Source organism: Opisthocomus hoazin, chromosome 29, assembly GCF_030867145.1.
Source record: "Opisthocomus hoazin isolate bOpiHoa1 chromosome 29, bOpiHoa1.hap1, whole genome shotgun sequence".
Lineage (NCBI taxonomy): Eukaryota > Metazoa > Chordata > Aves > Opisthocomiformes > Opisthocomidae > Opisthocomus > Opisthocomus hoazin.
In genome coordinates, this window is record NC_134442.1 from 6,622,201 (window position 1) to 6,691,955 (window position 69,755).

Genomic DNA, 69,755 nt, shown 5'->3' on the forward strand with positions numbered 1-69,755 from the left:
CCTGGAAAACTGTTGCTCAGCCTCATCTGCCCATGGCACTGCTTGCACAGAGGCACAGAGATTGAGGCTGCTTGCTTGTCTTGCCACCTCAAACTTCAAACGTAGACTGGAAATGGGTGGTGTCCCTGCCAGGCTCGTTTCGCAGCCCTGCTCCGAAAATGCGAACGTCTGCAGATAGCTGGCAGCCATAAGGGGCTAGCCTGGAAAGCTGTTGCTCAGCCTCATCTGCCCATGGCACTGCTCGCACAGAGGCACAGAGACTGGGGCTGCTTGCTTGTCTTGCCACCTCAAACTTCAAACGTAGACTGGAAATGGGTGGTGTCCCTGCCAGGCTCCTTTCGCAGCCCTGCTCCGAAAATACGAACGTCTGCAGATAGCTGGCAGCCAGAAGGGGCTAGCCTGGAAAGCTGTTGCTCAGCCTCATCTGCCCATGGCACTGCTCGCACAGAGGCACAGAGACTGGGGCTGCTTGCTTGTCATGCCACCTCAAACTTCAAACGTAGACTGGAATAGGGGGGAGTCCCTGCCAGGCTCCTTTTGCAGCCCTGCTCCGAAAATGCGAAAGTCTGCAGATAGCTGGCAGCCAGAAGGGGCTAGCCTGGAAAGCTGTTGCTCAGCCTCATCTGCCCATGGCACTGCTCGCACAGAGGCACAGAGACTGGGGCTGCTTGCTTGTCTTGCCATCTCAAACTTAAAATGCAGACTGGAATAGGGGGGTGTCCCTGCCAGGCTCCTTTCGCAACCCTGCTGCGAAAATGCGAATGTCTGCAGATAGCTGGCAGGCAGAAGGGGCTAGCCTGGAAAGCTGTTGCTCAGCCTCATCTGCCCATGGCACTGCTCGCACAGAGGCACAGAGACTGGGGCTGCTTGCTTGTCTTGCCACCTCAAACTTCAAACGTAGCCTGGAATGGGGGAGTCACTGTCAGGCTCCTTTCGCAGCCCTGCTCCGAAAATGCGAACGTCTGCAGATAGCTGGCAGGCAGAAGGGGCTAGCCTGGAAAGCTGTTGCTCAGCCTCATCTGCCCATGGCACTGCTCGCACAGAGGCACAGAGACTGGGGCTGCTTGCTTATCTTGACCCTTGAAACTTCAAACGCATGCTGGGAATGGTCGTGTCCCTGCCAGGCTCCTATCACAGCCCTGCTCCGAAAGTGCGAACGTCTGCAGATAGCTGGCAGCCAGAAGGGGCTATCCTGCAAACCTGTTGCTCAGCCTCCTCTGCCCATGGCAGTGCTCGCACAGAGGCACAGAGAATGGGGCTGCTTGCTTGTCTTGCCACCTCAAACTTCAAACGTAGCCTGGGAAAGTTGGTGTCCCAGCCAGGCTCCTTTCGCAGCCCTGCTCCGAAAGTGCGAACGTCTGCAGATAGCTGGCAGCCAGAAGGGGCTAGCCTGGAAAGCTGTTGCTCAGCCTCATCTGCCCATGGCACTGCTCGCACAGAGGCACAGAGACTGGGGCTGCTTGCTTGTCTTGCCACCTCAAACTTCAAACGTAGACTGGAATGGCGGAGTCCCTGCCAGGCTCCTTTTGCAGCCCTGCTCCAAAAATGCGAACATCTGCAGATAGCTGGCAGCCAGAAGGGGCTAGCCTGGAAAGCTGTTGCTCAGCCTCATCTGCCCATGGCACTGCTCGCACAGAAGCACAGAGACTGGGGCTGCTTATTTGTCTTGCCACCTCAAACTTCAAACGTAGACTGGAAATGGGGGGAGTCCCTGCCAGGCTCCTTTTGCACCCCTGCTCCGAAAATGCAAACATCTGCAGATAGCTGGCAGGCAGAAGGGGCTAGCCTGGAAAGCTGTTGCTCAGCCTCATCTGCCCATGGCAGTGCTCGCACAGAGGCACAGAGAATGGGGCTGCTTGCTTGTCTTGCCACCTCAAATTTCAAACGTAGCCTGGGAAAGATGGTGTACCTGCTAGGCTCCTTTCGCAGCCCTGCTCTTGAAATGCGAACGTCTGCAGATAGCTGGCAGCCAGAAGGGGCTAGACTGGAAAGCTGTTTCTCAGCCTCATCTGCCCATGGCACTGCTCGCACAGAGGCACAGAGACTGAAGCTGCTTGCTTGTCTTGCCCCTTGAATCTTTAAACGTAGACTGGAATGGCTTAGTCCCTGCCAGGCTCCTTTCGCAGCCCTGCTCCGAAAATGCGAACATCTGCAGATAGCTGGCAGCCAGAAGGGGCTAGCCTGGAAAGCTGTTGCTCAGCCTCATCTGCCCATGGCACTGCTCGCACAGAGGCACAGAGACTGGGGCTGCTTGCTTGTCATGCCACCTCAAACTTCAAACGTAGACTGGAATAGTGGGAAGTCCCTGCCAGGCTCCTTTTGCAGCCCTGCTCCGAAAATGCGAAAGTCTGCAGATAGCAGGCAGCCAGAAGGGGCTAGCCTGGAAAGCTGTTGCTCAGCCTCATCTGCCCATGGCACTGCTCGCACAGAAGCACAGAGACTGGGGCTGCTTGCTTGTCTTGCCATCTCAAACTTAAAATGTAGACTGGAAATGGGGGGAGTCCCTGCCAGGCTCCTTTCGCAAACCTGCTATGAAAATGCGAACGTCTGCAGATAGCTGGCAGGCAGAAGGGGCTAGCCTGGAAAACTGTTGCTCAGCCTCATCTGCCCATGGCACTGCTTGCACAGAGGCACAGAGATTGAGGCTGCTTGCTTGTCTTGCCACCTCAAACTTCAAACGTAGACTGGAAATGGGTGGTGTCCCTGCCAGGCTCGTTTCGCAGCCCTGCTCCGAAAATGCGAACGTCTGCAGATAGCTGGCAGCCAGAAGGGGCTAGCCTGGAAAGCTGTTGCTCAGCCTCATCTGCCCATGGCACTGCTCGCACAGAGGCACAGAGACTGGGGCTGCTTGCTTGTCTTGCCACCTCAAACTTCAAACGTAGACTGGAAATGGGTGGTGTCCCTGCCAGGCTCCTTTCGCAGCCCTGCTCCGAAAATGCGAACGTCTGCAGATAGCTGGCAGCCAGAAGGGGCTAGCCTGGAAAGCTGTTGCTCAGCCTCATCTGCCCATGGCACTGCTCGCACAGAGGCACAGAGACTGGGGCTGCTTGCTTGTCATGCCACCTCAAACTTCAAACGTAGACTGGAATAGGGGGGAGTCCCTGCCAGGCTCCTTTTGCAGCCCTGCTCCGAAAATGCGAAAGTCTGCAGATAGCTGGCAGCCAGAAGGGGCTAGCCTGGAAAGCTGTTGCTCAGCCTCATCTGCCCATGGCACTGCTCGCACAGAGGCACAGAGACTGGGGCTGCTTGCTTGTCTTGCCATCTCAAACTTAAAATGCAGACTGGAATAGGGGGGTGTCCCTGCCAGGCTCCTTTCGCAACCCTGCTGCGAAAATGCGAATGTCTGCAGATAGCTGGCAGGCAGAAGGGGCTAGCCTGGAAAGCTGTTGCTCAGCCTCATCTGCCCATGGCACTGCTCGCACAGAGGCACAGAGACTGGGGCTGCTTGCTTGTCTTGCCACCTCAAACTTCAAACGTAGCCTGGAATGGGGGAGTCACTGTCAGGCTCCTTTCGCAGCCCTGCTCCGAAAATGCGAACGTCTGCAGATAGCTGGCAGGCAGAAGGGGCTAGCCTGGAAAGCTGTTGCTCAGCCTCATCTGCCCATGGCACTGCTCGCACAGAGGCACAGAGACTGGGGCTGCTTGCTTATCTTGACCCTTGAAACTTCAAACGCATGCTGGGAATGGTCGTGTCCCTGCCAGGCTCCTATCACAGCCCTGCTCCGAAAGTGCGAACGTCTGCAGATAGCTGGCAGCCAGAAGGGGCTATCCTGCAAACCTGTTGCTCAGCCTCCTCTGCCCATGGCAGTGCTCGCACAGAGGCACAGAGAATGGGGCTGCTTGCTTGTCTTGCCACCTCAAACTTCAAACGTAGCCTGGGAAAGTTGGTGTCCCAGCCAGGCTCCTTTCGCAGCCCTGCTCCGAAAGTGCGAACGTCTGCAGATAGCTGGCAGCCAGAAGGTGCTAGCCTGGAAAGCTGTTGCTCAGCCTCATCTGCCCATGGCACTGCTCGCACAGAGGCACAGAGAATGGGGCTCCTTGCTTGTCTTGCCACCTCAAACTTCAAACGTAGCCTGGGAAAGATGGTGTACCTGCTAGGCTCCTTTCGCAGCCCTGCTCTTGAAAGTGCGAACGTCTGCAGATAGCTGGCAGGCAGAAGGGGCTAGCCTGGAAAGCTGTTGCTCAGCCTCATCTGCCCATGGCACTGCTCGCACAGAGGCACAGAGACTGGGGCTGCTTGCTTGTCTTGCCACCTCAAACTTCAAACGTAGACTGGAAATGGGTGGTGTCCCTGCCAGGCTCCTTTCGCAGCCCTGCTCCGAAAATGCGAACGTCTGCAGATAGCTGGCAGCCAGAAGGGGCTAGCCTGGAAAGCTGTTGCTCAGCCTCATCTGCCCATGGCACTGCTCGCACAGAAGCACAGAGACTGGGGCTGCTTGCTTGTCTTGCCATCTCAAACTTAAAATGTAGACTGGAAATGGGGGGAGTCCCTGCCAGGCTCCTTTCGCAAACCTGCTATGAAAATGCGAACGTCTGCAGATAGCTGGCAGGCAGAAGGGGCTAGCCTGGAAAACTGTTGCTCAGCCTCATCTGCCCATGGCACTGCTTGCACAGAGGCACAGAGATTGAGGCTGCTTGCTTGTCTTGCCACCTCAAACTTCAAACGTAGACTGGAAATGGGTGGTGTCCCTGCCAGGCTCGTTTCGCAGCCCTGCTCCGAAAATGCGAACGTCTGCAGATAGCTGGCAGCCAGAAGGGGCTAGCCTGGAAAGCTGTTGCTCAGCCTCATCTGCCCATGGCACTGCTCGCACAGAGGCACAGAGACTGGGGCTGCTTGCTTGTCTTGCCACCTCAAACTTCAAACGTAGACTGGAAATGGGTGGTGTCCCTGCCAGGCTCCTTTCGCAGCCCTGCTCCGAAAATGCGAACGTCTGCAGATAGCTGGCAGCCAGAAGGGGCTAGCCTGGAAAGCTGTTGCTCAGCCTCATCTGCCCATGGCACTGCTCGCACAGAGGCACAGAGACTGGGGCTGCTTGCTTGTCATGCCACCTCAAACTTCAAACGTAGACTGGAATAGGGGGGAGTCCCTGCCAGGCTCCTTTTGCAGCCCTGCTCCGAAAATGCGAAAGTCTGCAGATAGCTGGCAGCCAGAAGGGGCTAGCCTGGAAAGCTGTTGCTCAGCCTCATCTGCCCATGGCACTGCTCGCACAGAGGCACAGAGACTGGGGCTGCTTGCTTGTCTTGCCATCTCAAACTTAAAATGCAGACTGGAATAGGGGGGTGTCCCTGCCAGGCTCCTTTCGCAACCCTGCTGCGAAAATGCGAATGTCTGCAGATAGCTGGCAGGCAGAAGGGGCTAGCCTGGAAAGCTGTTGCTCAGCCTCATCTGCCCATGGCACTGCTCGCACAGAGGCACAGAGACTGGGGCTGCTTGCTTGTCTTGCCACCTCAAACTTCAAACGTAGCCTGGAATGGGGGAGTCACTGTCAGGCTCCTTTCGCAGCCCTGCTCCGAAAATGCGAACGTCTGCAGATAGCTGGCAGGCAGAAGGGGCTAGCCTGGAAAGCTGTTGCTCAGCCTCATCTGCCCATGGCACTGCTCGCACAGAGGCACAGAGACTGGGGCTGCTTGCTTATCTTGACCCTTGAAACTTCAAACGCATGCTGGGAATGGTCGTGTCCCTGCCAGGCTCCTATCACAGCCCTGCTCCGAAAGTGCGAACGTCTGCAGATAGCTGGCAGCCAGAAGGGGCTATCCTGCAAACCTGTTGCTCAGCCTCCTCTGCCCATGGCAGTGCTCGCACAGAGGCACAGAGAATGGGGCTGCTTGCTTGTCTTGCCACCTCAAACTTCAAACGTAGCCTGGGAAAGTTGGTGTCCCAGCCAGGCTCCTTTCGCAGCCCTGCTCCGAAAGTGCGAACGTCTGCAGATAGCTGGCAGCCAGAAGGTGCTAGCCTGGAAAGCTGTTGCTCAGCCTCATCTGCCCATGGCACTGCTCGCACAGAGGCACAGAGAATGGGGCTCCTTGCTTGTCTTGCCACCTCAAACTTCAAACGTAGCCTGGGAAAGATGGTGTACCTGCTAGGCTCCTTTCGCAGCCCTGCTCTTGAAAGTGCGAACGTCTGCAGATAGCTGGCAGGCAGAAGGGGCTAGCCTGGAAAGCTGTTGCTCAGCCTCATCTGCCCATGGCACTGCTCGCACAGAGGCACAGAGACTGGGGCTGCTTGCTTGTCTTGCCACCTCAAACTTCAAACGTAGACTGGAATGGCGGAGTCCCTGCCAGGCTCCTTTTGCACCCCTGCTCCGAAAATGCGAACATCTGCAGATAGCTGGCAGCCAGAAGGGGCTAGCCTGGAAAGCTGTTGCTCAGCCTCATCTGCCCATGGCACTGCTCGCACAGAGGCACAGAGACTGGGGCTGCTTGCTTGTCATGCCACCTCAAACTTCAAACGTAGACTGGAATAGGGGGGAGTCCCTGCCAGGCTCCTTTTGCAGCCCTGCTCCGAAAATGTGAAAGTCTGCAGATAGCTGGCAGCCAGAAGGGGCTAGCCTGGAAAGCTGTTGCTCAGCCTCATCTGCCCATGGCACTGCTCGCACAGAGGCACAGAGACTGGGGCTGCTTGCTTGTCATGCCACCTCAAACTTCAAACGTAGACTGGAATAGGGGGGAGTCCCTGCCAGGCTCCTTTTGCAGCCCTGCTCCGAAAATGCGAAAGTCTGCAGATAGCTGGCAGCCAGAAGGGGCTAGCCTGGAAAGCTGTTGCTCAGCCTCATCTGCCCATGGCACTGCTCGCACAGAGGCACAGAGACTGGGGCTGCTTGCTTGTCTTGCCATCTCAAACTTAAAATGCAGACTGGAATAGGGGGGTGTCCCTGCCAGGCTCCTTTCGCAACCCTGCTGCGAAAATGCGAATGTCTGCAGATAGCTGGCAGGCAGAAGGGGCTAGCCTGGAAAGCTGTTGCTCAGCCTCATCTGCCCATGGCACTGCTCGCACAGAGGCACAGAGACTGGGGCTGCTTGCTTGTCTTGCCACCTCAAACTTCAAACGTAGCCTGGAATGGGGGAGTCACTGTCAGGCTCCTTTCGCAGCCCTGCTCCGAAAATGCGAACGTCTGCAGATAGCTGGCAGGCAGAAGGGGCTAGCCTGGAAAGCTGTTGCTCAGCCTCATCTGCCCATGGCACTGCTCGCACAGAGGCACAGAGACTGGGGCTGCTTGCTTATCTTGACCCTTGAAACTTCAAACGCATGCTGGGAATGGTCGTGTCCCTGCCAGGCTCCTATCACAGCCCTGCTCCGAAAGTGCGAACGTCTGCAGATAGCTGGCAGCCAGAAGGGGCTATCCTGCAAACCTGTTGCTCAGCCTCCTCTGCCCATGGCAGTGCTCGCACAGAGGCACAGAGAATGGGGCTGCTTGCTTGTCTTGCCACCTCAAACTTCAAACGTAGCCTGGGAAAGTTGGTGTCCCAGCCAGGCTCCTTTCGCAGCCCTGCTCCGAAAGTGCGAACGTCTGCAGATAGCTGGCAGCCAGAAGGTGCTAGCCTGGAAAGCTGTTGCTCAGCCTCATCTGCCCATGGCACTGCTCGCACAGAGGCACAGAGAATGGGGCTCCTTGCTTGTCTTGCCACCTCAAACTTCAAACGTAGCCTGGGAAAGATGGTGTACCTGCTAGGCTCCTTTCGCAGCCCTGCTCTTGAAAGTGCGAACGTCTGCAGATAGCTGGCAGGCAGAAGGGGCTAGCCTGGAAAGCTGTTGCTCAGCCTCATCTGCCCATGGCACTGCTCGCACAGAGGCACAGAGACTGGGGCTGCTTGCTTGTCTTGCCACCTCAAACTTCAAACGTAGACTGGAATGGCGGAGTCCCTGCCAGGCTCCTTTTGCACCCCTGCTCCGAAAATGCGAACATCTGCAGATAGCTGGCAGCCAGAAGGGGCTAGCCTGGAAAGCTGTTGCTCAGCCTCATCTGCCCATGGCACTGCTCGCACAGAGGCACAGAGACTGGGGCTGCTTGCTTGTCATGCCACCTCAAACTTCAAACGTACACTGGAATAGTGGGAAGTCCCTGCCAGGCTCCTTTTGCAGCTATGCTCCGAAAATGCGAAAGTCTGCAGATAGCTGGCAGCCAGAAGGGGCTAGCCTGGAAAGCTGTTGCTCAGCCTCATCTGCCCATGGCACTGCTCGCACAGAAGCACAGAGACTGGGGCTGCTTGCTTGTCTTGCCATCTCAAACTTAAAATGTAGACTGGAAATGGGGGGAGTCCCTGCCAGGCTCCTTTCGCAACCCTGCTATGAAAATGCGAACGTCTGCAGATAGCTTTCAGGCAGAAGGGGCTAGCCTGGAAAACTGTTGCTCAGCCTCATCTGCCCATGGCACTGCTTGCACAGAGGCACAGAGATTGAGCCTGCTTGCTTGTCTTGCCACCTCAAACTTCAAACGTAGACTGGAAATGGGTGGTGTCCCTGCCAGGCTCGTTTCGCAGCCCTGCTCCGAAAATGCGAACGTCTGCAGATAGCTGGCAGCCAGAAGGGGCTAGCCTGGAAAGCTGTTGCTCAGCCTCATCTGCCCATGGCACTGCTCGCACAGAGGCACAGAGAATGGGGCTGCTTGCTTGTCTTGCCACCTCAAACTTCAAACGTAGACTGGAAATGGGTGGTGTCCCTGCCAGGCTCCTTTCGCAGCCCTGCTCCGAAAATGCGAACGTCTGCAGATAGCTGGCAGCCAGAAGGGGCTAGCCTGGAAAGCTGTTGCTCAGCCTCATCTGCCCATGGCACTGCTCGCACAGAGGCACAGAGACTGGGGCTGCTTGCTTGTCATGCCACCTCAAACTTCAAACGTAGACTGGAATAGGGGGGAGTCCCTGCCAGGCTCCTTTCGCAGCCCTGCTCTGAAAATGTGAACGTCTGCAGATAGCTGGCAGCCAGAAGGGGCTAGCCGGGAAAGCTGTTGCTCAGCCTCATCTGCCCATGGCACTGCTCGCACAGACGCACAGAGACTGGGGCTGCTTGCTTGTCTTGCCACCTCAAACTTCAAACGTAGACTGGAATGGGGGAGTCACTGCCAGGCTCCTTTCACAGCGCTGCTCCGAAAATGCGAACGTCTGCAGACAGCTGGCAGCCAGAAGGGGCTAGCCTGGAAAGCTGTTGCTCAGACTCATCTGCCCATGGCACTGCTCGCACAGAGGCACAGAGACTGGGGCTGCTTGCTTGTCTTGCCACCTCAAACTTCAAACGTAGACTGGAATGGGGGAGTCTCTGCCAGGCTCCTTTCGAAGCCCTGCTCCGAAAATGCGAACGTCTGCAGATAGCTGGCAGCCAGAAGGGGCTAGCCTGGAAAGCTGTTGCTCAGCCTCATCTGCCCATGGCACTGCTCGCACAGAGGCACAGAGACTGGGGCTGCTTGCTTGTCTTGCCACCTCAAACTTCAAAAGTAGACTAGAAATGGGGGGTGTCCCTGCCAGGCTCCTTTCGCAGCCCTGCTCCGAAAATGCGAACATCTGCAGATAGCTGGCAGACAGAAGGGGCTAGCCTGGAAAGCTGTTGCTCGGCCTTATCTGCCCATGGCACTGCTCGCACCGAGGCACAGAGTCTGGAGCTGCTTGCTTGTCTTGCCATCTCAAACTTAAAACGTACACTGGAAATGGGTGGTGTCCCTGCCAGGCTCCTTTCGCATCCCTGCTGCGAAAATGCGAATGTCTGCAGATAGCTGGCAGCCAGAAGGGGCTAGCCTGGAAAGCTGTTGCTCAGCCTCATCTGCCCATGGCACTGCTCGCACAGAGGCACAGAGACTGGGGCTGCTTGCTTGTCTTGCCACCTGAAACTTCAAACGTAGACTGGAATGGAGGAGTACCTGCCAGGCTCCTTTTACAGTTCTGCTCCGAAAATGCGAACATCTGCAGATAGCTAGCAGCCAGAAGGGGCTAGCCTGGAAAGCTGTTGCTCAGCCTCATCTGCCCATGGCACTACTGGCACAGAGGCACAGAGACTGGGGCTGCTTGCTTGTCTTGCCACCTCAAACTTCAAACGTAGCCTGGGAAAGATGGTGTACCTGATAGGCTCCCTTCGCAGCCCTGCTCTTGAAAGTGCGAACGTCTGCAGATAGCTGGCAGCCAGAAGGGGCTAGCCTGGAAAGCTGTTGCTCAGCCTCATCTGCCCATGGCACTGCTCGCACAGAGGCACAGAGACTGGGGCTGCTTGCTTGTCTTGCCACCTCAAACTTCAAACGTAGACTGGAAATGGGTGGTGTCCCTGCCAGGCTCCTTTCGCAGCCCTGCTCCGAAAATACGAACGTCTGCAGATAGCTGGCAGCCAGAAGGGGCTAGCCTGGAAAGCTGTTGCTCAGCCTCATCTGCCCATGGCACTGCTCGCACAGAGGCACAGAGACTGGGGCTGCTTGCTTGTCATGCCACCTCAAACTTCAAACGTAGACTGGAATAGGGGGGAGTCCCTGCCAGGCTCCTTTTGCAGCCCTGCTCCGAAAATGCGAAAGTCTGCAGATAGCTGGCAGCCAGAAGTGGCTAGCCTGGAAAGCTGTTGCTCAGCCTCATCTGCCCATGGCACTGCTCGCACAGAGGCACAGAGACTGGGGCTGCTTGCTTGTCTTGCCATCTCAAACTTAAAATGCAGACTGGAATAGGGGGGTGTCCCTGCCAGGCTCCTTTCGCAACCCTGCTGCGAAAATGCGAATGTCTGCAGATAGCTGGCAGGCAGAAGGGGCTAGCCTGGAAAGCTGTTGCTCAGCCTCATCTGCCCATGGCACTGCTCGCACAGAGGCACAGAGACTGGGGCTGCTTGCTTGTCTTGCCACCTCAAACTTCAAACGTAGCCTGGAATGGGGGAGTCACTGTCAGGCTCCTTTCGCAGCCCTGCTCCGAAAATGCGAACGTCTGCAGATAACTGGCAGGCAGAAGGGGCTAGCCTGGAAAGCTGTTGCTCAGCCTCATCTGCCCATGGCACTGCTCGCACAGAGGCACAGAGACTGGGGCTGCTTGCTTATCTTGACCCTTGAAACTTCAAACGCATGCTGGGAATGGTCGTGTCCCTGCCAGGCTCCTATCACAGCCCTGCTCCGAAAGTGCGAACGTCTGCAGATAGCTGGCAGCCAGAAGGGGCTATCCTGCAAACCTGTTGCTCAGCCTCCTCTGCCCATGGCAGTGCTCGCACAGAGGCACAGAGAATGGGGCTGCTTGCTTGTCTTGCCACCTCAAACTTCAAACGTAGCCTGGGAAAGTTGGTGTCCCAGCCAGGCTCCTTTCGCAGCCCTGCTCCGAAAGTGCGAACGTCTGCAGATAGCTGGCAGCCAGAAGGTGCTAGCCTGGAAAGCTGTTGCTCAGCCTCATCTGCCCATGGCACTGCTCGCACAGAGGCACAGAGAATGGGGCTCCTTGCTTGTCTTGCCACCTCAAACTTCAAATGTAGCCTGGGAAAGATGGTGTACCTGCTAGGCTCCTTTCGCAGCAGTGCTCTTGAAAGTGCGAACGTCTGCAGATAGCTGGCAGGCAGAAGGGGCTAGCCTGGAAAGCTGTTGCTCAGCCTCATCTGCCCATGGCACTGCTCGCACAGAGGCACAGAGACTGGGGCTGCTTGCTTGTCTTGCCACCTCAAACTTCAAACGTAGACTGGAATGGCGGAGTCCCTGCCAGGCTCCTTTTGCACCCCTGCTCCGAAAATGCGAACATCTGCAGATAGCTGGCAGCCAGAAGGGGCTAGCCTGGAAAGCTGTTGCTCAGCCTCATCTGCCCATGGCACTGCTCGCACCGAGGCACAGAGTCTGGAGCTGCTTGCTTGTCTTGCCATCTCAAACTTAAAACGTACACTGGAAATGGGTGGTGTCCCTGCCAGGCTCCTTTCGCATCCCTGCTGCGAAAATGCGAATGTCTGCAGATAGCTGGCAGCCAGAAGGGGCTAGCCTGGAAAGCTGTTGCTCAGCCTCATCTGCCCATGGCACTGCTCGCACAGAGGCACAGAGACTGGGGCTGCTTGCTTGTCTTGCCACCTGAAACTTCAAACGTAGACTGGAATGGAGGAGTACCTGCCAGGCTCCTTTTACAGTTCTGCTCCGAAAATGCGAACATCTGCAGATAGCTAGCAGCCAGAAGGGGCTAGCCTGGAAAGCTGTTGCTCAGCCTCATCTGCCCATGGCACTACTGGCACAGAGGCACAGAGACTGGGGCTGCTTGCTTGTCTTGCCACCTCAAACTTCAAACGTAGCCTGGGAAAGATGGTGTACCTGATAGGCTCCCTTCGCAGCCCTGCTCTTGAAAGTGCGAACGTCTGCAGATAGCTGGCAGCCAGAAGGGGCTAGCCTGGAAAGCTGTTGCTCAGCCTCATCTGCCCATGGCACTGCTCGCACAGAGGCACAGAGACTGGGGCTGCTTGCTTGTCTTGCCACCTCAAACTTCAAACGTAGACTGGAAATGGGTGGTGTCCCTGCCAGGCTCCTTTCGCAGCCCTGCTCCGAAAATACGAACGTCTGCAGATAGCTGGCAGCCAGAAGGGGCTAGCCTGGAAAGCTGTTGCTCAGCCTCATCTGCCCATGGCACTGCTCGCACAGAGGCACAGAGACTGGGGCTGCTTGCTTGTCATGCCACCTCAAACTTCAAACGTAGACTGGAATAGGGGGGAGTCCCTGCCAGGCTCCTTTTGCAGCCCTGCTCCGAAAATGCGAAAGTCTGCAGATAGCTGGCAGCCAGAAGTGGCTAGCCTGGAAAGCTGTTGCTCAGCCTCATCTGCCCATGGCACTGCTCGCACAGAGGCACAGAGACTGGGGCTGCTTGCTTGTCTTGCCATCTCAAACTTAAAATGCAGACTGGAATAGGGGGGTGTCCCTGCCAGGCTCCTTTCGCAACCCTGCTGCGAAAATGCGAATGTCTGCAGATAGCTGGCAGGCAGAAGGGGCTAGCCTGGAAAGCTGTTGCTCAGCCTCATCTGCCCATGGCACTGCTCGCACAGAGGCACAGAGACTGGGGCTGCTTGCTTGTCTTGCCACCTCAAACTTCAAACGTAGCCTGGAATGGGGGAGTCACTGTCAGGCTCCTTTCGCAGCCCTGCTCCGAAAATGCGAACGTCTGCAGATAACTGGCAGGCAGAAGGGGCTAGCCTGGAAAGCTGTTGCTCAGCCTCATCTGCCCATGGCACTGCTCGCACAGAGGCACAGAGACTGGGGCTGCTTGCTTATCTTGACCCTTGAAACTTCAAACGCATGCTGGGAATGGTCGTGTCCCTGCCAGGCTCCTATCACAGCCCTGCTCCGAAAGTGCGAACGTCTGCAGATAGCTGGCAGCCAGAAGGGGCTATCCTGCAAACCTGTTGCTCAGCCTCCTCTGCCCATGGCAGTGCTCGCACAGAGGCACAGAGAATGGGGCTGCTTGCTTGTCTTGCCACCTCAAACTTCAAACGTAGCCTGGGAAAGTTGGTGTCCCAGCCAGGCTCCTTTCGCAGCCCTGCTCCGAAAGTGCGAACGTCTGCAGATAGCTGGCAGCCAGAAGGTGCTAGCCTGGAAAGCTGTTGCTCAGCCTCATCTGCCCATGGCACTGCTCGCACAGAGGCACAGAGAATGGGGCTCCTTGCTTGTCTTGCCACCTCAAACTTCAAATGTAGCCTGGGAAAGATGGTGTACCTGCTAGGCTCCTTTCGCAGCCCTGCTCTTGAAAGTGCGAACGTCTGCAGATAGCTGGCAGGCAGAAGGGGCTAGCCTGGAAAGCTGTTGCTCAGCCTCATCTGCCCATGGCACTGCTCGCACAGAGGCACAGAGACTGGGGCTGCTTGCTTGTCTTGCCACCTCAAACTTCAAACGTAGACTGGAATGGCGGAGTCCCTGCCAGGCTCCTTTTGCACCCCTGCTCCGAAAATGCGAACATCTGCAGATAGCTGGCAGCCAGAAGGGGCTAGCCTGGAAAGCTGTTGCTCAGCCTCATCTGCCCATGGCACTGCTCGCACAGAGGCACAGAGACTGGGGCTGCTTGCTTGTCATGCCACCTCAAACTTCAAACGTAGACTGGAATAGGGGGGAGTCCCTGCCAGGCTCCTTTTGCAGCCCTGCTCCGAAAATGCGAAAGTCTGCAGATAGCTGGCAGCCAGAAGGGGCTAGCCTGGAAAGCTGTTGCTCAGCCTCATCTGCCCATGGCACTGCTCGCACAGAGGCACAGAGACTGGGGCTGCTTGCTTGTCATGCCACCTCAAACTTCAAACGTAGACTGGAATAGGGGGGAGTCCCTGCCAGGCTCCTTTTGCAGCCCTGCTCCGAAAATGCGAAAGTCTGCAGATAGCTGGCAGCCAGAAGGGGCTAGCCTGGAAAGCTGTTGCTCAGCCTCATCTGCCCATGGCACTGCTCGCACAGAGGCACAGAGACTGGGGCTGCTTGCTTGTCTTGCCATCTCAAACTTAAAATGCAGACTGGAATAGGGGGGTGTCCCTGCCAGGCTCCTTTCGCAACCCTGCTGCGAAAATGCGAATGTCTGCAGATAGCTGGCAGGCAGAAGGGGCTAGCCTGGAAAGCTGTTGCTCAGCCTCATCTGCCCATGGCACTGCTCGCACAGAGGCACAGAGACTGGGGCTGCTTGCTTGTCTTGCCACCTCAAACTTCAAACGTAGCCTGGAATGGGGGAGTCACTGTCAGGCTCCTTTCGCAGCCCTGCTCCGAAAATGCGAACGTCTGCAGATAGCTGGCAGGCAGAAGGGGCTAGCCTGGAAAGCTGTTGCTCAGCCTCATCTGCCCATGGCACTGCTCGCACAGAGGCACAGAGACTGGGGCTGCTTGCTTATCTTGACCCTTGAAACTTCAAACGCATGCTGGGAATGGTCGTGTCCCTGCCAGGCTCCTATCACAGCCCTGCTCCGAAAGTGCGAACGTCTGCAGATAGCTGGCAGCCAGAAGGGGCTATCCTGCAAACCTGTTGCTCAGCCTCCTCTGCCCATGGCAGTGCTCGCACAGAGGCACAGAGAATGGGGCTGCTTGCTTGTCTTGCCACCTCAAACTTCAAACGTAGCCTGGGAAAGTTGGTGTCCCAGCCAGGCTCCTTTCGCAGCCCTGCTCCGAAAGTGCGAACGTCTGCAGATAGCTGGCAGCCAGAAGGTGCTAGCCTGGAAAGCTGTTGCTCAGCCTCATCTGCCCATGGCACTGCTCGCACAGAGGCACAGAGAATGGGGCTCCTTGCTTGTCTTGCCACCTCAAACTTCAAACGTAGCCTGGGAAAGATGGTGTACCTGCTAGGCTCCTTTCGCAGCCCTGCTCTTGAAAGTGCGAACGTCTGCAGATAGCTGGCAGGCAGAAGGGGCTAGCCTGGAAAGCTGTTGCTCAGCCTCATCTGCCCATGGCACTGCTCGCACAGAGGCACAGAGACTGGGGCTGCTTGCTTGTCTTGCCACCTCAAACTTCAAACGTAGACTGGAATGGCGGAGTCCCTGCCAGGCTCCTTTTGCACCCCTGCTCCGAAAATGCGAACATCTGCAGATAGCTGGCAGCCAGAAGGGGCTAGCCTGGAAAGCTGTTGCTCAGCCTCATCTGCCCATGGCACTGCTCGCACAGAGGCACAGAGACTGGGGCTGCTTGCTTGTCATGCCACCTCAAACTTCAAACGTACACTGGAATAGTGGGAAGTCCCTGCCAGGCTCCTTTTGCAGCTATGCTCCGAAAATGCGAAAGTCTGCAGATAGCTGGCAGCCAGAAGGGGCTAGCCTGGAAAGCTGTTGCTCAGCCTCATCTGCCCATGGCACTGCTCGCACAGAAGCACAGAGACTGGGGCTGCTTGCTTGTCTTGCCATCTCAAACTTAAAATGTAGACTGGAAATGGGGGGAGTCCCTGCCAGGCTCCTTTCGCAACCCTGCTATGAAAATGCGAACGTCTGCAGATAGCTTTCAGGCAGAAGGGGCTAGCCTGGAAAACTGTTGCTCAGCCTCATCTGCCCATGGCACTGCTTGCACAGAGGCACAGAGACTGGGGCTGCTTGCTTGTCTTGCCACCTCAAACTTCAAACGTAGACTGGAATGGGGGAGTCACTGCCAGGCTCCTTTCACAGCGCTGCTCCGAAAATGCGAACGTCTGCAGACAGCTGGCAGCCAGAAGGGGCTAGCCTGGAAAGCTGTTGCTCAGACTCATCTGCCCATGGCACTGCTCGCACAGAGGCACAGAGACTGGGGCTGCTTGCTTGTCTTGCCACCTCAAACTTCAAACGTAGACTGGAATGGGGGAGTCTCTGCCAGGCTCCTTTCGAAGCCCTGCTCCGAAAATGCGAACGTCTGCAGATAGCTGGCAGCCAGAAGGGGCTAGCCTGGAAAGCTGTTGCTCAGCCTCATCTGCCCATGGCACTGCTCGCACAGAGGCACAGAGACTGGGGCTGCTTGCTTGTCTTGCCACCTCAAACTTCAAAAGTAGACTAGAAATGGGGGGTGTCCCTGCCAGGCTCCTTTCGCAGCCCTGCTCCGAAAATGCGAACATCTGCAGATAGCTGGCAGACAGAAGGGGCTAGCCTGGAAAGCTGTTGCTCAGCCTCATCTGCCCATGGCACTGCTCGCACCGAGGCACAGAGTCTGGAGCTGCTTGCTTGTCTTGCCATCTCAAACTTAAAACGTACACTGGAAATGGGTGGTGTCCCTGCCAGGCTCCTTTCGCATCCCTGCTGCGAAAATGCGAATGTCTGCAGATAGCTGGCAGCCAGAAGGGGCTAGCCTGGAAAGCTGTTGCTCAGCCTCATCTGCCCATGGCACTGCTCGCACAGAGGCACAGAGACTGGGGCTGCTTGCTTGTCTTGCCACCTGAAACTTCAAACGTAGACTGGAATGGAGGAGTACCTGCCAGGCTCCTTTTACAGTTCTGCTCCGAAAATGCGAACATCTGCAGATAGCTAGCAGCCAGAAGGGGCTAGCCTGGAAAGCTGTTGCTCAGCCTCATCTGCCCATGGCACTACTGGCACAGAGGCACAGAGACTGGGGCTGCTTGCTTGTCTTGCCACCTCAAACTTCAAACGTAGCCTGGGAAAGATGGTGTACCTGATAGGCTCCCTTCGCAGCCCTGCTCTTGAAAGTGCGAACGTCTGCAGATAGCTGGCAGCCAGAAGGGGCTAGCCTGGAAAGCTGTTGCTCAGCCTCATCTGCCCATGGCACTGCTCGCACAGAGGCACAGAGAATGGGGCTCCTTGCTTGTCTTCCCACCTCAAACTTCAAACGTAGCCTGGGAAAGATGGTGTATCTGCTAGGCTCCTTACGCAGCTCTGCTCTTGAAATGCGAACGTCTGCAGATAGCTGGCAGCCAGAAGGGGCTAGCCTGGAAAGCTGTTGCTCAGCCTCATCTGCCCATGGCACTGCTCGCACAGAAGCACAGAGACTGGGGCTGCTTGCTTGTCTTGCAATCTCAAACTTAAAAAGTAGATTGGAATAGGGGGGTGTCCCTGCCAGGCTGCTTACGCGGCCCTGCTGCGAAAATGCGAACATCTGCAGATAGCTGGCAGCCAGAAGGGGCTAGCCTGGAAAGCTGTTGCTCAGCCTCATCTGCCCATGGCACTGCTCGCACAGAAGCACAGAGACTGGGGCTGCTTACTTGTCTTGCCACCTCAAACTTCAAACGTAGACTGGAAATGGGGGGAGTACCTGCCAGGCTCCTTTTGCACCCCTGTTCCGAAAATGCGAACATCTGCAGATACCTGGCAGGCAGAAGGGGCTAGCCTGGAAAGCTGTTGCTCAACCTCATCTGCCCATGGCAGTGCTCGCACAGAGGCACAGAGAATGGGGCTGCTTGCTTGTCTTGCCACCTCAAATTTCAAACGTAGCCTGGGAAAGATGGTGTACCTGCTAGGCTCCTTTCGCAGCCCTGCTCTTGAAATGCGAACGTCTGCAGATAGCTGGCAGCCAGAAGGGGCTAGCCTGGAAAGCTGTTGCTCAGCCTCATCTGCCCATGGCAGTGTTCGCATAGAGGCACAGAGAATGGGGCTGCTTGCTTATCTTGCCATTTGAAACTTCAAACGCATGCTGGGAATGGTGGTGTCCCTGCCAGGCTCCTATCACAGCCCTACTCCGAAAATGCGAACGTCTGCAGATAGCTGGCAGCCAGAAGGGGCTATCCTGGAAAGCTGTTGCTCAACCTCATCTGCCCATGGCACTGCTCGCACAGAGGCACAGAGAATGGGGCTCCTTGCTTGTCTTGCCATCTCAAACTTCAAACGTAGAATGGGAAAGATGATGTACCTGCTAGGCTCCTTTCGCAGCCCTGCTCTTGAAATGCGAACGTCTGCAGATAGCTGGCAGCCAGAAGGGGCTAGACTGGAAAGCTGTTTCTCAGCCTCATCTGCCCATGGCACTGCTCGCACAGAGGCACAGAGACTGGGGCTGCTTGCTTGTCTTGCCCCTTGAATCTTTAAATGTAGACTGGAATGGCGGAGTCCCTGCCAGGCTGCTTTCGCAGCCCTGCTCCGAAAATGCGAACATCTGCAGATAGCTGGCAGCCAGAAGGGGCTAGCCTGGAAAGCTGTTGCTCAGCCTCATCTGCCCATGGCACTGCTCGCACAGAGGCACAGAGACTGGGGCTGCTTGCTTGTCATGCCACCTCAAACTTCAAACGTACACTGGAATAGTGGGGAGTCCCTGCCAGGCTCCTTTTGCAGCCCTGCTCCGAAAATGCGAAAGTCTGCAGATAGCTGGCAGGCAGAAGGGGCTAGCCTGGAAAGCTGTTGCTCAGCCTCATCTGCCCATGGCACTGCTCGCACAGAGGCACAGAGACTGGGGCTGCTTGCTTGTCTTGCCATCTCAAACTTAAAACGTAGACTGGAATGGAGGAGTCCCTGCCAGGCTCCTTTTACAGTCCTGTTCCGAAAATGCGAACATCTGCAGATAGCTAGCAGCCAGAAGGGGCTAGCCTGGAAAGCTGTTGCTCAGCCTCATCTGCCCATGGCACTGCTCGCACCGGGCACAGAGACTGGGGCTGCTTGCTTGTCTTGCCACCTCAAACTTCAAACGTAGACTGGAATGGAGGAGTCTCTGCCAGGCTCATTTCACAGCGCTGCTCCGAAAATGTGAACGTCTGCAGATAGCTGGCAGGCAGAAGGGGCTATCCTGGAAAGCTTTTGCTAAGCCTCATCTGCCCATGGCACTGCTCGCACAGAGGCACAGAGACTGGGGCTGCTTGCTTGTCTTGCCACCTCAAACTTCAAACGTAGACTGGAAATGGGGGGAGTCCCTGCCAGGCTCCTTTCGCAGCCCTGTTATGAAAATGCGAACGTCTGCAGATAGCGGGCACACAGAAGGAGCTTGCCTGGAAATCTGTTGCTCAGCCTCATCTGCCCATGGCACTGCTCGCACAGAGGCACAGAGATTGAGGCTGCTTGCTTGTCTTGCCACCTCAAACTTCAAACGTAGACTGGAAATGGGGAGTGTCCCTGCCAGTCTCCTTTCGCAGCCCTGCTCTGAAAATGTGAACGTCTGCAGATAGCTGGCAGGCAGAAGGGGCTAGCCTGGAAAGCTGTTGCTCAGCCTCATCTGCCCATGGCACTGCTCGCACAGAGGCACAGAGACTGGGGCTGCTTGCTTGTCTTGCCATCTCAAACTTAAAACGTACACTGGAATGTGGAAGTCACTGTCAGGCTCCTTTCGAAGCCCTGCTCCGAAAATGCGAACGTCTGCAGATAGCTGGCAGACACAAGGGGCTAGCCTGGAAAGCTGTTGCTCAGCCTCATCTGCCCATGGCACTGCTCGCACAGAGGCACAGAGATTGGCGCTGCTTGCTTGTCTTGCCACCTCAAACTTGAAATGTAGACTGGAAATGGGGGGAGTCCCTGCCAGGCTCCTTTCGCAGCCCTGCTATGAAAATGCGAACGTCTGCAGATAGCTGGCATGCAGAAGGGTCTAGCCTGGAAAGCTGTTGCTCAACCTCATCTGCCCATGGCACTGCTCGCACAGAGGCACAGAGATTGAGGCTGCTTCCTTGTCTTGCCACCTCAAACTTTAAACGTAGACTGGAAATGGGGGGTGTCCCTGCCAGGCTCGTTTCGCAGCCCTGCTCCGAAAATGCGAACGTCTGCAGATAGCTGGCAGCCAGAAGGGGCTAGCCTGGAAAGCTGTTGCTCAGCCTCATCTGCCCACGGCACTGCTCGCACAGAGGCACAGAGACTGGGGCTGCTTGCTTGTCATGCCACCTCAAACTTCAAACGTAGACTGCAATGGGGGGGAGTCCCTGCCAGGCTCCTTTCGCAGCCCTGCTCTGAAAAAGTGAACGTCTGCAGATAGCTGGCAGCCAGAAGGGGCTAGCCTGGAAAGCTGTTGCTCAGCCTCATCTGCCCATGGCACTGCTCGCACAGAGGCACAGAGATTGAGGCTGCTTGCTTGTCTTGCCACCTCAAACTTCAAACGTAGACTGGAAATGGGGAGTGTCCCTGCCAGTCTCCTTTCGCAGTCCTGCTCTGAAAATGCGAACGTCTGCAGATAGCTGGCAGGCAGAAGGGGCTAGCCTGGAAAGCTGTTGCTCAGCCTCATCTGCCCATGGCACTGCTCGCACAGAGGCACAGAGAGTGGGACTGCTTGCTTGTCTTGCCACCTCAAACTTCAAACGTAGACTGGAAATGGGGGGTGTCCCTGCCAGGCTCCTTTCGCAGCCCTGCTCCGAAAATGCGAACGTCTGCAGATAGCTGGCAGCCAGAAGGTGCTAGCCTGGAAAGCTGTTGCTCAGCCTCATCTGCCCATGGCACTGCTCGCACAGAGGCACAGAGACTGGGGCTGCTTGCTTGTCTTGCCACCTCAAACTTCAAACGTAGACTGGAATAGGGGGGTTTCCCTGCCAGTCTCCTTTCGCATCCCTGCTCTGAAAATGTGAACGTCTGCAGATAGCTGGCAGCCAGAAGGGGCTAGCCTGGAAAGCTGTTGCTCAGCCTCATCTGCCCATGGCACTGCTCGCACAGAGGCACAGAGACTGGGGCTGCTTGCTTGTCTTGCCACCTCAAACTTCAAACGTAGAGTAGAAATGGGGGGTGTCCCTGACAGGCTCCTTTCGCAGCCCTGCTCCGAAAATGCGAACATCTGCAGATAGCTGGCAGCCAGAAGGGGCTAGCCTGGAAAGCTGTTGCTCAGCCTCATCTGCCCATGGCACTGCTCGCACAGAGGCACAGAGATTGAGGCTGCTTGCTTGTCTTGCCAACTCAAACTTCAAACGTAGCCTGGAAATGGGGGGTGTCCCTGCCAGGCTCCTTTCGCAGCCCTGCTCCGAACATGCGAACGTCTGCAGATAGCTGGCAGGCAGAAGGGGCTAGCCTGGAAAGCTGTTGCTCAGCCTCATCTGCCCATGGCACTGCTCGCACAGAGGCACAGAGACTGGGGCTGCTTGCTTGTCATGCCACCTCAAACTTCAAACGTAGACTGGAAATGGGGGGAGTCCCTGCCAGGCTCCTTTCGCAGCCCTGTTATGAAAATGCGAACGTCTGCAGATAGCTGGCAGGCAGAAGGGGCTAGCCTGGAAAGCTGTTGCTCAGCCTCATCTGCCCATGGCACTGCTCGCACAGAGGCACAGAGATTGAGGCTGCTTTCTTGTCTTGCCACCTCAAACTTCAAACATAGACTGGAAATGGGGAGTGTCCCTGCCAGTCTCCTTTCGCAGCCCTGCTCCGAAAATGCGAACGTCTGCAGATAGCTGGCAGACACAAGGGGCTAGCCTGGAAAGCTGTTGCTCAGCCTCATCTGCCCATGGCACTGCTCGCACAGAGGCACAGAGACTGGGGCTGCTTGCTTGTCATGCCACCTCAAACTTCAAACGTAGACTGGAAATGGGGGGAGTCCCTGCCAGGCTCCTTTCGCAGCCCTGTTATGAAAATGCGAACGTCTGCAGATAGCTGGCAGCCAGAAGGGGCTAGCCTGGAAAGCTGTTGCTCAACCTCATCTGCCCATGGCACTGCTCGCACAGAGGCACAGAGCTTGAGGCTGCTTGCTTGTCTTGCCACCTCAAACTTCAAACGTAGACTGGAAATGGGGGGAGTCCCTGCCAGGCTCCTTTCGCAGCCCTGCTCCGAAAATGCGAACGTCTGCAGATAGCTGGCAGGCAGAAGGGGCTAGCCTGGAAAGCTGTTGCTCAGCCTCATCTGCCCATGGCACTGCTCGCACAGAGGCACAGAGACTGGGGCTGCTTGCTTGTCATGCCACCTCAAACTTCAAACGTAGACTGGAATAGGGGGGAGTCCCTGCCAGGCTCCTTTCGCAGCCCTGCTCTGAAAATGTGAACGTCTGCAGATAGCTGGCAGCCAGAAGGGGCTAGCCGGGAAAGCTGTTGCTCAGCCTCATCTGCCCATGGCAGTGCTCGCACAGAGGCACAGAGACTGGGGCTGCTTGCTTGTCTTGCCACCTCAAACTTCAAACGTAGACTGGAATGGGGGAGTCTCTGCCAGGCTCCTTTCGAAGCCCTGCTCCGAAAATGCGAACGTCTGCAGATAGCTGGCAGCCAGAAGGTGCTAGCCTGGAAAGCTGTTGCTCAGCCTCATCTGCCCATGGCACTGCTCGCACAGAGGCACAGAGACTGGGGCTGCTTGCTTGTCATGCCACCTCAAACTTCAAACGTAGACTGGAATAGGGGGGTTTCCCTGCCAGGCTCCTTTCGCATCCCTGCTCTGAAAATGTGAACGTCTGCAGATAGCTGGCAGCCAGAAGGGGCTAGCCTGGAAAGCTGTTGCTCAGCCTCATCTGCCCATGGCACTGCTCGCACAGAGGCACAGAGACTGGGGCTGCTTGCTTGTCTTGCCACCTCAAACTTCAAACGTAGAGTAGAAATGGGGGGTGTCCCTGACAGGCTCCTTTCGCAGCCCTGCTCCGAAAATGCGAACATCTGCAGATAGCTGGCAGCCAGAAGGGGCTAGCCTGGAAAGCTGTTGCTCAGCCTCATCTGCCCATGGCACTGCTCGCACAGAGGCACAGAGATTGAGGCTGCTTGCTTGTCTTGCCATCTCAAACTTCAAACGTAGACTGGAAATGGGGGGTGTCCCTGCCAGGCTCCTTTCGCAGCCCTGCTCCGAACATGCGAACGTCTGCAGATAGCTGGCAGGCAGAAGGGGCTAGCCTGGAAAGCTGTTGCTCAGCCTCATCTGCCCATGGCACTGCTCGCACAGAGGCACAGAGACTGGGGCTGCTTGCTTGTCATGCCACCTCAAACTTCAAACGTAGACTGGAAATGGGGGGAGTCCCTGCCAGGCTCCTTTCGCAGCCCTGTTATGAAAATGCGAATGTCTGCAGATAGCTGGCAGGCAGAAGGGGCTAGCCTGGAAAGCTGTTGCTCAGCCTCATCTGCCCATGGCACTGCTCGCACAGAGGCACAGAGATTGAGGCTGCTTGCTTGTCTTGCCACCTCAAACTTCAAACGTAGACTGGAAATGGGGAGTGTCCCTGCCAGTCTCCTTTCGCAGCCCTGCTCCGAAAATGCGAACGTCTGCAGATAGCTGGCAGACACAAGGGGCTAGCCTGGAAAGCTGTTGCTCAGCCTCATCTGCCCATGGCACTGCTCGCACAGAGGCACAGAGATTGGGGCTGCTTGCTTGTCTTGCCACCTCAAACTTCAAACGTAGACTGGAAATGGGGGGAGTCCCTGCCAGGCTCCTTTCGCAGCCCTGCTATGAAAATGAGAACGTCTGCAGATAGCTGGCAGCCAGAAGGGGCTAGCCTGGAAAGCTGTTGCTCAACCTCATCTGCCCATGGCACTGCTCGCACAGAGGCACAGAGCTTGAGGCTGCTTGCTTGTCTTGCCACCTCAAACTTCAAACGTAGACTGGAAATGGGGGGTGTCCCTGCCAGGCTCCTTTCGCAGCCCTGCTCCGAAAATGCGAACGTCTGCAGATAGCTGGCAGGCAGAAGGGGCTAGCCTGGAAAGCTGTTGCTCAGCCTCATCTGCCCATGGCACTGCTCGCACAGAGGCACAGAGACTGGGGCTGCTTGCTTGTCATGCCACCTCAAACTTCAAACGTAGACTGGAATAGGGGGGAGTCCCTGCCAGGCTCCTTTCGCAGCCCTGCTCTGAAAATGTGAACGTCTGCAGATAGCTGGCAGCCAGAAGGGGCTAGCCGGGAAAGCTGTTGCTCAGCCTCATCTGCCCATGGCAGTGCTCGCACAGAGGCACAGAGACTGGGGCTGCTTGCTTGTCTTGCCACCTCAAACTTCAAACGTAGACTGGAATGGGGGAGTCTCTGCCAGGCTCCTTTCGAAGCCCTGCTCCGAAAATGCGAACGTCTGCAGATAGCTGGCAGCCAGAAGGTGCTAGCCTGGAAAGCTGTTGCTCAGCCTCATCTGCCCATGGCACTGCTCGCACAGAGGCACAGAGACTGGGGCTGCTTGCTTGTCTTGCCACCTCAAACTTCAAACGTAGAGTAGAAATGGGGGGTGTCCCTGACAGGCTCCTTTCGCAGCCCTGCTCCGAAAATGCGAACATCTGCAGATAGCTGGCAGCCAGAAGGGGCTAGCCTGGAAAGCTGTTGCTCAGCCTCATCTGCCCATGGCACTGCTCGCACAGAGGCACAGAGATTGAGGCTGCTTGCTTGTCTTGCCAACTCAAACTTCAAACGTAGACTGGAAATGGGGGGTGTCCCTGCCAGGCTCCTTTCGCAGCCCTGCTCCGAACATGCGAACGTCTGCAGATAGGTGGCAGGCAGAAGGGGCTAGCCTGGAAAGCTGTTGCTCAGCCTCATCTGCCCATGGCACTGCTCGCACAGAGGCACAGAGACTGGGGCTGCTTGCTTGTCATGCCACCTCAAACTTCAAACGTACACTGGAAATGGGGGGAGTCCCTGCCAGGCTCCTTTCGCAGCCCTGTTATGAAAATGCGAACGTCTGCAGATAGCTGGCAGCCAGAAGGGGCTAGCCTGGAAAGCTGTTGCTCAACCTCATCTGCCCATGGCACTGCTCGCACAGAGGCACAGAGATTGAGGCTGCTTGCTTGTCTTGCCACCTCAAACTTCAAATGTAGACTGGAAATGGGGAGTGTCCCTGCCAGTCTCCTTTCGCAGTCCTGCTCTGAAAATGTGAACATCTGCAGATAGCTGGCAGGCAGAAGGGGCTAGCCTGGAAAGCTGTTGCTCAGCCTCATCTGCCCATGGCTCTGCTCGCACAGAGGCACAGAGACTGGGGCTGCTTGCTTGTCTTGCCATCTCAAACTTAAAACGTACACTGGAATGTGGAAGTCACTGTCAGGCTCCTTTCGCAGCCCTGCTCCGAAAATGCGAACGTCTGCAGATAGCTGGCAGACACAAGGGGCTAGCCTGGAAAGCTGTTGCTCAGCCTCATCTGCCCATGGCACTGCTCGCACAGAGGCACAGAGAATGGGGCTGCTTGCTTGTCATGCCACCTCAAACTTCAAACGTAGACTGGAAATGGGGGGAGTCCCTGCCAGGCTCCTTTCACAGCCCTGTTATGAAAATGCGAACGTCTGCAGATAGCTGGCAGGCAGAAGGGGCTAGCCTGGAAAGCTGTTGCTCAGCCTCATCTGCCCATGGCACTGCTCGCACAGAGGCACAGAGATTGAGGCTGCTTGCTTGTCTTGCCACCTCAAACTTCAAACGTAGACTGGAAATGGGGAGTGTCCCTGCCAGTCTCCTTTCGCAGCCCTGCTCCGAAAATGCGAACGTCTGCAGATAGCTGGCAGACACAAGGGGCTAGCCTGGAAAGCTGTTGCTCAGCCTCATCTGCCCATGGCACTGCTCGCACAGAGGCACAGAGATTGGGGCTGCTTGCTTGTCTTGCCACCTCAAACTTCAAACGTAGACTGGAAATGGGGGGAGTCCCTGCCAGGCTCCTTTCGCAGCCCTGCTATGAAAATGAGAACGTCTGCAGATAGCTGGCAGCCAGAAGGGGCTAGCCTGGAAAGCTGTTGCTCAACCTCATCTGCCCATGGCACTGCTCGCACAGAGGCACAGAGCTTGAGGCTGCTTGCTTGTCTTGCCACCTCAAACTTCAAACGTAGACTGGAAATGGGGGGTGTCCCTGCCAGGCTCCTTTCGCAGCCCTGCTCCGAAAATGCGAACGTCTGCAGATAGCTGGCAGGCAGAAGGGGCTAGCCGGGAAAGCTGTTGCTCAGCCTCATCTGCCCATGGCAGTGCTCGCACAGAGGCACAGAGACTGGGGCTGCTTGCTTGTCTTGCCACCTCAAACTTCAAACGTAGACTGGAATGGGGGAGTCTCTGCCAGGCTCCTTTCGAAGCCCTGCTCCGAAAATGCGAACGTCTGCAGATAGCTGGCAGCCAGAAGGTGCTAGCCTGGAAAGCTGTTGCTCAGCCTCATCTGCCCATGGCACTGCTCGCACAGAGGCACAGAGACTGGGGCTGCTTGCTTGTCTTGCCACCTCAAACTTCAAACGTAGAGTAGAAATGGGGGGTGTCCCTGACAGGCTCCTTTCGCAGCCCTGCTCCGAAAATGCGAACATCTGCAGATAGCTGGCAGCCAGAAGGGGCTAGCCTGGAAAGCTGTTGCTCAGCCTCATCTGCCCATGGCACTGCTCGCACAGAGGCACAGAGATTGAGGCTGCTTGCTTGTCTTGCCAACTCAAACTTCAAACGTAGACTGGAAATGGGGGGTGTCCCTGCCAGGCTCCTTTCGCAGCCCTGCTCCGAACATGCGAACGTCTGCAGATAGGTGGCAGGCAGAAGGGGCTAGCCTGGAAAGCTGTTGCTCAGCCTCATCTGCCCATGGCACTGCTCGCACAGAGGCACAGAGACTGGGGCTGCTTGCTTGTCATGCCACCTCAAACTTCAAACGTAGACTGGAAATGGGGGGAGTCCCTGCCAGGCTCCTTTCGCAGCCCTGTTATGAAAATGCGAACGTCTGCAGATAGCTGGCAGCCAGAAGGGGCTAGCCTGGAAAGCTGTTGCTCAACCTCATCTGCCCATGGCACTGCTCGCACAGAGGCACAGAGATTGAGGCTGCTTGCTTGTCTTGCCACCTCAAACTTCAAATGTAGACTGGAAATGGGGAGTGTCCCTGCCAGTCTCCTTTCGCAGTCCTGCTCTGAAAATGTGAACATCTGCAGATAGCTGGCAGGCAGAAGGGGCTAGCCTGGAAAGCTGTTGCTCAGCCTCATCTGCCCATGGCTCTGCTCGCACAGAGGCACAGAGACTGGGGCTGCTTGCTTGTCTTGCCACCTCAAACTTCAAACGTAGACTGGAAATGGGGGGTGTCCCTGCCAGGCTCGTTTCGCAGCCCAGCTCCGAAAATGCGAACGTCTGCAGATAGCTGGCAGCCAGAAGGGGCTAGCCTGGAAAGCTGTTGCTCAGCCTCATCTGCCCATGGCACTGTTCGCACAGAGGCACAGAGACTGGGGCTGCTTGCTTGTCATGCCACCTCAAACTTCAAACGTAGACTGCAATGGGGGGGAGTCCCTGCCAGGCTCCTTTAGCAGCCCTGCTCTGAAAAAGTGAACGTCTGCAGATAGCTGGCAGCCAGAAGGTGCTAGCCGGGAAAGCTGTTGCTCAGCCTCATCTGCCCATGGCACTGCTCGCACGGACGCACAGAGACTGGGGCTGCTTGCTTGTCTTGCCACCTCAAACTTCAAACGTAGACTGGAATGGGGGAGTCACTGCCAGGCTCCTTTCACAGCGCTGCTCTGAAAATGCGAACGTCTGCAGACAGCTGGCAGGCAGAAGGGGCTAGCCTGGAAAGCTGTTGCTCAACCTCATCTGCCCATGGCACTGCTCGCACAGAGGCACAGAGACTGGGGCTGCTTGCTTGTCTTGCCACCTCAAACTTCAAACGTAGACTGGAAATGGGGGGAGTCCCTGCCAGGCTCCTTTCACAGTCCTGCTCCGAAAATGCGAATGTCTGCAGATAGCTGGCAGCCAGAAGGGGCTAGCCTGGAAAGCTGTTGCTCAGCCTCATCTGCCCATGGCACTGCTCGCACAGAGGCACAGAGATTGGGGCTGCTTGCTTGTCTTGCCACCTCAAACTTCAAACGTAGACTGGAATGGGGGAGTCACTGCCAGGCTCCTTTCGCAGCCCTGCTGCGAAAATGCGAACATCTGCAGATAGCTGGCAGACAGAAGGGGCTAGCCTGGAAAGCTGTTGCTCAGCCTCATCTGCCCATGGCACTGCTCGCACCGAGGCACAGAGACTGGAGCTGCTTGCTTGTCTTGCCATCTCAAACTTGAAACGTACACTGGAATAGGGGGGTGTCCCTGCCAGGCTACTTTCGCATCCCTGCTGCGAAAATGCGAATGTCTGCAGATAGCTGGCAGCCAGAAGGGGCTAGCCTGGAAAGCTGTTGCTCAGCCTCATCTGCCCATGGCACTGCTCGCACAGAGGCACAGAGACTGGGGCTGCTTGCTTGTCTTGCCCCCTGAAACTTCAAACGTAGACTGGAATGGCGGAGTCTATGCCAGGCTCCTTTTACAGTCCTGCTCCGAAAATGCGAACATCTGCAGATAGCTAGCAGCCAGAAGGGGCTAGCCTGGAAAGCTGTTGCTCAGCCTCATCTGCCCATGGCACTACTCGCACAGAGGCACAGAGACTGGGGCTGCTTGCTTGTCTTGCCATCTCAAACTTAAAACGTACACTGGAATGTGGAAGTCACTGTCAGGCTCCTTTCGAAGCCCTGCTCCGAAAATGCGAACGTCTGCAGATAGCTGGCAGACACAAGGGGCTAGCCTGGAAAGCTGTTGCTCAGCCTCATCTGCCCATGGCACTGCTCGCACAGAGGCACAGAGATTGGGGCTGCTTGCTTGTCTTGCCACCTCAAACTTCAAACGTAGACTGGAAATGGGGGGAGTCCCTGCCAGGCTCCTTTCGCAGCCCTGCTATGAAAATGCAAACGTCTGCAGATAGCTGGCAGACAGAAGGGGCTAGCCTGGAAAGCTGTTGCTCAACCTCATCTGCCCATGGCACTGCTCGCACAGAGGCACAGAGATTGAGGCTGCTTGCTTGTCTTGCCACCTCAAACTTCAAACGTAGATTGGAAATGGGGGGTGTCCCTGCCAGGCTCGTTTCGCAGCCCTGCTCCGAAAATGCGAACGTCTGCAGATAGCTGGCAGACAGAAGGGGCTAGCCTGGAAAGCTGTTGCTCAGCCTCATCTGCCCATGGCACTGCTCGCACAGAGGCACAGAGACTGGGGCTGCTTGCTTGTCATGCCACCTCAAACTTCAAACGTAAACTGCAATGCGGGGGAGTCCCTGCCAGGCTCCTTTCGCAGCCCTGCTCTGAAAAAGTGAACGTCTGCAGATAGCTGGCAGCCAGAAGGGGCTAGCCGGGAAAGCTGTTGCTCAGCCTCATCTGCCCATGGCACTGCTCGCACAGAGGCACAGAGACTGGGGCTGCTTGCTTGTCTTGCCACCTCAAACTTCAAACGTAGACTGGAAATGGGGAGTGTCCCTGCCAGTCTCCTTTCGCAGTCCTGCTCTGAAAATGCGAACATCTGCAGATAGCTGGCAGGCAGAAGGGGCTAGCCTGGAAAGCTCTTGCTCAGCCTCATCTGCCCATGGCACTGCTCGCACAGAGGCACAGAGACTGGGGCTGCTTGCTTGTCTTGCCATCTCAAACTTAAAACGTACACTGGAATGTGGAAGTCGCTGTCAGGCTCCTTTCGAAGCCCTGCTCCGAAAATTCGAACGTCTGCAGATAGCTGGCAGACAGAAGGGGCTAGCCTGGAAAGCTGTTGCTCAGCCTCATCTGCCCATGGCACTGCTCGCACAGAGGCACAGAGATTGAGGCTGCTTGCTTGTCTTGCCATCTCAAACTTCAAACGTAGACTGGAAATGGGGGGTGTCCCAGCCAGGCTCCTTTCGCAGCCCAGCTGCGAAAATGCGAATGTCTGCAGATAGCTGGCAGCCAGAAGGGGCTAGCCTGGAAAGCTGTTGCTCAACCTCATCTGCCCATGGCACTGCTCGCACAGAGGCACAGAGACTGGGGCTGCTTGCTTGTCTTGCCATCTCAAACTTAAAACGTAGACTGGAATAGGGGGGAGTCTCTGCCAGGCTCCTTTCGCAGCCCAGCTGCGAAAATGCGAATGTCTGCAGATAGCTGGCAGCCAGAACGGGCTAGCCTGGAAAGCTGTTGCTCAACCTCATCTGCCCATGGCACTGCTCGCACAGAGGCACAGAGATTGAGGCTGCTTGCTTGTCTTGCCACCTCAAACTTCAAACGTAGACTGGAAATGGGGGGTGTCCCAGCCAGGCTCCTTTCGCAGCCCTGCTCCGAAAATGCGAACGTCTGCAGATAGCTGGCAGGCAGAAGGGGCTAGCCTGGAAAGCTGTTGCTCAGCCTCATCTGCCCATGGCACTGCTCGCACAGAGGCACAGAGACTGGGGCTGCTTGCTTGTCTTGCCATCTCAAACTTAAAACGTAGACTGGAATAGGGGGGAGTCTCTGCCAGGCTCCTTTCGCAGCCCAGCTGCGAAAATGCGAACATCTGCAGATAGCTAGCAGCCAGAAGGGGCTAGCCTGGAAAGCTGTTGCTCAGCCTCATCTGCCCATGGCACTACTCGCACAGAGGCACAGAGATTGAGGCTGCTTGCTTGTCTTGCCACCTCAAACTTCAAACGTAGACTGCAAATGGGGGGTGTCCCAGCCAGGCTCCTTTCGCAGCCCTGCTCCGAAAATGCGAACGTCTGCAGATAGCTGGCAGCCAGAAGGGGCTAGCCTGGAAAGCTGTTGCTCAGCCTCATCTGCCCATGGCACTGCTCGCACAGAGGCACAGAGACTGGGGCTGCTTGCTTGTCTTGCCACCTCAAACTTCAAACGTAGACTGGAAATGGGGGGAGTCCCTGCCAGGCTCCTTTCGCAGCCCTGCTATGAAAATGCGAACGTCTGCAGATAGCTGGCAGCCAGAAGGGGCTAGCCTGGAAAGCTGTTGCTCAACCTCATCTGCCCATGGCACTGCTCGCACAGAGGCACAGAGATTGAGGCTGCTTGCTTGTCTTGCCACCTCAAACTTCAAACGTAGACTGGAAATGGGGGGTGTCCCTGCCAGGCTCGTTTCGCAGCCCTGCTCCGAAAATGCGAACGTCTGCAGATAGCTGGCAGACAGAAGGGGCTAGCCTGGAAAGCTGTTGCTCAGCCTCATCTGCCCATGGCACTGCTCGCACAGAGGCACAGAGACTGGGGCTGCTTGCTTGTCATGCCACCTCAAACTTCAAACGTAAACTGCAATGCGGGGGAGTCCCTGCCAGGCTCCTTTCGCAGCCCTGCTCCGAAAATGCGAACGTCTGCAGATAGCTGGCAGACACAAGGGGCTAGCCTGGAAAGCTGTTGCTCAGCCTCATCTGCCCATGGCACTGCTCCCACAGAGGCACAGAGACTGGGGCTGCTTGCTTGTCATGCCACCTCAAACTTCAAACGTAGACTGCAATGCGGGGGAGTCCCTGCCAGGCTCCTTTCGCAGCCCTGCTCTGAAAAAGTGAACGTCTGCAGATAGCTGGCAGCCAGAAGGGGCTAGCCGGGAAAGCTGTTGCTCAGCCTCATCTGCCCATGGCACTGCTCGCACAGAGGCACAGAGACTGGGGCTCCTTGCTTGTTTTGCCACCTCAACCTTCAAACGTAGACTGGAATGGGGGAGTCACTGCCAGGCTCCTTTCACAGCGCTGCTCTGAAAATGCGAACGTCTGCAGACAGCTGGCAGCCAGAAGGGGCTAGCCTGGAAAGCTGTTGCTCAGCCTCATCTGCCCATGGCACTGCTCGCACAGAGGCACAGAGATTGAGGCTGCTTGCTTGTCTTGCCACCTCAAACTTCAAACGTAGACTGGAAATGGGGAGTGTCCCTGCCAGTCTCCTTTCGCAGTCCTGCTCTGAAAATGCGAACGTCTGCAGATAGCTGGCAGGCAGAAGGGGCTAGCCTGGAAAGCTCTTGCTCAGCCTCATCTGCCCATGGCACTGCTCGCACAGAGGCACAGAGACTGGGGCTGCTTGCTTGTCTTGCCATCTCAAACTTAAAACGTACACTGGAATGTGGAAGTCACTGTCAGGCTCCTTTCGAAGCCCTGCTCCGAAAATTCGAACGTCTGCAGATAGCTGGCAGACAGAAGGGGCTAGCCTGGAAAGCTGTTGCTCAGCCTCATCTGCCCATGGCACTGCTCGCACAGAGGCACAGAGATTGGGGCTGCTTGCTTCTCTTGCCACCTCAAACTTCAAACGTAGACTGGAAATGGGGGGAGTCCCTGCCAGGCTCCTTTCGCAGCCCTGCTATGAAAATGCGAACGTCTGCAGATAGCTGGCAGCCAGAAGGGGCTAGCCTGGAAAGCTGTTGCTCAACCTCATCTGCCCATGGCACTGCTCGCACAGAGGCACAGAGACTGGGGCTGCTTGCTTGTCTTGCCACCTCAAACTTCAAACGTAGACTAGAAATGGGGGGTGTCCCTGACAGGCTCCTTTCACAGCCCTGCTCCGAAAATGCGAACATCTGCAGATAGCTGGCAGACAGAAGGGGCTAGCCGGGAAAGCTGTTGCTCAGCCTCATCTGCCCATGGCACTGCTCGCACAGAGGCACAGAGACTGGGGCTGCTTGCTTGTCATGCCATCTCAAACTTCAAACGTACACTGGAATAGGGGGGTGTCCCTGCCAGGCTCCTTTCGCATCCCTGCTGCGAAAATGCGAATGTCTGCAGATAGCTGGCAGCCAGAAGGGGCTAGCCTGGAAAGCTGTTGCTCAGCCTCATCTGTCCATGGCAGTGCTCGCACAGAGGCACAGAGACTGGGGCTGCTTGCTTGTCTTGCCCCCTGAAACTTCAAACGTAGACTGGAATGGAGGAGTCCCTGCCAGGCTTGTTTTACAGTTCTGCTCCGAAAATGCGAACATCTGCAGATAGCTAGCAGCCAGAAGGGGCTAGCCTGGAAAGCTGTTGCTCAGCCTCATCTGCCCATGGCACTACTCGCACAGAGGCACAGAGACTGGGGCTGCTTGCTTGTCTTGCCACCTCAAACTTCAAACGTAGACTGGAATGGGGGAGTCCCTGCCAGGCTCCTTTCGAAGCCCTGCTCCGAAAATGTGAACGTCTGCAGATAGCTGGCAGGCAGAAGGGGCTAGCCTGGAAAGCTGTTGCTCAGCCTCATCTGCCCATGGCACTGCTCGCACAGAGGCACAGAGACTGGGGCTGCTTGCTTGTCATGCCACCTCAAACTTCAAACGTAGACTGGAAATGGGGGGAGTCCCTGCCAGGCTCATTTCGCAGCCCTGCTCTGAAAATGTGAACGTCTGCAGATAGCTGGCAGGCAGAAGGGGCTAGCCTGGAAAGCTGTTGCTCAGCCTCATCTGCCCATGGCACTGCTCGCACAGAGGCACAGAGATTGAGGCTGCTTGCTTGTCTTGCCACCTCAAACTTCAAACGTAGACTGGAAATGGGGGGTGTCCCTGCCAGGCTCCTTTCGCAGCCCTGCTCCAAACATGCGAACGTCTGCAGATAGCTGGCAGGCAGAAGGGGCTAGCCTGGACAGCTGTTGCTCAGCCTCATCTGCCCATGGCACTGCTCGCACAGAGGCACAGAGACTGGGGCTGCTTGCTTGTCATGCCACCTCAAACTTCAAACGTAGCCTGGAAATGGGGGGAGTCCCTGCCAGGCTCCTTTCGCAGCCCTGTTATGAAAATGCGAACGTCTGCAGATAGCTGGCAGCCAGAAGGGGCTAGCCTGGAAAGCTGTTGCTCAGCCTCATCTGCCCATGGCACTGCTCGTACAGAGGCACAGAGATTGAGGCTGCTTGCTTGTCTTGCCACCTCAAACTTCAAACGTAGACTGGAAATGGGGAGTGTCCCTGCCAGTCTCCTTTCGCAGCCCTGCTCTGAAAATGTGATCGTCTGCAGATAGCTGGCAGGCAGAAGGGGCTAGCCTGGAAAGCTGTTGCTCAGCCTCATCTGCCCATGGCACTGCTCGCACAGAGGCACAGAGACTGGGGCTGCTTGCTTGTCTTGCCATCTCAAACTTAAAACGTAGACTGGAATGTGGAAGTCACTGTCAGGCTCCTTTCGAAGCCCTGCTCCGAAAATGCGAACGTCTGCAGATAGCTGGCAGCCAGAAGGGGCTAGCCTGGAAAGCTGTTGCTCAACCTCATCTGCCCATGGCACTGCTCGCACAGAGGCACAGAGATTGAGGCTGCTTGCTTGTCTTGCCACCTCAAACTTCAAACGTAGACTGCAATGGGGGGGAGTCCCTGCCAGGCTCCTTTCGCAGCCCTGCTCTGAAAAAGTGAACGTCTGCAGATAGCTGGCAGCCAGAAGGGACTAGCCGGGAAAGCTGTTGCTCAGCCTCATCTGCCCATGGCACTGCTCGCACAGAAGCACAGAGACTGGGGCTGCTTGCTTGTCTTGCCACCTCAAACTTCAAACGTAGACTGGAAATGGGGGGTGTCCCTGCCAGGCTCGTTTCGCAGCCCTGCTCCGAAAATGCGAACGTCTGCAGATAGCTGGCAGCCAGAAGGGGCTAGCCTGGAAAGCTGTTGCTCAGCCTCATCTGCCCATGGCACTGCTCGCACAGAGGCACAGAGACTGGGGCTGCTTGCTTGTCATGCCACCTCAAACTTCAAACGTAGACTGCAATGGGGGGGAGTCCCTGCCAGGCTCCTTTCGCAGCCCTGCTCTGAAAAAGTGAACGTCTGCAGACAGCTGGCAGCCAGAAGGGGCTAGCCTGGAAAGCTGTTGCTCAGCCTCATCTGCCCATGGCACTGCTCGCACAGAGGCACAGAGATTGGGGCTGCTTGCTTGTCTTGCCACCTCAAACTTCACACGTAGACTGGAATGGGGGAGTCACTGCCAGGCTCCTTTCGAAGCCCTGCACCGAAAGTGCGAACGTCTGCAGATAGCTGGCAGGCAGAAGGGGCTAGCCTGGAAAGCTGTTGCTCAGCCTCATCTGCCCATGGCACTGCTCGCACAGAGGCACAGAGACTGGGGCTGCTTGCTTGTCTTGCCATCTCAAACTTAAAACGTACACTGGAATAGGGGTGTGTCCCTGCCAGGCTCCTTTCGCATCCCTGCTGCGAAAATGCGAACGTCTGCAGATAGCTGGCAGCCAGAAGGGGCTAGCCTGGAAAGCTGTTGCTCAGCCTCATCTGCCCATGGCACTGCTCGCACAGAGGCACAGAGACTGGGGCTGCTTGCTTGTCTTGCCCTCTGAAACTTCAAACGTAGACTGGAATGGCGGAGTCCCTGCCAGGCTCCTTTTACAGCCCTGCTCTTAAAATGCGAACATCTGCAGATAGCTGGCAGCCAGAAGGGGCTAGCCTGGAAAGCTGTTGCTCAGCCTCATCTGCCCATGGCACTGCTCGCACAGAGGCACAGAGACTGGGGCTGCTTGCTTGTCTAGCCACCTCAAACTTCAAACGTATACTGGAAATGTGTGGTGTCCCTGCCAGGCTCCTTTCGCAGCCCTGATCCGAAAATGCGAACGTCTGCAGATAGCTGGCAGCCAGAAGGGGCTAGCCTGGAAAGCTGTTGCTCAGCCTCATCTGCCCATGGCAGTGCTCGCACAGAGGCACAGAGAATGGGGCTGCTTGCTTGTCTAGCCACCTCAAACTTCAAACGTAGACTGGAAATGGGGGGTGTCCCTGCCAGGCTCCTTTCGCAGCCATGCTCCGAAAATGCGAACGTCTGCAAATAGTTGGCAGCCAGAAGGGGCTAGCCTGGAAAGCTGTTGCTCAGCCTCATCTACCCATGGCACTGCTCGCACGGAGGCACAGAGACTGGGGCTGCTTGCTTGTCTTGCCATCTCAAACTTAAAACGTAGACTGGAATAGGGGGGAGTCTCTGCCAGGCTCCTTTCCAGCCCTGCTCTGAAAATGTGAACGTCTGCAGATACCTGGCAGCCAGAAGGGGCTAGACTGGAAAGCTGTTGCTCAGCCTCATCTGCCCATGGCACTGTTCGCACAGAGGCACAGAGACTGGGGCTGCTTACTTGTCATGCCACCTCAAACTTCAAACGTAGACTGGAATCGGGGAGTCACTGTCAGGCTCCTTTCGAAGCCCTGCTCCGAAAATGCGAACGTCTGCAGATAGCTGGCAGGCAGAAGGGGCTAGACTGGAAAGCTGTTGCTCAGCCTCATCTGCCCATGGCACTGCTCGCACAGAGGCACAGAGACTGGGGCTTCTTGCTTGTCTTGCCACCTCAAACTTCAAACGTAGACTGGAAATGGGGGGAGTCCCTGCCAGGCTCCTTTCGAAGCCCTGTTATCAAAATGCGAAAGTCTGCAGATAGCTGGCAGCCAGAAGGGGCTAGCCTGGAAAGCTGTTGCTCAGCCTCATCTGCCCATGGCACTGCTCGCACAGAGGCACAGAGACTGGGGCTGCTTGCTTGTCTTGCCACCTCAAACTTCAAACGTAGCCTGGGAAAGACGGTGTACCTGCTAGGCTCCTTTCGCAGCCCTGCTCTGAAAATGCGAACGTCTGCAGATAGCTGGCAGCCAGAAGGGGCTATCCTGGAAAGCTGTTGCTCAGCCTCATCTGCCCATGGCAGTGCTCTCACAGAGGCACAGAGATTGGGGCTGCTTGCTTGTCTTGCCACCTCAAACTTCAAACGTAGACTGGAAATTAGGGGAGTCCCTGCCAGGCTCCTTTGGCAGCCCTGCTCTGAAAATGCGAACGTCTGCAGATAGCTGGCAGCCAGAAGGGGCTAGCCTGGAAAGCTGTTGCTCAACCTCATCTGCCCATGGCACTGCTCACACAGAGGCACAGAGCTTGAGGCTGCTTGCTTGTCTTGCCACCTCAAACTTCAAACGTAGACTGGAAATGGGGGGTGTCCGTGCCAGGCTCCTTTCGCAGCCCTGCTCCGAAAATGCGAACGTCTGCAGATAGCTGGCAGCCAGAAGGGGCTAGCCTGGAAAGCTGTTGCTCAGCCTCATCTGCCCATGGCACTGCTCGCACAGAGGCACAGAGAATGGGGCTGCTTGCTTGTCTTGCTCCCTGAAACTTCAAACGTAGACTGGAATGGGGGAGTCTCTGCCAGGCTACTTTCGCAGCCCTGCTCCGAAAATGAGAACGTCTGCAGATAGCTGGCAGACAGAAGGTGCTAGCCTGGAAAGCTGTTGCTCAGCCTCATCTGCCCATGGCACTGCTTGCACAGAGGCACAGAGACTGGGGCTGCTTGCTTGTCTTGCCCCCTGAAATTTCAAACGTATACTGGAATGGCGGAGTCCCTGCCAGGCTCCTTTTACAGCCCTCCTACGAAAATGCGAACGTCTGCAGATAGCTGGAAGCCAGAAGGTGCTAGCCTGGAAAGCTGTTGCTCAGCCTCATCTGCCCATGGCACTGCTCGCACAGAGGCAGAGAGACTGGGGCTGCTTGCTTGTCTTGCCATCTCAAACTTAAAACGTAGACTGGAATAGGGGGGAGTCTCTGCCAGGCTCCTTTCGCAGCCCTGCTCTGAAAATGTGAACGTCTGCAGATAGCTGGCAGCCAGAAGGGGCTAGCCTGGAAAGCTGTTGCTCAGCCTCATCTGCCCATGGCACTGCTCGCACAGAGGCACAGAGACTGGGGCTGCTTGCTTCTCTTGCCACCTCAAACTTCAAACGTAGACTGGGAATGGCGGAGTCCCTGCCAGGCTCCTTTTGCAGTCCTGCTCCGAAAACGCAATCATCTGCAGATAGCCAGCAGCCAGAAGGGGCTAGCCTGGAAAGCTGTTGCTCAGCCTCATCTGCCCATGGCAGTGCTCGCACAGAGGCACAGAGACTGGGGCTGCTTGCTTGTCTTGCCCTCTGAAACTTCAAACGTAGACTGGAATGGCGGAGTCCCTGCCAGGCTCCTTTTACAGCCCTGCTCCCAAAATGCGAACATCTGCAGATAGCTGGCAGCCAGAAGGGGCTAGCCTGGAAAGCTGTTGCTCAGCCTCATCTGCCCATGGCACTGCTCGCACAGAGGCACAGAGACTGGGGCTGCTTGCTTGTCTAGCCACCTCAGACTTCAAACGTAGACTGGAAATGTGTGGTGTCCCTGCCAGGCTCCTTTGGCAGCCCTGCTCCGAAAATGCGAACGTCTGCAGATAGCTGGCAGCCAGAAGGGGCTAGCCTGGAAAGCTGTTGCTCAGCCTCATCTGCCCATGGCACTGCTCGCACAGAGGCACAGAGAATGGGTCTGCTTGCTTGTCTTGCCATCTCAAACTTAGAACGTAGACAGGAATAGGGGGGAGTCTCTGCCAGGCTCCTTTCGCAGCCCTGCTCTGAAAATGCGAACGTCTGCAGATAGCTGGCAGGCAGAAGGGGCTAGCCTGGAAAGCTGTTGCTCAGCCTCATCTGCCCATGGCACTGTTCGCACAGAGGCACAGAGACTGGGGCTGCTTGCTTGTCTTGCCACCTCAAACTTCAAACGTAGACTGGAAATGGGGGGTGTCCCTGCCAGGCTCCTTTCGCAGCCCTGCTCCGAAAATGCGAACGTCTGCAGATAGCTGGCAGCCAGAAGGGGCTAGCCTGGAAAGCTGTTGCTCAGCCTCATCTACCCATGGCACTGCTCGCACGGAGGCACAGAGACTGGGGCTGCTTGCTTGTCTTGCCATCTCAAACTTAAAACGTAGACTGGAATGGGGGGAGTCTCTGCCAGGCTCCTTTCCAGCCCTGCTCTGAAAATGTGAACGTCTGCAGATAGCTGGCAGCCAGAAGGGGCTAGACTGGAAAGCTGTTGCTCAGCCTCATCTGCCCATGGCACTGTTCGCACAGAGGCACAGAGACTGGGGCTGCTTACTTGTCTTGCCACCTCAAACTTCAAACGTAGACTGGAAATGGGGGGAGTCCCTGCCAGGCTCCTTTCACAGTCCTGCTCCGAAAATGCGAATGTCTGCAGACAGCTGGCAGCCAGAAGGGGCTAGCCTGGAAAGCTGTTGCTCAGCCTCATCTGCCCATGGCACTGCTCGCACAGAGGCACAGAGATTAGGGCTGCTTGCTTGTCTTGCCACCTCAAACTTCAAACGTAGACTGGAATGGGGGAGTCACTGCCAGGCTCCTTTCGCAGCCCTGCTCCGAAAATGCGAACATCTGCAGATAGCTGGCAGACAGAAGGGGCTAGCCTGGAAAGCTGTTGCTCAGCCTCATCTGCCCATGGCACTGCTCGCACCGAGGCACAGAGACTGAAGCTGCTTGCTTGTCTTGCCATCTCAAACTTGAAACGTACACTGGAATAGGGGGGTGTCCCTGCCAGGCTACTTTCGCATCCCTGCTGCGAAAATGCGAATGTCTGCAGATAGCTGGCAGCCAGAAGGGGCTAGCCTGGAAAGCTGTTGCTCAGCCTCATCTGCCCATGGCACTGCTCGCACAGAGGCACAGAGACTGGGGCTGCTTGCTTGTCTTGCCCCCTGAAACTTCAAACGTAGACTGGAATGGCGGAGTCTATGCCAGGCTCCTTTTACAGTCCTGCTCCGAAAATGCGAACATCTGCAGATAGCTAGCAGCCAGAAGGGGCTAGCCTGGAAAGCTGTTGCTCAGCCTCATCTGCCCATGGCACTACTCGCACAGAGGCACAGAGACTGGGGCTGCTTGCTTGTCTTGCCATCTCAAACTTAAAACGTACACTGGAATGTGGAAGTCACTGTCAGGCTCCTTTCGAAGCCCTGCTCCGAAAATGCGAACGTCTGCAGATAGCTGGCAGACACAAGGGGCTAGCCTGGAAAGCTGTTGCTCAGCCTCATCTGCCCATGGCACTGCTCGCACAGAGGCACAGAGATTGGGGCTGCTTGCTTGTCTTGCCACCTCAAACTTCAAACGTAGACTGGAAATGGGGGGAGTCCCTGCCAGGCTCCTTTCGCAGCCCTGCTATGAAAATGCAAACGTCTGCAGATAGCTGGCAGACAGAAGGGGCTAGCCTGGAAAGCTGTTGCTCAACCTCATCTGCCCATGGCACTGCTCGCACAGAGGCACAGAGATTGAGGCTGCTTGCTTGTCTTGCCACCTCAAACTTCAAACGTAGATTGGAAATGGGGGGTGTCCCTGCCAGGCTCGTTTCGCAGCCCTGCTCCGAAAATGCGAACGTCTGCAGATAGCTGGCAGACAGAAGGGGCTAGCCTGGAAAGCTGTTGCTCAGCCTCATCTGCCCATGGCACTGCTCGCACAGAGGCACAGAGACTGGGGCTGCTTGCTTGTCATGCCACCTCAAACTTCAAACGTAAACTGCAATGCGGGGGAGTCCCTGCCAGGCTCCTTTCGCAGCCCTGCTCTGAAAAAGTGAACGTCTGCAGATAGCTGGCAGCCAGAAGGGGCTAGCCGGGAAAGCTGTTGCTCAGCCTCATCTGCCCATGGCACTGCTCGCACAGAGGCACAGAGACTGGGGCTGCTTGCTTGTCTTGCCACCTCAAACTTCAAACGTAGACTGGAAATGGGGAGTGTCCCTGCCAGTCTCCTTTCGCAGTCCTGCTCTGAAAATGCGAACGTCTGCAGATAGCTGGCAGGCAGAAGGGGCTAGCCTGGAAAGCTCTTGCTCAGCCTCATCTGCCCATGGCACTGCTCGCACAGAGGCACAGAGACTGGGGCTGCTTGCTTGTCTTGCCATCTCAAACTTAAAACGTACACTGGAATGTGGAAGTCGCTGTCAGGCTCCTTTCGAAGCCCTGCTCCGAAAATTCGAACGTCTGCAGATAGCTGGCAGACAGAAGGGGCTAGCCTGGAAAGCTGTTGCTCAGCCTCATCTGCCCATGGCACTGCTCGCACAGAGGCACAGAGATTGAGGCTGCTTGCTTGTCTTGCCATCTCAAACTTCAAACGTAGACTGGAAATGGGGGGTGTCCCAGCCAGGCTCCTTTCGCAGCCCTGCTCCGAAAATGCGAACGTCTGCAGATAGCTGGCAGGCAGAAGGGGCTAGCCTGGAAAGCTGTTGCTCAGCCTCATCTGCCCATGGCACTGCTCGCACAGAGGCAGAGAGACTGGGGCTGCTTGCTTGTCTTGCCATCTCAAACTTAAAACGTAGACTGGAATAGGGGGGAGTCTCTGCCAGGCTCCTTTCGCAGCCCAGCTGCGAAAATGCGAACATCTGCAGATAGCTAGCAGCCAGAAGGGGCTAGCCTGGAAAGCTGTTGCTCAGCCTCATCTGCCCATGGCACTACTCGCACAGAGGCACAGAGATTGAGGCTGCTTGCTTGTCTTGCCACCTCAAACTTCAAACGTAGACTGCAAATGGGGGGTGTCCCAGCCAGGCTCCTTTCGCAGCCCTGCTCCGAAAATGCGAACGTCTGCAGATAGCTGGCAGCCAGAAGGGGCTAGCCTGGAAAGCTGTTGCTCAGCCTCATCTGCCCATGGCACTGCTCGCACAGAGGCAGAGAGACTGGGGCTGCTTGCTTGTCTTGCCACCTCAAACTTCAAACGTAGACTGGAAATGGGGGGAGTCCCTGCCAGGCTCCTTTCGCAGCCCTGCTATGAAAATGCGAACGTCTGCAGATAGCTGGCAGCCAGAAGGGGCTAGCCTGGAAAGCTGTTGCTCAACCTCATCTGCCCATGGCACTGCTCGCACAGAGGCACAGAGATTGAGGCTGCTTGCTTGTCTTGCCACCTCAAACTTCAAACGTAGACTGGAAATGGGGGGTGTCCCTGCCAGGCTCCTTTCGCAGCCCTGCTCCGAAAATGCGAACATCTGCAGATAGCTGGCAGACAGAAGGGGCTAGCCTGGAAAGCTGTTGCTCAGCCTCATCTGCCCATGGCACTGCTCGCACCGAGGCACAGAGACTGAAGCTGCTTGCTTGTCTTGCCATCTCAAACTTGAAACGTACACTGGAATAGGGGGGTGTCCCTGCCAGGCTACTTTCGCATCCCTGCTGCGAAAATGCGAATGTCTGCAGATAGCTGGCAGCCAGAAGGGGCTAGCCTGGAAAGCTGTTGCTCAGCCTCATCTGCCCATGGCACTGCTCGCACAGAGGCACAGAGACTGGGGCTGCTTGCTTGTCTTGCCCCCTGAAACTTCAAACGTAGACTGGAATGGCGGAGTCTATGCCAGGCTCCTTTTACAGTCCTGCTCCGAAAATGCGAACATCTGCAGATAGCTAGCAGCCAGAAGGGGCTAGCCTGGAAAGCTGTTGCTCAGCCTCATCTGCCCATGGCACTACTCGCACAGAGGCACAGAGACTGGGGCTGCTTGCTTGTCTTGCCATCTCAAACTTAAAACGTACACTGGAATGTGGAAGTCACTGTCAGGCTCCTTTCGAAGCCCTGCTCCGAAAATGCGAACGTCTGCAGATAGCTGGCAGACACAAGGGGCTAGCCTGGAAAGCTGTTGCTCAGCCTCATCTGCCCATGGCACTGCTCGCACAGAGGCACAGAGATTGGGGCTGCTTGCTTGTCTTGCCACCTCAAACTTCAAACGTAGACTGGAAATGGGGGGAGTCCCTGCCAGGCTCCTTTCGCAGCCCTGCTATGAAAATGCAAACGTCTGCAGATAGCTGGCAGACAGAAGGGGCTAGCCTGGAAAGCTGTTGCTCAACCTCATCTGCCCATGGCACTGCTCGCACAGAGGCACAGAGATTGAGGCTGCTTGCTTGTCTTGCCACCTCAAACTTCAAACGTAGATTGGAAATGGGGGGTGTCCCTGCCAGGCTCGTTTCGCAGCCCTGCTCCGAAAATGCGAACGTCTGCAGATAGCTGGCAGACAGAAGGGGCTAGCCTGGAAAGCTGTTGCTCAGCCTCATCTGCCCATGGCACTGCTCGCACAGAGGCACAGAGACTGGGGCTGCTTGCTTGTCATGCCACCTCAAACTTCAAACGTAAACTGCAATGCGGGGGAGTCCCTGCCAGGCTCCTTTCGCAGCCCTGCTCTGAAAAAGTGAACGTCTGCAGATAGCTGGCAGCCAGAAGGGGCTAGCCGGGAAAGCTGTTGCTCAGCCTCATCTGCCCATGGCACTGCTCGCACAGAGGCACAGAGACTGGGGCTGCTTGCTTGTCTTGCCACCTCAAACTTCAAACGTAGACTGGAAATGGGGAGTGTCCCTGCCAGTCTCCTTTCGCAGTCCTGCTCTGAAAATGCGAACGTCTGCAGATAGCTGGCAGGCAGAAGGGGCTAGCCTGGAAAGCTCTTGCTCAGCCTCATCTGCCCATGGCACTGCTCGCACAGAGGCACAGAGACTGGGGCTGCTTGCTTGTCTTGCCATCTCAAACTTAAAACGTACACTGGAATGTGGAAGTCGCTGTCAGGCTCCTTTCGAAGCCCTGCTCCGAAAATTCGAACGTCTGCAGATAGCTGGCAGACAGAAGGGGCTAGCCTGGAAAGCTGTTGCTCAGCCTCATCTGCCCATGGCACTGCTCGCACAGAGGCACAGAGATTGAGGCTGCTTGCTTGTCTTGCCATCTCAAACTTCAAACGTAGACTGGAAATGGGGGGTGTCCCAGCCAGGCTCCTTTCGCAGCCCTGCTCCGAAAATGCGAACGTCTGCAGATAGCTGGCAGGCAGAAGGGGCTAGCCTGGAAAGCTGTTGCTCAGCCTCATCTGCCCATGGCACTGCTCGCACAGAGGCAGAGAGACTGGGGCTGCTTGCTTGTCTTGCCATCTCAAACTTAAAACGTAGACTGGAATAGGGGGGAGTCTCTGCCAGGCTCCTTTCGCAGCCCAGCTGCGAAAATGCGAACATCTGCAGATAGCTAGCAGCCAGAAGGGGCTAGCCTGGAAAGCTGTTGCTCAGCCTCATCTGCCCATGGCACTACTCGCACAGAGGCACAGAGATTGAGGCTGCTTGCTTGTCTTGCCACCTCAAACTTCAAACGTAGACTGCAAATGGGGGGTGTCCCAGCCAGGCTCCTTTCGCAGCCCTGCTCCGAAAATGCGAACGTCTGCAGATAGCTGGCAGCCAGAAGGGGCTAGCCTGGAAAGCTGTTGCTCAGCCTCATCTGCCCATGGCACTGCTCGCACAGAGGCAGAGAGACTGGGGCTGCTTGCTTGTCTTGCCACCTCAAACTTCAAACGTAGACTGGAAATGGGGGGAGTCCCTGCCAGGCTCCTTTCGCAGCCCTGCTATGAAAATGCGAACGTCTGCAGATAGCTGGCAGCCAGAAGGGGCTAGCCTGGAAAGCTGTTGCTCAACCTCATCTGCCCATGGCACTGCTCGCACAGAGGCACAGAGATTGAGGCTGCTTGCTTGTCTTGCCACCTCAAACTTCAAACGTAGACTGGAAATGGGGGGTGTCCCTGCCAGGCTCGTTTCGCAGCCCTGCTCCGAAAATGCGAACGTCTGCAGATAGCTGGCAGACAGAAGGGGCTAGCCTGGAAAGCTGTTGCTCAGCCTCATCTGCCCATGGCACTGCTCGCACAGAGGCACAGAGACTGGGGCTGCTTGCTTGTCATGCCACCTCAAACTTCAAACGTAAACTGCAATCCGGGGGAGTCCCTGCCAGGCTCCTTTCGCAGCCCTGCTCCGAAAATGCGAACGTCTGCAGATAGCTGGCAGACACAAGGGGCTAGCCTGGAAAGCTGTTGCTCAGCCTCATCTGCCCATGGCACTGCTCCCACAGAGGCACAGAGACTGGGGCTGCTTGCTTGTCATGCCACCTCAAACTTCAAACGTAGACTGCAATGCGGGGGAGTCCCTGCCAGGCTCCTTTCGCAGCCCTGCTCTGAAAAAGTGAACGTCTGCAGATAGCTGGCAGCCAGAAGGGGCTAGCCGGGAAAGCTGTTGCTCAGCCTCATCTGCCCATGGCACTGCTCGCACAGAGGCACAGAGACTGGGGCTGCTTGCTTGTTTTGCCACCTCAACCTTCAAACGTAGACTGGAATGGGGGAGTCACTGCCAGGCTCCTTTCACAGCGCTGCTCTGAAAATGCGAACGTCTGCAGACAGCTGGCAGCCAGAAGGGGCTAGCCTGGAAAGCTGTTGCTCAGCCTCATCTGCCCATGGCACTGCTCGCACAGAGGCACAGAGATTGAGGCTGCTTGCTTGTCTTGCCACCTCAAACTTCAAACGTAGACTGGAAATGGGGAGTGTCCCTGCCAGTCTCCTTTCGCAGTCCTGCTCTGAAAATGCGAACGTCTGCAGATAGCTGGCAGGCAGAAGGGGCTAGCCTGGAAAGCTCTTGCTCAGCCTCATCTGCCCATGGCACTGCTCGCACAGAGGCACAGAGACTGGGGCTGCTTGCTTGTCTTGCCATCTCAAACTTCAAACGTACACTGGAATGTGGAAGTCACTGTCAGGCTCCTTTCGAAGCCCTGCTCCGAAAATTCGAACGTCTGCAGATAGCTGGCAGACAGAAGGGGCTAGCCTGGAAAGCTGTTGCTCAGCCTCATCTGCCCATGGCACTGCTCGCACAGAGGCACAGAGATTGGGGCTGCTTGCTTCTCTTGCCACCTCAAACTTCAAACGTAGACTGGAAATGGGGGGAGTCCCTGCCAGGCTCCTTTCGCAGCCCTGCTATGAAAATGCGAACGTCTGCAGATAGCTGGCAGCCAGAAGGGGCTAGCCTGGAAAGCTGTTGCTCAACCTCATCTGCCCATGGCACTGCTCGCACAGAGGCACAGAGATTGAGGCTGCTTGCTTGTCTTGCCACCTCAAACTTCAAACGTAGACTGGAAATGGGGGAGTCCCTGCCAGGCTCCTTTCGCATCCCTGCTGCGAAAATGCGAACGTCTGCAGATAGCTGGCAGCCAGAAGGGGCTAGCCTGGAAAGCTGTTGCTCAGCCTCATCTGCCCATGGCACTACTCGCACAGAGGCACAGAGACTGGGGCTGCTTGCTTGTCTTGCCACCTCAAACTTCAAACGTAGACTGGAATGGGGGAGTCCCTGCCAGGCTCCTTTCGAAGCCCTGCTCCGAAATTGTGAACGTCTGCAGATAGCTGGCAGCCAGAAGGGGCTAGCCTGGAAAGCTGTTGCTCAGCCTCATCTGCCCATGGCACTGCTCGCACAGAGGCACAGAGACTGGGGCTGCTTGCTTGTCATGCCACCTCAAACTTCAAACGTAGACTGGAAATGGGGGGAGTCCCTGCCAGGCTCATTTCGCAGCCCTGCTCTGAAAATGTGAACGTCTGCAGATAGCTGGCAGGCAGAAGGGGCTAGCCTGGAAAGCTGTTGCTCAGCCTCATCTGCCCATGGCACTGCTCGCACAGAGGCACAGAGATTGAGGCTGCTTGCTTGTCTTGCCACCTCAAACTTCAAACGTAGACTGGAAATGGGGGGTGTCCCTGCCAGGCTCCTTTCGCAGCCCTGCTCCAAACATGCGAACGTCTGCAGATAGCTGGCAGGCAGAAGGGGCTAGCCTGGAAAGCTGTTGCTCAGCCTCATCTGCCCATGGCACTGCTCGCACAGAGGCACAGAGACTGGGGCTGCTTGCTTGTCATGCCACCTCAAACTTCAAACGTAGCCTGGAAATGGGGGGAGTCCCTGCCAGGCTCCTTTCGCAGCCCTGTTATGAAAATGCGAACGTCTGCAGATAGCTGGCAGCCAGAAGGGGCTAGCCTGGAAAGCTGTTGCTCAGCCTCATCTGCCCATGGCACTGCTCGTACAGAGGCACAGAGATTGAGGCTGCTTGCTTGTCTTGCCACCTCAAACTTCAAACGTAGACTGGAAATGGGGAGTGTCCCTGCCAGTCTCCTTTCGCAGCCCTGCTCTGAAAATGTGAACGTCTGCAGATAGCTGGCAGGCAGAAGGGGCTAGCCTGGAAAGCTGTTGCTCAGCCTCATCTGCCCATGGCACTGCTCGCACAGAGGCACAGAGACTGGGGCTGCTTGCTTGTCTTGCCATCTCAAACTTAAAACGTAGACTGGAATGTGGAAGTCACTGTCAGGCTCCTTTCGAAGCCCTGCTCCGAAAATGCGAACGTCTGCAGATAGCTGGCAGCCAGAAGGGGCTAGCCTGGAAAGCTGTTGCTCAACCTCATCTGCCCATGGCACTGCTCGCACAGAGGCACAGAGATTGAGGCTGCTTGCTTGTCTTGCCACCTCAAACTTCAAACGTAGACTGCAATGGGGGGGAGTCCCTGCCAGGCTCCTTTCGCAGCCCTGCTCTGAAAAAGTGAACGTCTGCAGATAGCTGGCAGCCAGAAGGGGCTAGCCTGGAAAGCTGTTGCTCAGCCTCATCTGCCCATGGCACTACTCGCACAGAGGCACAGAGACTGGGGCTGCTTGCTTGTCTTGCCACCTCAAACTTCAAACGTAGACTGGAATGGGGGAGTCCCTGCCAGGCTCCTTTCGAAGCCCTGCTCCGAAATTGTGAACGTCTGCAGATAGCTGGCAGCCAGAAGGGGCTAGCCTGGAAAGCTGTTGCTCAGCCTCATCTGCCCATGGCACTGCTCGCACAGAGGCACAGAGACTGGGGCTGCTTGCTTGTCATGCCACCTCAAACTTCAAACGTAGACTGGAAATGGGGGGAGTCCCTGCCAGGCTCATTTCGCAGCCCTGCTCTGAAAATGTGAACGTCTGCAGATAGCTGGCAGGCAGAAGGGGCTAGCCTGGAAAGCTGTTGCTCAGCCTCATCTGCCCATGGCACTGCTCGCACAGAGGCACAGAGATTGAGGCTGCTTGCTTGTCTTGCCACCTCAAACTTCAAACGTAGACTGGAAATGGGGGGTGTCCCTGCCAGGCTCCTTTCGCAGCCCTGCTCCAAACATGCGAACGTCTGCAGATAGCTGGCAGGCAGAAGGGGCTAGCCTGGAAAGCTGTTGCTCAGCCTCATCTGCCCATGGCACTGCTCGCACAGAGGCACAGAGACTGGGGCTGCTTGCTTGTCATGCCACCTCAAACTTCAAACGTAGCCTGGAAATGGGGGGAGTCCCTGCCAGTCTCCTTTCGCAGCCCTGCTCTGAAAATGTGAACGTCTGCAGATAGCTGGCAGGCAGAAGGGGCTAGCCTGGAAAGCTGTTGCTCAGCCTCATCTGCCCATGGCACTGCTCGCACAGAGGCACAGAGACTGGGGCTGCTTGCTTGTCTTGCCATCTCAAACTTAAAACGTAGACTGGAATGTGGAAGTCACTGTCAGGCTCCTTTCGAAGCCCTGCTCCGAAAATGCGAACGTCTGCAGATAGCTGGCAGCCAGAAGGGGCTAGCCTGGAAAGCTGTTGCTCAACCTCATCTGCCCATGGCACTGCTCGCACAGAGGCACAGAGATTGAGGCTGCTTGCTTGTCTTGCCACCTCAAACTTCAAACGTAGACTGCAATGGGGGGGAGTCCCTGCCAGGCTCCTTTCGCAGCCCTGCTCTGAAAAAGTGAACGTCTGCAGATAGCTGGCAGCCAGAAGGGGCTAGCCTGGAAAGCTGTTGCTCAACCTCATCTGCCCATGGCACTGCTCGCACAGAGGCACAGAGACTGGGGCTGCTTGCTTGTCTTGCCATCTCAAACTTAAAACGTAGACTGGAATAGGGGGGAGTCTCTGCCAGGCTCCTTTCGCAGCCCAGCTGCGAAAATGCGAATGTCTGCAGATAGCTGGCAGCCAGAACGGGCTAGCCTGGAAAGCTGTTGCTCAACCTCATCTGCCCATGGCACTGCTCGCACAGAGGCACAGAGATTGAGGCTGCTTGCTTGTCTTGCCACCTCAAACTTCAAACGTAGACTGGAAATGGGGGGTGTCCCAGCCAGGCTCCTTTCGCAGCCCTGCTCCGAAAATGCGAACGTCTGCAGATAGCTGGCAGGCAGAAGGGGCTAGCCTGGAAAGCTGTTGCTCAGCCTCATCTGCCCATGGCACTGCTCGCACAGAGGCAGAGAGACTGGGGCTGCTTGCTTGTCTTGCCATCTCAAACTTAAAACGTAGACTGGAATAGGGGGGAGTCTCTGCCAGGCTCCTTTCGCAGCCCAGCTGCGAAAATGCGAACATCTGCAGATAGCTAGCAGCCAGAAGGGGCTAGCCTGGAAAGCTGTTGCTCAGCCTCATCTGCCCATGGCACTACTCGCACAGAGGCACAGAGATTGAGGCTGCTTGCTTGTCTTGCCACCTCAAACTTCAAACGTAGACTGCAAATGGGGGGTGTCCCAGCCAGGCTCCTTTCGCAGCCCTGCTCCGAAAATGCGAACGTCTGCAGATAGCTGGCAGCCAGAAGGGGCTAGCCTGGAAAGCTGTTGCTCAGCCTCATCTGCCCATGGCACTGCTCGCACAGAGGCAGAGAGACTGGGGCTGCTTGCTTGTCTTGCCACCTCAAACTTCAAACGTAGACTGGAAATGGGGGGAGTCCCTGCCAGGCTCCTTTCGCAGCCCTGCTATGAAAATGCGAACGTCTGCAGATAGCTGGCAGCCAGAAGGGGCTAGCCTGGAAAGCTGTTGCTCAACCTCATCTGCCCATGGCACTGCTCGCACAGAGGCACAGAGATTGAGGCTGCTTGCTTGTCTTGCCACCTCAAACTTCAAACGTAGACTGGAAATGGGGGGTGTCCCTGCCAGGCTCGTTTCGCAGCCCTGCTCCGAAAATGCGAACGTCTGCAGATAGCTGGCAGACAGAAGGGGCTAGCCTGGAAAGCTGTTGCTCAGCCTCATCTGCCCATGGCACTGCTCGCACAGAGGCACAGAGACTGGGGCTGCTTGCTTGTCATGCCACCTCAAACTTCAAACGTAAACTGCAATGCGGGGGAGTCCCTGCCAGGCTCCTTTCGCAGCCCTGCTCCGAAAATGCGAACGTCTGCAGATAGCTGGCAGACACAAGGGGCTAGCCTGGAAAGCTGTTGCTCAGCCTCATCTGCCCATGGCACTGCTCCCACAGAGGCACAGAGACTGGGGCTGCTTGCTTGTCATGCCACCTCAAACTTCAAACGTAGACTGCAATGCGGGGGAGTCCCTGCCAGGCTCCTTTCGCAGCCCTGCTCTGAAAAAGTGAACGTCTGCAGATAGCTGGCAGCCAGAAGGGGCTAGCCGGGAAAGCTGTTGCTCAGCCTCATCTGCCCATGGCACTGCTCGCACAGAGGCACAGAGACTGGGGCTGCTTGCTTGTTTTGCCACCTCAACCTTCAAACGTAGACTGGAATGGGGGAGTCACTGCCAGGCTCCTTTCACAGCGCTGCTCTGAAAATGCGAACGTCTGCAGACAGCTGGCAGCCAGAAGGGGCTAGCCTGGAAAGCTGTTGCTCAGCCTCATCTGCCCATGGCACTGCTCGCACAGAGGCACAGAGATTGAGGCTGCTTGCTTGTCTTGCCACCTCAAACTTCAAACGTAGACTGGAAATGGGGAGTGTCCCTGCCAGTCTCCTTTCGCAGTCCTGCTCTGAAAATGCGAACGTCTGCAGATAGCTGGCAGGCAGAAGGGGCTAGCCTGGAAAGCTCTTGCTCAGCCTCATCTGCCCATGGCACTGCTCGCACAGAGGCACAGAGACTGGGGCTGCTTGCTTGTCTTGCCATCTCAAACTTAAAACGTACACTGGAATGTGGAAGTCACTGTCAGGCTCCTTTCGAAGCCCTGCTCCGAAAATTCGAACGTCTGCAGATAGCTGGCAGACAGAAGGGGCTAGCCTGGAAAGCTGTTGCTCAGCCTCATCTGCCCATGGCACTGCTCGCACAGAGGCACAGAGATTGGGGCTGCTTGCTTCTCTTGCCACCTCAAACTTCAAACGTAGACTGGAAATGGGGGGAGTCCCTGCCAGGCTCCTTTCGCAGCCCTGCTATGAAAATGCGAACGTCTGCAGATAGCTGGCAGCCAGAAGGGGCTAGCCTGGAAAGCTGTTGCTCAACCTCATCTGCCCATGGCACTGCTCGCACAGAGGCACAGAGATTGAGGCTGCTTGCTTGTCTTGCCACCTCAAACTTCAAACGTAGACTGGAAATGGGGGAGTCCCTGCCAGGCTCCTTTCGCATCCCTGCTGCGAAAATGCGAACGTCTGCAGATAGCTGGCAGCCAGAAGGGGCTAGCCTGGAAAGCTGTTGCTCAGCCTCATCTGCCCATGGCACTACTCGCACAGAGGCACAGAGACTGGGGCTGCTTGCTTGTCTTGCCACCTCAAACTTCAAACGTAGACTGGAATGGGGGAGTCCCTGCCAGGCTCCTTTCGAAGCCCTGCTCCGAAATTGTGAACGTCTGCAGATAGCTGGCAGCCAGAAGGGGCTAGCCTGGAAAGCTGTTGCTCAGCCTCATCTGCCCATGGCACTGCTCGCACAGAGGCACAGAGACTGGGGCTGCTTGCTTGTCATGCCACCTCAAACTTCAAACGTAGACTGGAAATGGGGGGAGTCCCTGCCAGGCTCATTTCGCAGCCCTGCTCCGAAAATGTGAACGTCTGCAGATAGCTGGCAGGCAGAAGGGGCTAGCCTGGAAAGCTGTTGCTCAGCCTCATCTGCCCATGGCACTGCTCGCACAGAGGCACAGAGATTGAGGCTGCTTGCTTGTCTTGCCACCTCAAACTTCAAACGTAGACTGGAAATGGGGGGTGTCCCTGCCAGGCTCCTTTCGCAGCCCTGCTCCAAACATGCGAACGTCTGCAGATAGCTGGCAGGCAGAAGGGGCTAGCCTGGAAAGCTGTTGCTCAGCCTCATCTGCCCATGGCACTGCTCGCACAGAGGCACAGAGACTGGGGCTGCTTGCTTGTCATGCCACCTCAAACTTCAAACGTAGCCTGGAAATGGGGGGAGTCCCTGCCAGGCTCCTTTCGCAGCCCTGTTATGAAAATGCGAACGTCTGCAGATAGCTGGCAGCCAGAAGGGGCTAGCCTGGAAAGCTGTTGCTCAGCCTCATCTGCCCATGGCACTGCTCGTACAGAGGCACAGAGATTGAGGCTGCTTGCTTGTCTTGCCACCTCAAACTTCAAACGTAGACTGGAAATGGGGAGTGTCCCTGCCAGTCTCCTTTCGCAGCCCTGCTCTGAAAATGTGAACGTCTGCAGATAGCTGGCAGGCAGAAGGGGCTAGCCTGGAAAGCTGTTGCTCAGCCTCATCTGCCCATGGCACTGCTCGCACAGAGGCACAGAGACTGGGGCTGCTTGCTTGTCTTGCCATCTCAAACTTAAAACGTAGACTGGAATGTGGAAGTCACTGTCAGGCTCCTTTCGAAGCCCTGCTCCGAAAATGCGAACGTCTGCAGATAGCTGGCAGCCAGAAGGGGCTAGCCTGGAAAGCTGTTGCTCAACCTCATCTGCCCATGGCACTGCTCGCACAGAGGCACAGAGATTGAGGCTGCTTGCTTGTCTTGCCACCTCAAACTTCAAACGTAGACTGCAATGGGGGGGAGTCCCTGCCAGGCTCCTTTCGCAGCCCTGCTCTGAAAAAGTGAATGTCTGCAGATAGCTGGCAGCCAGAAGGGGCTAGCCGGGAAAGCTGTTGCTCAGCCTCATCTGCCCATGGCACTGCTCGCACAGAAGCACAGAGACTGGGGCTGCTTGCTTGTCTTGCCACCTCAAACTTCAAACGTAGACTGGAAATGGGGGGTGTCCCTGCCAGGCTCGTTTCACAGCCCTGCTCCGAAAATGCGAACGTCTGCAGATAGCTGGCAGCCAGAAGGGGCTAGCCTGGAAAGCTGTTGCTCAGCCTCATCTGCCCATGGCACTGCTCGCACAGAGGCACAGAGACTGGGGCTGCTTGCTTGTCATGCCACCTCAAACTTCAAACGTAGACTGCAATGGGGGGGAGTCCCTGCCAGGCTCCTTTCGCAGCCCTGCTCTGAAAAAGTGAACGTCTGCAGACAGCTGGCAGCCAGAAGGGGCTAGCCTGGAAAGCTGTTGCTCAGCCTCATCTGCCCATGGCACTGCTCGCACAGAGGCACAGAGATTGGGGCTGCTTGCTTGTCTTGCCACCTCAAACTTCACACGTAGACTGGAATGGGGGAGTCACTGCCAGGCTCCTTTCGAAGCCCTGCTCCGAAAGTGCGAACGTCTGCAGATAGCTGGCAGGCAGAAGGGGCTAGCCTGGAAAGCTCTTGCTCAGCCTCATCTGCCCATGGCACTGCTCGCACAGAGGCACAGAGACTGGGGCTGCTTGCTTGTCTTGCCATCTCAAACTTAAAACGTACACTGGAATAGGGGTGTGTCCCTGCCAGGCTCCTTTCGCATCCCTGCTGCGAAAATGCGAACGTCTGCAGATAGCTGGCAGCCAGAAGGGGCTAGCCTGGAAAGCTGTTGCTCAGCCTCATCTGCCCATGGCACTGCTCGCACAGAGGCACAGAGACTGGGGCTGCTTGCTTGTCTTGCCCTCTGAAACTTCAAACGTAGACTGGAATGGCGGAGTCCCTGCCAGGCTCCTTTTACAGCCCTGCTCTTAAAATGCGAACATCTGCAGATAGCTGGCAGCCAGAAGGGGCTAGCCTGGAAAGCTGTTGCTCAGCCTCATCTGCCCATGGCACTGCTCGCACAGAGGCACAGAGACTGGGGCTGCTTGCTTGTCTAGCCACCTCAAACTTCAAACGTATACTGGAAATGTGTGGTGTCCCTGCCAGGCTCCTTTCGCAGCCCTGATCCGAAAATGCGAACGTCTGCAGATAGCTGGCAGCCAGAAGGGGCTAGCCTGGAAAGCTGTTGCTCAGCCTCATCTGCCCATGGCAGTGCTCGCACAGAGGCACAGAGAATGGGGCTGCTTGCTTGTCTAGCCACCTCAAACTTCAAACGTAGACTGGAAATGGGGGGTGTCCCTGCCAGGCTCCTTTCGCAGCCATGCTCCGAAAATGCGAACGTCTGCAAATAGTTGGCAGCCAGAAGGGGCTAGCCTGGAAAGCTGTTGCTCAGCCTCATCTACCCATGGCACTGCTCGCACGGAGGCACAGAGACTGGGGCTGCTTGCTTGTCTTGCCATCTCAAACTTAAAACGTAGACTGGAATAGGGGGGAGTCTCTGCCAGGCTCCTTTCCAGCCCTGCTCTGAAAATGTGAACGTCTGCAGATACCTGGCAGCCAGAAGGGGCTAGACTGGAAAGCTGTTGCTCAGCCTCATCTGCCCATGGCACTGTTCGCACAGAGGCACAGAGACTGGGGCTGCTAACTTGTCATGCCACCTCAAACTTCAAACGTAGACTGGAATGGGGGAGTCACTGTCAGGCTCCTTTCGAAGCCCTGCTCCGAAAATGCGAACGTCTGCAGATAGCTGGCAGGCAGAAGGGGCTAGACTGGAAAGCTGTTGCTCAGCCTCATCTGCCCATGGCACTGCTCGCACAGAGGCACAGAGACTGGGGCTTCTTGCTTGTCTTGCCACCTCAAACTTCAAACGTAGACTGGAAATGGGGGGAGTCCCTGCCAGGCTCCTTTCGAAGCCCTGTTATGAAAATGCGAAAGTCTGCAGATAGCTGGCAGCCAGAAGGGGCTAGCCTGGAAAGCTGTTGCTCAGCCTCATCTGCCCATGGCACTGCTCGCACAGAGGCACAGAGACTGGGGCTGCTTGCTTGTCTTGCCACCTCAAACTTCAAACGCAGCCTGGGAAAGACGGTGTACCTGCTAGGCTCCTTTCGCAGCCCTGCTCTGAAAATGCGAACGTCTGCAGATAGCTGGCAGCCAGAAGGGGCTATCCTGGAAAGCTGTTGCTCAGCCTCATCTGCCCATGGCAGTGCTCGCACAGAGGCACAGAGATTGGGGCTGCTTGCTTGTCTTGCCACCTCAAACTTCAAACGTAGACTGGAAATTAGGGGAGTCCCTGCCAGGCTCCTTTGGCAGCCCTGCTCTGAAAATGCGAACGTCTGCAGATAGCTGGCAGCCAGAAGGGGCTAGCCTGGAAAGCTGTTGCTCAACCTCATCTGCCCATGGCACTGCTCACACAGAGGCACAGAGCTTGAGGCTGCTTGCTTGTCTTGCCACCTCAAACTTCAAACGTAGACTGGAAATGGGGGGTGTCCCTGCCAGGCTCCTTTCGCAGCCCTGCTCCGAAAATGCGAACGTCTGCAGATAGCTGGCAGCCAGAAGGGGCTAGCCTGGAAAGCTGTTGCTCAGCCTCATCTGCCCATGGCACTGCTCGCACAGAGGCACAGAGAATGGGGCTGCTTGCTTGTCTTGCTCCCTGAAACTTCAAACGTAGACTGGAATGGGGGAGTCTCTGCCAGGCTACTTTCGCAGCCCTGCTCCGAAAATGAGAACGTCTGCAGATAGCTGGCAGACAGAAGGTGCTAGCCTGGAAAGCTGTTGCTCAGCCTCATCTGCCCATGGCACTGCTTGCACAGAGGCACAGAGACTGGGGCTGCTTGCTTGTCTTGCCCCCTGAAATTTCAAACGTATACTGGAATGGCGGAGTCCCTGCCAGGCTCCTTTTACAGCCCTCCTACGAAAATGCGAACGTCTGCAGATAGCTGGAAGCCAGAAGGTGCTAGCCTGGAAAGCTGTTGCTCAGCCTCATCTGCCCATGGCACTGCTCGCACAGAGGCAGAGAGACTGGGGCTGCTTGCTTGTCTTGCCATCTCAAACTTAAAACGTAGACTGGAATAGGGGGGAGTCTCTGCCAGGCTCCTTTCGCAGCCCTGCTCTGAAAATGTGAACGTCTGCAGATAGCTGGCAGCCAGAAGGGGCTAGCCTGGAAAGCTGTTGCTCAGCCTCATCTGCCCATGGCACTGCTCGCACAGAGGCACAGAGACTGGGGCTGCTTGCTTCTCTTGCCACCTCAAACTTCAAACGTAGACTGGGAATGGCGGAGTCCCTGCCAGGCTTCTTTTGCAGTCCTGCTCCGAAAACGCAATCATCTGCAGATAGCCAGCAGCCAGAAGGGGCTAGCCTGGAAAGCTGTTGCTCAGCCTCATCTGCCCATGGCAGTGCTCGCACAGAGGCACAGAGACTGGGGCTGCTTGCTTGTCTTGCCCTCTGAAACTTCAAACGTAGACTGGAATGGCGGAGTCCCTGCCAGGCTCCTTTTACAGCCCTGCTCCCAAAATGCGAACATCTGCAGATAGCTGGCAGCCAGAAGGGGCTAGCCTGGAAAGCTGTTGCTCAGCCTCATCTGCCCATGGCACTGCTCGCACAGAGGCACAGAGACTGGGGCTGCTTGCTTGTCTAGCCACCTCAAACTTCAAACGTAGACTGGAAATGTGTGGTGTCCCTGCCAGGCTCCTTTGGCAGCCCTGCTCCGAAAATGCGAACGTCTGCAGATAGCTGGCAGCCAGAAGGGGCTAGCCTGGAAAGCTGTTGCTCAGCCTCATCTGCCCATGGCACTGCTCGCACAGAGGCACAGAGAATGGGTCTGCTTGCTTGTCTTGCCATCTCAAACTTAGAACGTAGACAGGAATAGGGGGGAGTCTCTGCCAGGCTCCTTTCGCAGCCCTGCTCCGAAAGTGCGAACGTCTGCAGATAGCTGGCAGGCAGAAGGGGCTAGCCTGGAAAGCTGTTGCTCAGCCTCATCTGCCCATGGCACTGTTCGCACAGAGGCACAGAGACTGGGGCTGCTTGCTTGTCTAGCCACCTCAAACTTCAAACGTAGACTGGAAATGGGGGGTGTCCCTGCCAGGCTCCTTTCGCAGCCCTGCTCCGAAAATGCGAACGTCTGCAGATAGCTGGCAGCCAGAAGGGGCTAGCCTGGAAAGCTGTTGCTCAGCCTCATCTACCCATGGCACTGCTCGCACGGAGGCACAGAGACTGGGGCTGCTTGCTTGTCTTGCCATCTCAAACTTAAAACGTAGACTGGAATGGGGGGAGTCTCTGCCAGGCTCCTTTCCAGCCCTGCTCTGAAAATGTGAACGTCTGCAGATAGCTGGCAGCCAGAAGGGGCTAGACTGGAAAGCTGTTGCTCAGCCTCATCTGCCCATGGCACTGTTCGCACAGAGGCACAGAGACTGGGGCTGCTTACTTGTCTTGCCACCTCAAACTTCAAACGTAGACTGGAATGGGGGAGTCACTGTCAGGCTCCTTTCGAAGCCCTGCTCCGAAAATGCGAACGTCTGCAGATAGCTGGCAGGCAGAAGGGGCTAGCCTGGAAAGCTGTTGCTCAGCCTCATCTGCCCATGGCACTGCTCGCACAGAGGCACAGAGACTGGGGCTGCTTGCTTGTCTTGCCACTTGAAACTTCAAACGTAGACTGGAATGGAGTAGTCCCTGCCAGGCTCCTTTTACAGCCCGGCTCCGAAAATGCGAACATCTGCAGATAGCTGGCAGCCAGAAGGGTATAGCCTGGAAAGCTGTTGCTCAGCCTCATCTGCCCATGGCACTGCTCGCACAGAGGCACAGAGACTGGGGCTGCTTGCTTGTCTTGCCACCTCAAACTTCAAACGTAGCCTGGGAAAAATGGTGTACCTGCTAGGCTCCTTTCGCAGCCCTGCTCTTGAAATGCGAACGTCTGCAGACAGCTGGCAGCCAGAAGGGGCTAGCCTGGAAAGCTGTTGCTCAGCCTCATCTGCCCATGGCACTGCTCGCACAGAGGCACAGAGAATGGGGCTGCTTGCTTATCTTGCCTCTTGAAACTTCAAAAGCATGCTGGGAATGGTGGTGTCCCTGCCAGGCTCCTATCACAGCCCTGCTCCGAAAGTGCGAACCTCTGCAGGTAGCTGGCAGACAGAAGGGGCTAGCCTGGAAAGCTGTTGCTCAGCCTCATCTGCCCATGGCAGTGCTCGCACAGAGGCACAGAGAATGGGGCTGCTTGCTTGTCTTGCCACCTCAAACTTCAAACGTAGCCTGGGAAAGATGGTGTCCCAGCCAGGCTCCTTTCGCAGCCCTGCTCCGAAAGTGCGAACGTCTGCAGATAGCTGGCAGCCAGAAGGGGCTAGCCTGGAAAGCTGTTGCTCAGCCTCATCTGCCCATGGCACTGCTCGCACAGAGGCACAGAGACTGGGGCTGCTTGCTTGTCTTGCCACCTCAAACTTCAAACGTAGACTGGAAATGGGTGGTGTCCCTGCCAGGCTCCTTTCGCAGCCCTGCTCCGAAAATGCAAACGTCTGCAGATAGCTGGCAGACAGAAGGGGCTAGCCTGGAAAGCTGTTGCTCAGCCTCATCTGCCCATGGCACTGCTCGCACAGAGGCACAGAGACTGGGGCTGCTTGCTTGTCTTGCCCCCTGAAACTTCAAAAGTAGACTGGAATGGGGGAGTCTCTGCCAGGCTCCTTTCGCAGCCCTGCTCCGAAAATGCGAACGTCTGGAGATTGCTGGCAGACAGAAGGTGCTAGCCTGGAAAACTGTTGCTCAGCCTCATCTGCCCATGGCAGTGCTCGCACAGAGGCACAGAGAATGGGGCTGCTTGCTTGTCTAGCCACCTCAAACTTAAAACATAGCCTGGGAAAGATGGTGTCCCAGCCAGGCTCCTTTCGCAGCCCTGCTCCGAAAGTGCAAACGTCTGCAGATAGCTGGCAGCCAGAAGGGGCTAGCCTGGAAAGCTGTTGCTCAGCCTCATCTGCCCATGGCACTGCTTGCACAGAGGCACAGATAATGGGGCTCCTTGCTTGTCTTGCCACCTCAAACTTCAAACGTAGCCTGGGAAAGATGGTGTACCTGCTAGGCTCCTTTCGCAGCCCTGCTCTTGAAATGCGAACGTCTGCAGATAGCTGGCAGCCAGAAGGGGCTAGCCTGGAAAGCTGTTGCTCAGCCTCATCTGCCCATGGCACTGCTCGCACAGAGGCACAGAGAATGGGGCTGCTTGCTTATCTTGCCACTTGAAACTTCAAACGCATGCTGGGAATGGTGGTGTCCCTGCCAGGCTCCTGTCACAGCCCTGCTCCGAAAGTGCGAACGTCTGCAGATAGCTGGCAGGCAGAAGGGGCTAGCCTGGAAAGCTGTTGCTCAGCCTCATCTGCCCATGGCACTGCTCGCATAGAGGCACAGAGAATGGGGCTCCTTGCTTGTCTTGCCACCTCAAACTTCAAACGTAGCCTGGGAAAGATGGTGTCCCAGCCAGGCTCCTTTCGCAGCCCTGCTCCGAAAGTGCGAACGTCTGCAGATAGCTGGCAGCCAGAAGGGGCTAGCCTGGAAAGCTGTTGCTCAGCCTCATCTGCCCATGGCACTGCTCGCACAGAGGCACAGAGACTGGGGCTGCTTGCTTGTCTTGCCATCTCAAACTTCAAACGTAGCCTGGGAAAGATGGTGTCCCAGCCAGGCTCCTTTCGCAGCCCTGCTCCGAAAGTGCGAACGTCTGCAGATAGCTGGCAGCCAGAAGGGGCTAGCCTGGAAAGCTGTTGCTCAGCCTCATCTGCCCATGGCACTGCTCGCACAGAGGCACAGAGACTGGGGCTGCTTGCTTGTCTTGCCATCTCAAACTTAAAACGTAGACTGGAATAGGGGGGAGTCTCTGCCAGGCTCCTTTCGCAGCCCTGCTCTGAAAATGTGAACGTCTGCAGATAGCTGGCAGCCAGAAGGGGCTAGCCTGGAAAGCTGTTGCTCAGCCTCATCTGCCCATGGCACTGCTCGCACAGAGGCACAGAGACTGGGGCTGCTTGCTTGTCTTGCCACCTCAAACTTCAAACGTAGACTGGAAATGGGTGGTGTCCCTGCCAGGCTCCTTTCGCAGCCCTGCTCCGAAAATGCGAACGTCTGCAGATAGCTGGCAGGCAGAAGGGGCTAGCCTGGAAAGCTGTTGCTCAGCCTCATCTGCCCATGGCACTGCTCGCACAGAGGCACAGAGACTGGGGCTGCTTGCTTCTCTTGCCACCTCAAACTTCAAACGTAGACTGGAAATGGGTGGTGTCCCTGACAAGCTCCTTTCGCAGCCCTGCTCCGAAAATGCAAACGTCTGCAGATAGCTGGCAGACAGAAGGGGCTAGCCTGGAAAGCTGTTGCTCAGCCTCATCTGCCCATGGCACTGCTCGCACAGAGGCACAGAGACTGGGGCTGTTTGCTTGTCTTGCCCCCTGAAACTTCAAAAGTAGACTGGAATGGGGGAGTCTCTGCCAGGCTCCTTTCGCAGCCCTGCTCCGAAAATGCGAACGTCTGGAGATTGCTGGCAGACAGAAGGTGCTAGCCTGGAAAACTGTTGCTCAGCCACATCTGCCCATGGCACTGCTCGCACAGAGGCACAGAGAATGGGGCTGCTTGCTTATCTTGCCACTTGAAACTTCAAACGCATGCTGGGAATGGTGGTGTCCCTGCCAGGCTCCTATCACAGCCCTGCTCCGAAAGTGCAAACGTCTGCAGATAGCTGGCAGCCAGAAGGGGCTAGCCTGGAAAGCTGTTGCTCAGCCTCATCTGCCCATGGCACTGCTTGCACAGAGGCACAGAGAATGGGGCTTCTTGCTTGTCTTGCCACCTCAAACTTCAAACGTAGCCTAGGAAAGATGGTGTACCTGCTAGGCTCCTTTCGCAGCCCTGCTCTTGAAATGCGAACGTCTGCAGATAGCTGGCAGCCAGAAGGGGCTAGCCTGGAAAGCTGTTGCTCAGGCTCATCTGCCCATGGCACTGCTCGCACAGAGGCACAGAGAATGGGGCTGCTTGCTTATCTTGCCTCTTGAAACTTCAAACGCATGCTGGGAATGGTGGTGTCCCTGCCAGGCTCCTATCACAGCCCTGCTCCGAAAGTGCGAACGTCTGCAGGTAGCTGGCAGCCAGAAGGGGCTAGCCTGGAAAGCTGTTGCTCAGCCTCATCTGCCCATGGCAGTGCTCGCACAGAGGCACAGAGAATGGGGCTGCTTGCTTGTCTTGCCACTCAAACTTCAAACGTAGACTGGGAAATTTGGTGTCCCTGCCAGGCTCCTATCACAGCCCTGCTCCGCAAGTGCGAACGTCTGCAGATAGCTGGCAGCCAGAAGGCGCTAGCCTGGAAAGCTGTTGCTCAGCCTCATCTGCCCATGGCACTGCTCGCACAGAGGCACAGAGAATGGGGCTGCTTGCTTGTCTTGCCACCTCAAAGTTCGAACACATGCTGGGAATGGTGGTGTCCCTGCCAGGCTCCTATCACAGCCCTGCTCCGAAAGTGCGAACGTCTGCAGATAGCTGGCAGCCAGAAGGGGCTAGCCTGGAAAGCTGTTGCTCAGCCTCATCTGCCCATGGCACTGCTCGCACAGAGGCACAGAGAATGGGGCTGCTTGCTTATCTTGCCACTTGAAAATTCAAACGCATGCTGGGAATGGTGGTGTCCCTGCCAGGCTCCTATCACAGCCCTGCTCCGAAAGTGCGAACGTCTGCAGATAGCTGGTAGGCAGAAGGGGCTAGCCTGGAAAGCTGTTGCTCAGCCTCATCTGCCCATGGCACTGCTCGCACAGAGGCACAGAGAATGGGGCTGCTTGCTTGTCTTGCCACCTCAAACTTCAAACGTAGCCTGGGAAAGATTGTGTCCCTGCCAGGCTCCTATCACAGCCCTGCTCCGAAAGTGCGAACATCTGCAGATAGCTGGCATCCAGAAGGGGCTAGCCTGGAAAGCTGTTGCTCAGCCTCATCTGCCCATGGCACTGCTCGCACAGAGGCACAGAGAATGGGTCTGCTTGCTTATCTTGCCACTTGAAACTTCAAACGCATGCTGGGAATGGTGGTGTCCCTGCCAGGCTCCTATCACAGCCCTGCTCCGAAAGTGCGAACGTCTGCAGATAGCTGGCAGGCAGAAGGGGCTAGCCTGGAAAGCTGTTGCTCAGCCTCATCTGCCCATGGCACTGCTCGCACAGAGGCACAGAGAATGGGGCTGCTTGCTTGTCTTGCCACCTCAAACTTCAAACGTAGCCTGGGAAAGATGGTGTACCTGCTATGCTCCTTTCGCAGCCCTGCTCTTGAAATGCGAACGTCTGCAGATAGCTGGCAGCCAGAAGGGGCTAGCCTGGAAAGCTGTTGCTCAGCCTCATCTGCCCATGGCACTGCTCGCACAGAGGCACAGAGAATGGGGCTGCTTGCTTATCTTGCCTCTTGAATCTTCAAACGCATGCTGGGAATGGTGGTGTCTCTGCCAGGCTCCTATCACAGCCCTGCTCCGAAAGTGCGAACGTCTGCAGATAGCTGGCAGCCAGAAGGGGCTAGCCTGGAAAGCTGTTGCTCAGCCTCATCTGCCCATGGCACTGCTCGCACAGAGGCACAGAGAATGGGGCTCCTTGCTTGTCTTGCCACCTCAAACTTCAAACGTCGCCTGGGAAAGATGGTGTACCTGCTAGGCTCCTTTCGCAGCCCTGCTCTTGAAATGCGAACGTCTGCAGATAGCTGGCAGCCAGAAGGGGCTAGCCTGGAAAGGTGTTGCTCAGCCTCATCTGACCATGGCACTGCTCGCATAGAGGCACAGAGAATGGGGCTGCTTGCTTATCTTGCCTCTTGAAACTTCAAACGCATGCTGGGAATGGTGGTGTCCCTGCCAGGCTCCTATCACAGCCCTGCTCCGAAAGTGCGAACGTCTGCAGGTAGCTGGCAGCCAGAAGAGGCTATCCTGGAAAGCTGTTGCTCAGCCTCATCTGCCCATGGCACTGCTCGCATAGAGGCACAGAGAATGGGGCTGCTTGCTTATCTTGCCACTTGAAACTTCAAACGCATGCTGGGAATGGTGGTGTCCCTGGCAGGCTCCTATCACAGCCCTGCTCCGAAAGTGCGAACGTCTGCAGATAGCTGGCAGCCAGAAGGGGCTAGCCTGGAAAGCTGTTGCTCAGCCTCATCTGCCCATGGCACTGCTCGCACAGAGGCACAGAGAATGGGGCTGCTTGCATGTCTTGCCACCTCAAACTTCAAACGTAGCCTGGGAAAGTTGGTATTCCAGCCAGGCTCCTTTCACAGCCCTGCTCTTGAAATGCGAACGTCTGCAGATAGCTGGCAGCCAGAAGGGGCTAGCCTGGAAAGCTGTTGCTCAGCCTCATCTGCCCATGGCACTGCTCGCACAGAGGCACAGAGAATGGGGCTGCTTGCTTATCTCGCCTCTTGAAACTTCAAAAGCATGCTGGGAATGGTGGTGTCCCTGCCAGGCTCCTATCACAGCCCTGCTCCGAAAGTGCGAACGTCTGAAGGTAGCTGGCAGGCAGAAGGGGCTAGCCTGGAAAGCTGTTGCTCAGCCTCATCTGCCCATGGCAGTGCTCGCACAGAGGCACAGAGAATGGGGCTGCTTGCTTGTCTTGCCACCTCAAACTTCAAACGTAGCCTGGGAAAGTTGGTGTCCCAGCCAGGCTCCTTTCGCAGCCCTGCTCTGAAAGTGCGAACGTCTGCAGATAGCTGGCAGCCAGAAGGGGCTAGCCTGGAAAGCTGTTGCTCAGCCTCATCTGCCCATGGCACTGCTCGCATAGAGGCACAGAGAATGGGGCTGCTTGCTTATCTTGCCACCTCAAACTTCAAACACATGCTGGGAATGGTGGTGTCCCTGCCAGGCTCCTATCACAGCCCTGCTCCGAAAGTGCGAACGTCTGCAGATAGCTGGCAGCCAGAAGGGGCTAGCCTGGAAAGCTGTTGCTCAGCCTCATCTGTCCATGGCACTGTTCGCATAGAGGCACAGAGAATGGGGCTGCTTGCTTATCTTGCCACTTGAAACTTCAAACGCATGCTGGGAATGGTGGTGTCCCTGCCAGGCTCCTATCACAGCCCTGCTCCGAAAGTGCGAACGTCTGCAGATAGCTGGCAGGCAGAAGGGGCTAGACTGGAAAGCTGTTGCTCAGCCTCATCTGCCCATGGCAGTGCTCGCACAGAGGCACAGAGAATGGGGCTGCTTGCTTGTCTTGCCACCTCAAACTTCGAACACATGCTGGGAATGGTGGTGTCCCTGCCAGGCTCCTATCACAGCCCTACTCCGAAAGTGCGAACGTCTGCAGATAGCTGGCAGCCAGAAGGGGCTAGCCTGGAAAGCTGTTGCTCAGCCTCATCTGCCCATGGCACTGCTCGCACAGAGGCACAGAGAATGGGGCTCCTTGCCTGTCTTGCCACCTCAAACTTCAAACGTAGCCTGGGAAAGATGGTGTACCTGCTAGGCTCCTTTCGCAGTCCTGCTCTTGAAATGCGAACGTCTGCAGATAGCTGGCAGCCAGAAGGGGCTAGCCTGGAAAGCTGTTGCTCAGCCTCATCTGCCCATGGCACTGCTCGCATAGAGGCACAGAGAATGGGGCTGCTTGCATATCTTGCCTCTTGAAACTTCAAACGCATGCTGGGAATGGTGGTGTCCCTGCCAGGCTCCTATCACAGCCCTGCTCCGAAAGTGCGAAGGTCTGCAGGTAGCTGGCAGCCAGAAGGTGCTAGCTTGGAAAGCTGTTGCTCAGCCTCATCTGCCCATGGCAGTGCTCGCACAGAGGCACAGAGAATGGGGCTGCTTGCTTGTCTTGCCACTCAAACTTCAAACGTAGACTGGGAAAGTTGGTGTCCCAGCCAGGCTCCTTTCGCAGCCCTGCTCCGAAAGTGCGAACGTTTGCAGATAGCTGGCAGCCAGAAGGGGCTATCCTGGAAAGCTGTTGCTCAGCCTCATCTGCCCATGGCACTGCTCGCATAGAGGCACAGAGAATGGGGCTGCTTGCTTATCTTGCCACCTCAAACTTCAAACGCATGCTGGGAATGGTGGTGTCCCTGCCAGGCTCCTATCACAGCCCTGCTCCGAAAGTGCGAACGTCTGCAGATAGCTGGCAGCCAGAAGGGGCTAGCCTGGAAAGCTGTTGCTCAGCCTCATCTGTCCATGGCACTGTTCGCATAGAGGCACAGAGAATGGGGCTGCTTGCTTATCTTGCCACTTGAAACTTCAAACGCATGCTGGGAATGGTGGTGTCCCTGCCAGGCTCCTATCACAGTCCTGCTCCGAAAGTGCGAACGTCTGCAGATAGCTGGCAGGCAGAAGGGGCTAGCCTGGAAAGCTGTTGCTCAGCCTCATCTGCCCATGGCACTGCTCGGACAGAGGCACAGAGAATGGGGCTCCTTGCTTGTCTTGCCACCTCAAACTTCAAACGTAGCCTGGGAAAGATGGTGTACCTGCTAGGCTCCTTTCGCAGCCCTGCTCTTGAAATGCGAACGTCTGCAGATAGCTGGCAGCCAGAAGGGGCTAGCCTGGAAAGCTGTTGCTCAGCCTCATCTGCCCATGGCACTGCTCGCACAGAGGCACAGAGAATGGGGCTGCTTGCTTATCTCGCCTCTTGAAACTTCAAACGCATGCTGGGAATGGTGGTGTCCCTGCCAGGCTCCTATCACAGCCCTGCTCCGAAAGTGCGAACGTCTGCAGGTAGCTGGCAGCCAGAAGGGGCTAGCCTGGAAAGCTGTTGCTCAGCCTCATCTGCCCATGGCAGTGCTCGCACAGAGGCACAGAGAATGGGGCTGCTTGCTTGTCTTGCCACTCAAACTTCAAACGTAGACTGGGAAAGTTGGTGTCCCAGCCAGGCTCCTTTCGCAGCCCTGCTCCGAAAGTGCGAACGTCTGCAGATAGCTGGCAGCCAGAAGGGGCTAGCCTGGAAAGCTGTTGCTCAGCCTCATCTGCCCATGGCACTGCTCGCATAGAGGCACAGAGAATGGGGCTGCTTGCTTATCTTGCCTCTTGAAACTTCAAACACATGCTGGGAATGGTGGTGTCCCTGCCAGGCTCCTATCACAGCCCTGCTCCGAAAGTGCGAACGTCTGAAGGTAGCTGGCAGCCAGAAGGGGCTAGCCTGGAAAGCTGTTGCTCAGCCTCATCTGTCCATGGCACTGTTCGCATAGAGGCACAGAGAATGGGGCTGCTTGCTTATCTTGCCACTTGAAACTTCAAACGCATGCTGGGAATGGTGGTGTCCCTGCCAGGCTCCTATCACAGCCCTGCTCCGAAAGTGCGAACGTCTGCAGATAGCTGGCAGCCAGAAGGGGCTAGCCTGGAAAGCTGTTGCTCAGCCTCATCTGCCCATGGCAGTGCTCGCACAGAGGCACAGAGAATGGGGCTGCTTGCTTGTCTTGCCACCTCAAAGTTCAAACGTAGCCTGGGAAAGATGGTGTCCCTGCCAGGCTCCTATCACAGCCCTGCTCCAAAAGTGCGAACGTCTGCAGATAGCTGGTAGGCAGAAGGGGCTAGCCTGGAAAGCTGTTGCTCAGCCTCATCTGCCCATGGCAGTGCTCGCACAGAGGCACAGAGAATGGGGCTGCTTGCTTGTCTTGCCACCTCAAACTTCAAACGTAGCCTGGGAAAGATTGTGTCCCTGCCAGGCTCCTATCACAGCCCTGCTCCGAAAGTGCGAACATCTGCAGATAGCTGGCATCCAGAAGGGGCTAGCCTGGAAAGCTGTTGCTCAGCCTCATCTGCCCATGGCAGTGCTCGCACAGAGGCACAGAGAATGGGTCTGCTTGCTTATCTTGCCACTTGAAACTTCAAACGCATGCTGGGAATGGTGGTGTCCCTGCCAGACTCCTATCACAGCCCTGCTCCGAAAGTGCGAACGTCTGCAGATAGCTGGCAGGCAGAAGGGGCTAGCCTGGAAAGCTGTTGCTCAGCCTCATCTGCCCATGGCACTGCTCGCACAGAGGCACAGAGAATGGGGCTGCTTGCTTGTCTTGCCACCTCAAACTTCAAACGTAGCCTGGGAAAGATGGTGTACCTGCTAGGCTCCTTTCGCAGCCCTGCTCTTGAAATGCGAACGTCTGCAGATAGCTGGCAGCCAGAAGGGGCTAGCCTGGAAAGCTGTTGCTCAGCCTCATCTGCCCATGGCACTGCTCGCACAGAGGCACAGAGAATGGGGCTGCTTGGTTATCTTGCCTCTTGAATCTTCAAACGCATGCTGGGAATGGTGGTGTCTCTGCCAGGCTCCTATCACAGCCCTGCTCCGAAAGTGCGAACGTCTGCAGATAGCTGGCAGCCAGAAGGGGCTAGCCTGGAAAGCTGTTGCTCAGCCTCATCTGCCCATGGCACTGCTCGCACAGAGGCACAGAGAATGGGGCTCCTTGCTTGTCTTGCCACCTCAAACTTCAAACGTAGCCTGGGAAAGATGGTGTACCTGCTAGGCTCCTTTCGCAGCCCTGCTCTTGAAATGCGAACGTCTGCAGATAGCTGGCAGCCAGAAGGGGCTAGCCTGGAAAGGTGTTGCTCAGCCTCATCTGACCATGGCACTGCTCGCATAGAGGCACAGAGAATGGGGCTGCTTGCTTATCTTGCCTCTTGAAACTTCAAACGCATGCTGGGAATGGTGGTGTCCCTGCCAGGCTCCTATCACAGCCCTGCTCCGAAAGTGCGAACGTCTGCAGGTAGCTGGCAGCCAGAAGAGGCTATCCTGGAAAGCTGTTGCTCAGCCTCATCTGCCCATGGCACTGCTCGCATAGAGGCACAGAGAATGGGGCTGCTTGCTTATCTTGCCACTTGAAACTTCAAACGCATGCTGGGAATGGTGGTGTCCCTGGCAGGCTCCTATCACAGCCCTGCTCCGAAAGTGCGAACGTCTGCAGATAGCTGGCAGCCAGAAGGGGCTAGCCTGGAAAGCTGTTGCTCAGCCTCATCTGCCCATGGCACTGCTCGCACAGAGGCACAGAGAATGGGGCTGCTTGCATGTCTTGCCACCTCAAACTTCAAACGTAGCCTGGGAAAGTTGGTATTCCAGCCAGGCTCCTTTCGCAGCCCTGCTCCGAAAGTGCGAACGTCTGCAGATAGCTGGCAGCCAGAAGGTGCTAGTCTGGAAAACTGTTGCTCAGCCTCATCTGCCCATGGCACTGCTCGCACAGAGGCACAGAGAATGGGGCTCCTTGCTTGTCTTGCCACCTCAAACTTCAAACGTAGCGTGGGAAAGATGGTGTACCTGCTAGGCTCCTTTCACAGCCCTGCTCTTGAAATGCGAACGTCTGCAGATAGCTGGCAGCCAGAAGGGGCTAGCCTGGAAAGCTGTTGCTCAGCCTCATCTGCCCATGGCACTGCTCGCACAGAGGCACAGAGAATGGGGCTGCTTGCTTATCTCGCCTCTTGAAACTTCAAAAGCATGCTGGGAATGGTGGTGTCCCTGCCAGGCTCCTATCACAGCCCTGCTCCGAAAGTGCGAACGTCTGAAGGTAGCTGGCAGGCAGAAGGGGCTAGCCTGGAAAGCTGTTGCTCAGCCTCATCTGCCCATGGCAGTGCTCGCACAGAGGCACAGAGAATGGGGCTGCTTGCTTGTCTTGCCACCTCAAACTTCAAACGTAGCCTGGGAAAGTTGGTGTCCCAGCCAGGCTCCTTTCGCAGCCCTGCTCCGAAAGTGCGAACGTCTGCAGATAGCTGGCAGCCAGAAGGGGCTAGCCTGGAAAGCTGTTGCTCAGCCTCATATGTCCATGGCACTGTTCGCATAGAGGCACAGAGAATGGGGCTGCTTGCTTATCTTGCCACTTGAAACTTCAAACGCATGCTGGGAATGGTGGTGTCCCTGCCAGGCTCCTATCACAGCCCTGCTCCGAAAGTGCGAACGTCTGCAGATAGCTGGCAGGCAGAAGGGGCTAGACTGGAAAGCTGTTGCTCAGCCTCATCTGCCCATGGCAGTGCTCGCACAGAGGCACAGAGAATGGGGCTGCTTGCTTGTCTTGCCACCTCAAACTTCGAACACATGCTGGGAATGGTGGTGTCCCTGCCAGGCTCCTATCACAGCCCTACTCCGAAAGTGCGAACGTCTGCAGATAGCTGGCAGCCAGAAGGGGCTAGCCTGGAAAGCTGTTGCTCAGCCTCATCTGCCCATGGCACTGCTCGCACAGAGGCACAGAGAATGGGGCTCCTTGCCTGTCTTGCCACCTCAAACTTCAAACGTAGCCTGGGAAAGATGGTGTACCTGCTAGGCTCCTTTCGCAGTCCTGCTCTTGAAATGCGAACGTCTGCAGATAGCTGGCAGCCAGAAGGGGCTAGCCTGGAAAGCTGTTGCTCAGCCTCATCTGCCCATGGCACTGCTCGCATAGAGGCACAGAGAATGGGGCTGCTTGCATATCTTGCCTCTTGAAACTTCAAACGCATGCTGGGAATGGTGGTGTCCCTGCCAGGCTCCTATCACAGCCCTGCTCCGAAAGTGCGAAGGTCTGCAGGTAGCTGGCAGCCAGAAGGTGCTAGCTTGGAAAGCTGTTGCTCAGCCTCATCTGCCCATGGCAGTGCTCGCACAGAGGCACAGAGAATGGGGCTGCTTGATTGTCTTGCCACTCAAACTTCAAACGTAGCCTGGGAAAGTTGGTGTCCCAGCCAGGCTCCTTTCGCAGCCCTGCTCCGAAAGTGCGAACGTTTGCAGATAGCTGGCAGCCAGAAGGGGCTATCCTGGAAAGCTGTTGCTCAGCCTCATCTGCCCATGGCACTGCTCGCATAGAGGCACAGAGAATGGGGCTGCTTGCTTATCTTGCCACCTCAAACTTCAAACGCATGCTGGGAATGGTGGTGTCCCTGCCAGGCTCCTATCACAGCCCTGCTCCGAAAGTGCGAACGTCTGCAGATAGCTGGCAGCCAGAAGGGGCTAGCCTGGAAAGCTGTTGCTCAGCCTCATTTGTCCATGGCACTGTTCGCATAGAGGCACAGAGAATGGGGCTGCTTGCTTATCTTGCCACTTGAAACTTCAAACGCATGCTGGGAATGGTGGTGTCCCTGCCAGGCTCCTATCACAGCCCTGCTCCGAAAGTGCGAACGTCTGCAGATAGCTGGCAGGCAGAAGGGGCTAGCCTGGAAAGCTGTTGCTCAGCCTCATCTGCCCATGGCACTGCTCGGACAGAGGCACAGAGAATGGGGCTCCTTGCTTGTCTTGCCACCTCAAACTTCAAACGTAGCCTGGGAAAGATGGTGTACCTGCTAGGCTCCTTTCGCAGCCCTGCTCTTGAAATGCGAACGTCTGCAGATAGCTGGCAGCCAGAAGGGGCTAGCCTGGAAAGCTGTTGCTCAGCCTCATCTGCCCATGGCACTGCTCGCACAGAGGCACAGAGAATGGGGCTGCTTGCTTATCTCGCCTCTTGAAACTTCAAACGCATGCTGGGAATGGTGGTGTCCCTGCCAGGCTCCTATCACAGCCCTGCTCCGAAAGTGCGAACGTCTGCAGGTAGCTGGCAGCCAGAAGGGGCTAGCCTGGAAAGCTGTTGCTCAGCCTCATCTGCCCATGGCAGTGCTCGCACAGAGGCACAGAGAATGGGGCTGCTTGCTTGTCTTGCCACTCAAACTTCAAACGTAGACTGGGAAAGTTGGTGTCCCAGCCAGGCTCCTTTCGCAGCCCTGCTCCGAAAGTGCGAACGTCTGCAGATAGCTGGCAGCCAGAAGGGGCTAGCCTGGAAAGCTGTTGCTCAGCCTCATCTGCCCATGGCACTGCTCGCATAGAGGCACAGAGAATGGGGCTGCTTGCTTATCTTGCCTCTTGAAACTTCAAACACATGCTGGGAATGGTGGTGTCCCTGCCAGGCTCCTATCACAGCC